This window comes from Megachile rotundata, unplaced genomic scaffold, assembly GCF_050947335.1.
Source record: "Megachile rotundata isolate GNS110a unplaced genomic scaffold, iyMegRotu1 scaffold0089, whole genome shotgun sequence".
NCBI lineage: Eukaryota > Metazoa > Arthropoda > Insecta > Hymenoptera > Megachilidae > Megachile > Megachile rotundata.
Window position 1 is genome coordinate 302987 of NW_027473386.1, and position 72089 is coordinate 375075.

Genomic DNA, 72089 nt, shown 5'->3' on the forward strand with positions numbered 1-72089 from the left:
CGATTTAAAGTAGCATTATTAATTAAAAATATTGGAGATAAAAACGATACACAAATTAAATTTTACATTTGTCTCCATCTAACGGTATTAACCATGGTTAATTATTTCTTCTTGTATTCGCATGTTTCGATTCAATTTTGTTAAGGACTATGATTTGTAACATCCCTGGAAGAGTTTTTTTTACTTTTTATCACCAACATGGCAGTTCTGTGCTCAATTCAATTACCCACCAATAGTTTAGTTACCGACAATAATGAACTGTTACCGACGGTACATTGTATATCAGTTATCCTGTGTATTTAGCTTTGACAGTCGGTAATCATTAGATATATATATATATACCGACTGTCAAAGCTAAATACATATATATATATATATATCAATATTCTTAATTTTTATAATTATTTTATGTTTCTAATTTAAAAAGAGTAATATGTTTCATTAAATTAATCAAATGTTAAGTTAATTTATTTAAAACAAGTTAATGTATTATTTTATAGGCTATTGTAATAAATGTATTCCGCAATGCTATGTGCCTACGTCCCGCGAAGCTAGCCCCGAATTTCCTGGAATCCTAGCAAAGCTTAGAGAAGGATAGAAATACATTTTACAATTTCGATATTATTAATTATCAAAAAATATTAGTTGAACAAATCAGTTAATGCATATCAGGCGTATTAATATTATGTCATCCGAAAATAGAGTCAGATGTTAGTTTATTGCAGAATATATTGTAAATTATAATATTATTCAATGGAATGTTCTAGAAGCATCCTATGCTTATACATTTACCTCCGATCCGTTTAGAAGTCGTGCGTAGTGTATAGAAGGAGATAGAAAATGCAATTTCATTAAAACACTATTAAATTACTATTTTTATATCAGGAATATAAACTATTATGTAAAATGCGATATTAATAATATAATTGAATCGTTCGTTTTCATAATTAATGCCTAATTGCGAATTTATACGACAATCATATATTTCGACGTTATGGGGGTTTTCCAGGAATTTGCCAGGCTGGCGAGTATAAAAGGCCGTGCGAAACTCGCCTAAATCGCAGAACAGTTTTCGAAGTCGAGCCAGCTAGAAGTCTTCAGATAAGTATAACCGGAACAGTTTTCGCTGTGAAGAGCCGCAACGATTCTTAATACTTGACTGGTAAAGTGGGTATACGCCATTTGGATACTTGGTCGTGGGTCGTTCTAGTAGCTAGCTAACGCAGGCTGCCCATTCAAACGGTCTCGTATCTGAAACTCCGCTAGGAGAGTGCTATACTTGGCGCCAAGAAAGGCTAAGATATCGAAAGGATAGTTCTCAGCTACTCATATTTGATTTTACATCGGATTGCTAACGAGCCATCAGATTCTCGGAGCTCGCTCTGGGTAGTTTCGTAGCCAGCTAACGCAGGCGCCCCATTTGAGCGACTTGGTCTCTGAAGCCCGTGTCTTTTGGGTGGCAGTTCAGCAATTACGATTTTATATTAGAATCAATTGATTTGCTACCCTGTTGAACTTATACTGTTCACCCTTTTCCTGTATCGTTGGGTCGTTCTAGTAGCCAGTGAACAACAGGCTCCCCAATTAAGCGATCTGGTTTTGGCTGTCAGTGTTCGTTTTGACAAAAAGGGTCATGGACAATTAGTTGTCGAGACAAATTAAGAAAGAGTAACTGTTCCGAGTAAAGTTCATTAGAATCAAACAAATCTTGGAATTTTGAATTAGTAAAAGAATATTGTTCTGTCATCAGCGTAATTTCCGTAGTCGACTACACCGCGTTAGATAATAGATAAAATCGTTAATCTGTCTAACTTTGCGATAGCGTATTTAGGTACACTTAGAGAATCACACTTAGGTCGTGTTCCTCGCTGCGGTAGACTATAACGCGCTAATATTATTAATTTCATAAAAGAATAATTCATTATATATACTACAAACGTACTAATCAAGATAAACTTTGTAATTGCGATAGCGTTCGAAACCGAGAATCAAATCCTATAGAAAACCGAATTCAATTAATTACATAAAAGCGAAGTTAGCTTCATCCGAAATCAGACTAAGGTACGATATAATATAAAGAATTAACTAACGAGAATCAGATTTAGTTATATTCACAATTACCTATTACGTATTGTTTAATTTGCCAAGTTCTATTATTTCTATTATTAATATTATATAAAAATCTATTTAGTTTCTTTTGATCAAACCAGTATACTTTTCATATTTTGTTGTTATTTGTTACTTGTTATTTGTTAAATTCATCATCTTCGTTATTTTATTGAATAAACCTTATTGTTGAAAGATATTGACCTGTAGATTTCACTCCTTAACCGCACACCACACGAATCCCACAATCTTTATATTTAGTTATTTTCCAAAACGTGTCGTTTACCTTCCTAGCGCTAGTAACTATCTGCACCTAGGTTCCAGAGTCGTTACACGTTTTAAATAGAGAAAAAATAAATTTTTTTGGTGACAGCGGTGGGATAGTTCAGGTACAGGTCATTGAACGTAGCTGCAATTACGTGTCACTGATCTCCTGTGTGGTAAGAGAACTTTTCTCTGCGGAGGTCAAGATTATTAATATCTAAAATAAAGGATAGACGATTGAAAAGTATATACATAGAGAGAAAATATAAAAGAAAAAAAAAATATATATATATATATATATATGACAAATAATACATATATTGATTATGTCACGTCTCAGGCGTGATAGGATTTTAAAAATTTTTAATTTTTCAGGAAAGGAATTATTTTCAGGCTTTCGGCCACGCGGCACTTGCGTCCGTCGTTTAGCCGGGACTCCCACGGATTTAATTTGATGAAGTGTCAGATTTTAATTGATTTTCGAGGTGTTTTAGGCGATAGAACTCGTAACGGGGATCGTTGGGAGGAATGTTCTCGAGCGGCGGCAAGGATTTCTCAAAGACAACAGGGCGTGATTTCCAGGAATTAGAATGTTGAGCGGTTGCACGTGGATTGATTGGGTTATCTTCGGTGGAGAAACTGGCGGTGGATGTTGCTGCTTGGTGAACCGGCGAAGTATCGCGTTTCGCGGAGCGCGCTTTTACGACCGGACGGACTGTTTGTAACTCGATCCCGCACACGGAGATAAAATTGATATTTCTTAACTGTGTTTCTTTAATTACTCTGGGGAGTGCCGAAACTCCAAGAATATTATTATTGTCCGCAGCGGAGTTCAAAAACTGGCTTAATATTTTGTGTTCGGGGAATTTGTTCGATAGAGAAATCTCGAATTCAAATTGTCTGCCCGAAATGAAGATTTGCCGGTCTGCACGAACGAAGCTACTCGTTATTCGTTTGTAAGGGTTGGAAGACTGAAAGAGTGTATTTTAAAGAGAGATTTAAATATATTTAAAGAATATAAGATTACAAAAAAACTGTTGATGTTTACTCGCTCGCTTCTATTTACGTACTAGACTCGATCGCGATTACCCCTCCCTTTATACTGGTCTTCCAGGAACTCTCCAGAACTTTGGCGTTACTCGAAATTTCACGATGTCTCGCGGCTGCCCTCCCGCTCCGCACCACTCTCCCCGAGGCCTACGAGGCGGGAAGTACACAAACGGAAGGGAAGCTCGTCGAGACATCGTTCGTCAAATTTAAAAACAAAACACAAACGTTCTGGGAATTTCTGGAGCGATCCTTGACCGTTTCTTGAACATTTTGCGTAACTGGAATTTTCTTCCACCACGACGTGTTTTTCCCATTTCCTATTTTTGTGCTCGTTGGCATTTCGGATAAACGAATAAATGAAATAGAATAAAGGACACTGAAACTAAAACCCAAACGGTTAAGCAAAACTGAAGACTGAGTACAGTTACGCGTAGACCCGTGTTTATGATCCTCAGGTAACACAGGAAAGGACAATGTGCGGCGCGTCCAGACACCAGAGTCCTTGTAGGGTATAGGAACGAAGTGTGCGGCGCGTCCAGACACCACTTCAGGTTTATGTGAGAATTGAAGGAGATCGACAGCGTGCGGCGCATCCAGACACCACTGCGATTTTAGGTTGAAGGTTTAATTGGATGAAGCGAGCCGAGAATCTCAAACTCGTATTTGGCCTCCGTGAACTTAATATAACAAGCGTGATTCTAATTCTTGAACTTCGCTTTATTCTATTTGGAAACTAACGCGATTTATTAACATTTAATTAAATGAGAACGTATTTGGAATATTGGATTAGCAAAGGAATAAAATGAGAATATTTCAAAGTCAACTCTATATATATTGACTAAGGTTTACAAAAATAACTCGCAAATACAAAATAATTCTAAGTATCTATGGGATAAATCGAAAATAGTTTGAGTATAGAAATCGAAAATAATTCTAAGTACCAATAACAAAAATTGAAAATATTTCTAAGTTCGAATTGGAGAAATGGAAATAATTCTAAGTTCTTATACGCGAAAATTAAAATAATTCTAAGTTCAGCTATGCCAGAGCTTTAGGAAAATAATTCGAAGTGACTCCTTGCGCGAGTCAGAGTGACGTGACCTAGCCGTAGGTCAGAGGTCGACGAGAATTGGAATTAGAATGCGATGCTAATGGGTGACTCCGTGGCTTTTTATACAATTTTCCCGGAGGTGGGAGTAGTGCCTAGAGTGGGGACTACTCTGTACGTTGCGGAGGCTAGCGAGCGACTGGTGGCTCGCGCCTGGTGGGGCGATGCGTGCGCCGCCTGTTGGATTCTGAGTCAACTAGTCCTCTCTCGCTACGCGGTACGGTCGCGTAGTGGAGGTTGCCTGCGTCGCGGAACTACCTGAACCACGGAAAGCGCAACCCGAGCGTCATCGGATGTTCCGCTCGTGGAAATCAGGCGTTTTGAGAATTATACTTTGATTTATTTCGAAGAATGCATGAATATTTTCCATTCCTAAGATGGATTCACGCTTGAGAAATCCGCAGGGCCCGAGGAGAGAGAACTGAACATTTAAATATGTATAGAATTTGAATTTATACCTTGATAAATAGCCACGTGCATTTAAATTAATTGAAGTCTACTTTTCTCAAAAATATGCTCTGGAATGTCTGAATAGTTTAAACGGAAACTTATTATGCGGAACTTATTTCTACAGCGACGATGATGTCTAAATCTAACCATACATAAGATATTAATAAATCATAAATTATAATATAAACAATAATTAATAAACTAACCTAACTCAAGATGACCGCAGGTCGTCACAATTAATTATAATAGCATAGATTTTGTTACTCGAAATGGATAACGAATTAGAAGCTCAGGAAGGAAGTTTAGGAATTCAGTCAGAGAGCACTACTCTCCCCGTTCCTCAGATTAGTATACGGGATGCTGCGGATATTGTGCCTCCATTTGACGGCCATAATATTCCTTTGTATCAATTCACGAAAAATTGTCTAAATGCGAAAAGTATTATTTCATCTCACGCCGAGTACGGTTTAGTTCAATTAATTAAAACTAAATTATTCGGGCAAGCATCTAGAGTAATTTCAAGCGGAGATTATAATACTATTGATGAATTACTTACTGTCCTAAAATCACGCTTTGCACCATTATACACTTCATATCAATTATACGGCGATCTCTCTAAAATGGCATAAATGCCAAATGAAGCAGTAGTAGATTATAGTAGTCGTGTGTCGAGCCTCTTATTACAAGTTAAAAATTGTAACGAAATAGAGCAACCGTAGCTAGCGCCGCAATACAATAAAACCGCCGTGACAAACGCAGTTAGGATATTTCTAACAGGTTTAAGACCAGAAATTTATGGTAGGCTAAGAAATCATGAATATACATTCTTAGACGACGCGATTAGCGCAACGATTCTCGCCGAAGCGGAATTTAGGGAAAATCAGGTTCGCTTAAAAATGGCAGAAGACTACTCTCGCGCTAGTAATTATAGGTGTCCAAATTATATATCAGGGTCTCAGCAGACGGCTAGGGTTCAATGGCAGCAAAAATTCTGTCTGCACTGCCAAAGGTTAGGGCATAGAACGCAGAACTGTCGAAACATAAGTCAGCCAAGAAGACCATGGACAGAAACTAACCAGAGACAACCAGGGCCACAGCATACAGCCCCAAGTCCAAACAGTTAGATAGCTAGCCAAAGTATTCTTAGAGGGCCTTCAGTAGCCAAGCTTCCTCCTCCTACTTGCTCATTTTGTAAAAATATTGGGCATACGATAGAACAATGCAGGAAAAAAGCCTATCAGGATAAAAAGACTGAACAGGTGCGTAGTAGAACAAAATTTATAGTACCTACTAAAGTCATTAAGAAACCTCCTAGCATCGCGGTAAAGAATAGAATTTTTCAAAACGGGTCAGCCTTGCTTATGATTGATACGGGATCTGATTTAAATTTAATTAAAGAATCGTCATTAATACACCCTACTCAGATTTATACCGATGTCTGTTTGCAATTAAGTGGCATTACTAAAGAGAAAATTTCTACAACAGGGTACATCAAAATGAAGATATTCAACTACGAAACGATATTACACATTGCCGAAAATTTGCCAATAGAACAAGACGGAATTCTCGGGAATGAATTTTTTCAAAACACCGAAGCAGTCATTAATTATCCAAAATCCATTGTAATTACCAAAGACTTCACAATACCATTCGAAGATCCAATAATTCATATAAAACCTAGGGAAAGAGACGTGATTCTAATTAGAGTTTTAAATACCAATGTCAGCACCGGATACGTTCCGAAATTAAACATAAATTCAAATTTCCATCTCGGTAACGCTATTGTCACTAACAGAAACGGAGTAGCATTCATTTACGCAATTAACGTTTCCTCTGAAGAAATTAAAATTCCTATGCCAGAAATAGAACTACAACCATTTGAAGAATCACCCATCGAAAATTTACCTTCACCAGATACACCTAGGGTACGACAATTATTTCAACTATTACGATTAGACCATTTAAATTCTGAAGAAAAATCGAGTGTTGAAAATTTAATTAGGGAACATGCAGACAGATTTAATTTGCCGGGAGAAGATTTAGAAGCAACAAATAAAGTACACCACCGGATCATTACTACCGATGATGTACCAATTAACGTTAAACAGTATAGATATCCACAGTACCATAAAGAAGAAATTAATAGGCAAATCGACGATCTCCTCCAAAAAGGTATTATAGAACAATCAACATCACCCTACAATTCACCCCTATGGATTGTACCTAAGAAAGAATATTCCCAAAGCAAAAAGAAGTGGAGACTAGTAATCGACTTCAGAAAGTTAAACGAGAAAACAATCGGCGATGCATATCCTCTTCCTAACATTACCGACATTCTTGACCAATTAGGAAGCGCGAAATATTTTTCAATTTTTCATCTAAAGTCAGGATTTCATCAAATCCCCATGCACCCTGACGATAAAAGCAAAACTGCATTTTCAACCCCCTATGGCCATTACGAATTTAATAGAATGCCGTTCGGACTGAAGAACGCACCGGCCACTTTTCAACGACTAATGGATAATGTACTATCCGGACTCCAAGGGATAGAAATATTCGTATACCTAGACGACATTGTAATTTACGCCAGTTCACTACGCGAACACGAAATCAAGTTCCACAAATTAATGGAAAAGCTAAGAGATGCCAACCTAAGCCTGCAGCCTGACAAATGTGAATTTTTGAAGAAAGAAGTGACATATTTGGGCCATATCATCGATGAAAACGGGGTAAAACCAGACCCCAAGAAGATAGAAGCAGTAGAGAAATTTCCAGTACCAGAAACAGTCAAAAATGTGCGGCAGTTCCTAGAACTCTGCGGGTACCATAGAAGATTCATAAAGGATTTCTCGAAGATAGCCAAACCACTGTCGGACCTGACTAAAAAGGAGCGGAAGTTTGAATGGACACATCTCCAACAAGAAGCCTTTACCATCCTTAGGGAAAGTTTGTGTAAAAAGCCAATCCTAGCGCCAATCCGGATTTCAACAAACCATTTAACATTACCACAGATGCGTCAGGCATAGCAATTGAAGCTATCCTCAGCCAGGGTGAAATTGGAAAGGACCAGCCTATCGCATACGCTTCAAGAGCTCTTAACCCTGCTGAAACACGGTACTCGACTACGGAGCGAGAATTACTTGCCATAGTCTATGCAGTACATCATTTCCGCCCATACGTCTACGGAAGGAAATTCTTCCTCATCACGGACCACAAACCTTTGGTCTGGCTGAACAGTGTCGCTGATCCAACATCGAGGTTACTACGCTGGCGAATAAAAATGAGCGAGTACGACTACGAAATCAAATACAAAGCTGGAAATTTGAACGCTAACACGGACGCACTATCCCGTAATTCCGTTCAGACGAAAGTACTACCAGTCAATTCCAAAAGGTCTCGATCATCAATTACAAGCACAAACACTAAGAGGGAAATCAAGAAAAAGAAAGAATGGCATCAATATAAAACTCGTCCGCAAGATTCAGCTACGTCTAGCTCCAGAGAAATTAAAAGAAGAAAAGAATGGCATCAGTATGAAACCCGACCACGGGAATCAACGACCAGTTCACGAAAGGTTAAAAGAAAGAAGAAATTTCACCAATACCCTACGCGTCCATTAGAAGACATAAATGCTGACCAATTACCAAATAAACGAAGAAGAAGAATAAAGCAAGAAGAAACCTCTGATGATTCGAATTATTATGATACGGACGATTCAGACGAAGAAATTATTAGCCAAAAAGGACACGAAATAGAAGTACAAGCCCAAATCCACCCACCACCCTCAGAATTTAAAGTAAAAACTCCGCCACCACTTATTTTGAGAAAAAACGATCCTGTAGTAATTGGGGATGAAATAGAAGAATTCAATGAAGATACCATAATTCCCAAGTACCTATTCAAAGATCCTCCCAGAATTAACGCCGACTCTTCCTCTTCAGAATCCCAAAAAGAAGAAACTCCTCCTTATAAACCAGAAATATTAAACAAATCTGGTCCAGTAACTCCAATTAAAATCAAAAAGGAAGATAGAGAACTTACTGTCAGTAAAGCAAGAAAACCAAAAATAACAGAAGAAATAGTGAGTTCCATAGCTGAAGTTAAAGATCATCTTTGGCCTAGAAAGGGGCCAGTAGCAGTATTCTGGAATTCTCAGGGAAATCCTTTAGATCCTGAATCAGAGTTGTTGATTAAAAGAAGAAAGATCAGACCAGCACCTAGGAAGGAAATTACACAAATTAAATTAAAGAAACAATGGTTATTTGGCATAACAGTTAGATCAAAAAAGCAATTACCACAAATTCTTAGAAAACTTGCGTTGCTCCGTAAGAAACATAAAATTAGTGACCTTAGTTTACCGAATGATAAATATCTTAGGAAATTAGTGTACATAATCTTTGCTGACATACCAATTCGAATCACAATCTGTACTGGGGACATTAAGACTCCGTCATTCGAAGAGAGAATTCGCATTATCCAGGAAAATCATACTACACCCACTGGGGGACATAAGGGAATTAGGAAGACTAACCATCGCGTTTGAGACAATTACTACTGGAAAAATATGAAAAAGGACATAGCTGATTTTATTAAAACTTGTATCGACTGCCAAAAGAATAAGTTGGTACGCGTTAAAAATAAAGAGCCAATGGTTATTACAGACACCCCATTGGACGCATTCGACAAGGTTTCATTAGACATACTAGGACCGTTACCTTTAATTTCAAAAGGGCACAGCTACATATTAACAATCCAGGACAATTTAACTAAGTATTTCATAGCAGCACCTATTGTCTCAATAACTGCAGAAGATGTAGCCAGAGCATTTACCGAACACTTCATTTGTAAATTTGGTTGCCCCAAAGCAATCTTGACAGACCAGGGGACATGCTTTATGAGTACCTTGATGAAAAAGCTGGCAAAAATATTTCACATTCAAACGTACAGAACTTCATCCTTCCATCCTCAGTCAAACGGTTCCCTAGAAAGAAGTCATCAAATTTTAATAGAATATTTAAAACATTTCCTCACGCAAGAAAAACAATGGGATGATTGGTTACCACAGGCGATATTCTCATATAACACGAGTATACACGAAGGAACTAAATTTACGCCTCACGAATTGGTATACGGAAGAAAAGCGCGGCAGCCATCAAACTTTCCAATTGAAGAAGCAATGTGTACATACCCAAATTACGTGGATAATCTCATCCCAAAATTACATAATTTCCGAACCACTGCGCGAAATAATTTAAAATTGTCGAAACATCGTCAGAAATATTACTATGATAAAAAGATTCGACCCATACAATACGAAACAAATGAAGACGTATTTCTTCTTAACCCACCACGGAAAAATAAATTAGAGAAGGAATACTCTGGTCCATACAAAACTACAAGGACCATAGAACCAAATAATGTAGAATTGCAAGTCGGTGGGAGGAACAAAAGGCGAATTGTTCACAAGGATCGCATTAAGAGGGCCCACCTACCAATGAGGGATCGAGAATCGATAGAAAGATGAGCGTGCGCGCAAACAAGAGTAGAATAATTTAAATTTACCGCGCTTCGTAATTTTGCAATCGCGTATTTTATAATACATGTGGGATTCGGTAAAGGGGAATTAATTTTTGCGTGGTATGAGTGTGTGTGATGTACGAGTGTGAAACAAAAGAGTGTGAATGCGTAGTATAAAAAAACGCGACAGCGTCGAAAGGACAGTCTAGTCTTGGCCGAACCGTAGAAACGTGAACTATCATCAATATATTAAATTTTGTATTCCTTTCAATTTATTAAAATATTTACTATAACTTTAATCCGTTTCTCATCTTCTTGCTCCCATCCTACATACATAAGAACTGGCAACTAAGGGTGTGGCAAAATTGCGGAAACGAAGTGTGTAGCGTTAGAACGCAAAAGCAATCGAAAACGTGGCGTCACGGAGAATAGTCGTGCATTTTATTAAAAAGAATTCTTTCAATAATCCAAGGAAAAATGGATCAAAAACGCCGATGTGAGAATATATTGAACGCAATGTGCGTCAAGGATAAAGAATTGGCGTTTAACTGCAAGTACAGCCAAGAACTGGGACGTATATGCCTAAGTTGTATTGTGTCGGCACATCCCGAAGCCAAGGAACAATGGTGGAACTCAGGCAAGAATCAAGCTTCCATTATTACTTTAACAAAATTAATACAATCTAATATAATATATTTACGTGTATGTACATATAGGCACCCACCATTTCATTAAACAGGAGGCTGTCCTGAAGAAAAGCGAATGCATAAGGTGCAAGATTCAGCTCGCAGAGTTGAAACCAGCAATTGCTTGCACCATGTGCTGCAAAAAAATCTTCTACATGGAGGACGATGACGACGAGGCACTCAATGCCGGCGTCCTAATGAACGCTGAAGATTTATATCCAATAGTAGAATTACGAAGTATATCATTACGAAATGGAAAATTACACTACGAATAATTAATTTATTTTTTGAAATATGTAAATATATAAAGGAGGAGGAAGTTATATTTGTTAAGAGGAAAGAAAGTTTTGTTAATATTTAGTTTTTGAATAAATTTTGTTTGTTATTTTTGATATATAGCGGTGTATAAAATTATTACCCGTACAATTAAATTAGTAAAACGAAAGGAAAAGAAAAGAATCATACAATAGATATAAATTAAACATGCGCCATTACTATATATTCTACGATACTTCTACAATTAACGACGCCACATTAGTCTATCAAAATGTCACGAAGGGCAGGAAAGAAAGTCTTGTTAAGAAATCTTAAAGCTAAAATGAAGAAGAATTTAAGCCAGGTAAATCAAAATATATTAAAATATACACATATATAACTAAACAGATCATAATTTTCATATAATTCAGGAAGAATCCACTAATAAGTGGAAACTGATCGAAATTGAAATACCCGATCCGCCGTTCAAAGAATATAAACAAATAGACAATCCTCAAGACCCAAGGCGAAAATACTGGAAATCGCTGTGGCTGTTTGGGCGAGGTGCTGCATTACCCAGGAACAGCGAGAATAATTGCAGATGCACGAAATGCATAATCTCAAAATTAGTAAAACAAAAGTCTCTTGAGGACAAGAGACCTACATAAGGGGGGAGGTGTAACATCCCGGGAAAAGTTTTTTTATATATGACAGTCCTATGTTCAATTTCATTACCCACTGTGAGAATAGTTTAGTTACCGACAATAATAGACTATTACCGACAGTACATTATACACCAATTACCTTATGTATTTAGTTCAACGGTCGGTAACCGATACATATATATATTTATTTTTATTTTCATTTTCAATAATTATTTTATATTTTCAATTTAGAAAGGATAATGTAATTTACAAAGACAATCAAGTTAAGTTAGAACAATTAAAAACAAGACTAATGTATTATTTTATAGTCATTCGAATAAATGTATAATTCTATATGGAAAATTCCGTAATGCAATGTGCCTACGTGCCGCGATGCTCGCCCCGAATTTCCTAGTATTCTCGCGTAATCCTAGAGAAGGATAAGAATACATTTTACATTTAGGACATTATTAGTTATTAAAAACCATTAGTTGAACAAATCAGTTAATGCATATCGGGCGTACTAATATTATGTTACCCGAAATTAAAGTCAAATGTTAGTTTATTGCAGGATATGCTGTAAATTATAATATTATGCTATGGAATGTTCTAGAAGCATCGTACGCTTATACATTTAGTTCCGATCCGTATAGAAGTCGTGCGCAGTATATAGAAGAAGATAGAAAATGCAATTTTCATTAAAACACTATTAAATTACTACTTTCATATCTGAAACATTGTAAACGTAAGTTTGTTTATTTAGATACGCCCGGAGACGGGCGTTGCTTCTGTAACGACTCTGGAACCTAGGTTCAGATAGTTACTAGCGCTAGGAAGGTAAAGAGCGGCTTTTACCAACTAAACGACTCGTTTTGGAAAATAACTAAATATAAAGATTGTGAGATTCGTGTGGTGTGCGGTTAAGGAGTGAAATCTACAGGTCAATATCTTTCAACAATAAGGTTTATTCAATAAAATAACGAAGATGATGAATTTAACAAATAACAAGTAACAAATAACAACAAAATATGAAAAGTATACTGGTTTGATCAAAAGAAACTAAATAGATTTTTATATAATATTAATAATAGAAATAATAGAACTTGGCAAATTAAACAATACGTAATAGGTAATTGTGAATCTAACTAAATCTGATTCTCGTTAGTTAATTCTTTATATTATATCGTACCTTAGTCTGATTTCGGATGAAGCTAACTTCGCTTTTATATAATTACTGAATTTGATATTCTATATTATTTAATTCTTCTTTCGAACGCTATCGCAATGACAAAGCTTATATTGATTAATACGTTTGTAGTTTATATAATGAATATTCTTTACGGAATTATTAATGTTAGCGCGTGATAGTCTACCGCAGCGAGGAACACGACCTAAGTGTGATTCTCTAAGTGTACCTAAATACGCTTTCGCAAAGTTAGACAGATTAATGATTTTATCTGATATCTAACGCGGTGTAGTCGACTACTGAGTTTACGCTGATGACAGAACAATATTCTTTTACTAATTCAAGTTCAAAGTTTGTTTGAATCTAAATGAATTATTTCCTCGGAACAGTTACTCTTTTGATCTGGCTCAACAACTAATTGTCCATGACCCTTTTTGTCAAAACGAACACTGACAGCCAAAACCAGATCGCTTAATTGGGGAGCCTGCGTCAGCTAGCTACTAGAACGACCCAACGATACAGGAAAAGGGTGAACAGTATAAGTTCAACAGGGTAGCAAATCAATTGATTCTAATTATAAAATCGTGATTGCTGAACTGCCACCCAAAAGACACGGGCTTCAGAGACCAAGCCGCTCAAATGGGGCGCCTGCGTTAGCGGGCTACGAAACGACCCAGAGCGAACTCCGAGAATCTGACGGCGCGTTAGCAATCCGACGAAAAATCAAATTTGAGTAGCTGAGAGCTATCGTTTCGATATCTTAGCCTTTCTTGTCGCTAGGTATAGCACTCTCCTAAAGGAGTTTCAGATACGAGACCGTTTGAATGGGGAGCCTGTTGTTCACTGGCTACTAGAACGACCCACGACCAAGTATCCAAATGGCGCATACCCGCTTCACCAGTCAAGTATTAGGAATCGTTGCGGCTCTTGACAGCGCAAACTGTTCCGGTTATACTTATGTGAAGACTTCTAGCTCGATCGACTTCGAAAACTGTTCTGCGATTTAGGCGAGTTTCGCTCGGCCTTTTATGCTCGCCAGTCTGGCAATTTCTTGGAAAACTCCCATAACGTCGAAATATATAATTATCGTATAAATTCGCAATTAGGCAGTAATTATGAAAACGAACGATTTAATTATATTGTCAATATCGCAATCTACATAATAGTTTATGTTTTTGATACAAAAGTAGTAATTTAATAGTGTTTTAATGAAATTGCATTTTCTGTCTTCCTCTATCTATATCTATATCTTCATTGTTTTATTGAATAAACCTTATTGTTGAAAGATATTGACCTGTGGATTTCACTCCTTAACCGCACACCACACGAATCCCACAATCTTTATATTTAGTTATTTTCCAAAACGAGTCGTTTAGTTGGTAAAAGCCGCTCTTTACCTTCCTAGCGCTAGTAACTATCTGAACCTAGGTTCCAGAGTCGTTACAGAAGCAACGCCCGTCTCCGGGCGTATCTAAATAAACAAACTTACGTTTACAATGTTTCAGATATGAAAGTAGTAATTTAATAGTGTTTTAATGAAAATTGCATTTACTATCTTCTTCTATATACTGCGCACGACTTCTATACGGATCGGAACTAAATGTATAAGCGTACGATGCTTCTAGAACATTCCATAGCATAATATTATAATTTACAGCATATCCTGCAATAAACTAACATTTGACTAGTTCGGGGTAGCACAATATCAGTAGGCTCGATATGTATTGACTGATTTGTTTAACTAATAATGTCGCAATTGTAAAATATATTCCTATTGTTCTCTAAGATAACACGAGAATACTAGGAAATTTGGGGCGAGCATCGCGACAGGTAGGCACATAGCATTACGGAATTTTCCATGTAGAACTAAACATTTATTACCGATAGTTTACTGAATTCTTATGGTACTTGATTTGTCTAATGTCACGGTCGGTAAGAGAGAATACAGTCGATAATTGAAGAAATGACACCGCGATAAAAGTTTGTAAATTCTTCAGGGATGTTACACATATTTAAACGCGATTTGTAAAATTTGTTGGAATTTTCATAGTGATAATGTTAATTGCGGCTTTCCAAGTAGATTCAACCCATTTAGAGTTGAACAATTATTAAAATTTGTATTTGTCGAATAATACTAATAATAATACCAAACTTACACTTATTTTTTATATTAATAAATACTGCTTAAAAAATCTTTCTGTTGCTTTGTAACATATTTGATTTTAATATTTTGGTGGCAATTTTATTCTCTTTTTATTCCACGGTGTTAACTATTAATCTACCTCTATTATATCATTATATTAATATATGTTCTTTTTTATTTTTTCTTGTTATTCTCTGGATGTTGTTTATTGCAATTTTTTTATAATGACATTTATTTTATGCAATTCGTACAGTGCAATATTTTTGCTCTTTCTTCTTGTTTCTGTGACTGTACGAATCTCGAGCAATACCGACGACGGGCTCAAGTTGGCGCCTCGGTCGGTATACCCAAATCGTACACCGTCGGTTCCCGATTAGCGCGCCGAAAAAGTCTCTCCGAGCGCCCGAACGGTAACCGAGTACACCTGTTCGTTGCGATCTTTCAAACGTACCGCATCAATTCAAATTCGCTCAGTTCTAAAGTGTTCGTGGCGATCAATAACCAATTCCGTCTCGTGTATTTCTGTTCTTTATTTGTATTTTATTGTTATTGTAACGTTAACTAGTTGTTTAGTTGTATTAAATTGGAAATACAACATTCAAAGAACAGTGCCGATTTTCCTCCTCGAAATCCAGTGACTATCCCACGCTAAAGTAAACCAGTGATTTCCTATGGACTGGTGTCCCCACATTCACCGAATCACCACACCATCCGAAATAGTGACATTAATAAATGTTATCTGTAATCCAAGAGGTACTTTATTCATGAAGTATAAAAAATATTTATTTATATTCTCACCGGTCAAAAGACATAAACAAGATAACGCTCACCGGTCAAAAGACATAAACAAGATAACGCGTGGTCCAAACGTCGAAAACAAGATAAGCCGAAAACGATAACGCAATCAGGAGATAAGCAAAAGTATAAAAGAAGAAGCAGGCCGGCGCGCGCGACAATATTACAAACGCAGATCTTCAGAAACGAAACATTCGAGATACTCGGAGCTCAGGTTTCGGACGAGTCGTATTGCGAGATCATTCTATTGCGACAAGTGTATTCATTGTAAAGTAGTGTAGTGATTAAGAAAGAAAGTTTTTTTAAAAGCACAAACTGATCGCTTTCCCGCGTAACAATATATATATTTTAATTTATAATCTTAAGATGCTTGAGTACGATACCTATAGCTCTAAGTACTACTGTTTAATATCCTCGGTCGATATATAACCGTCAGTAGGTAATCCTACCTGTCTGCGTACCATATATTATACACTATATTTGTAATAGTTATTACTCTCAGAATAGACTAACTATCAAACTATCTTATCGATTAGCGTTTATTATTCAATCCTGTCGCTATTCCTGTCTAAAATGCCGCGCTGGTCCCTTCTTCCTGTCCAGTAGAATACTAGCATTAACAAAACAAAAACGAAGAACAAGGACTCTTTTTTTATCTTTCGTAAGTAACTGTGAACCATATCTCATCAGGTACATCATTATCTCATAATCGTGAGCATCTCTCTATATAATTTCCGTTTTCATCTATTCTGACCCGATTTCTTTCATGGGTCATTTATTAAAATAAGAAACATATGTAGCCGTATGTAATTTTGCATGCATTACTTTAACATGGCCTTCTTCAAAATATCGTCTGTCGATAAAGTAGAAATATCTTTATCTTCTCTTGGACTTTATACCAAAAGCACCTTACTCAATATCAGCTGTGGTATCAGATGTAAGTGTAATATCACATGGTAATAAGGTATAATTATAATTTTAATATCATCCCATCTCTAAGTCGATACCCCGTAAAAGAAGAAATCAGTGGTAAGTACTCGAAACACTCCTTTCCTCACGAGCCATCAGAAAGGGTCTATCTTGTAATGTATCCCTCCCAGCAAATATTGACTAGAATACCATCCGTTAATTTTACTCACGGCTGATTTCAGCGATCTTATTAACTCGGCAGATATTAAGACTTTTGGCTAATTGATTATTATTCCGTTATTTATCCTCCTATTAATCTCCGCTGTATGTTTTCAGTATTTGTTGAGTCTCTTTAGTGAAGTAAAGATATTTCTACGTCTACATGGACGTCCCAACAGTGGTCGCAATTGCAGTTTTCTTCCCCACCTTCCGCCTCCGAGAGATAAATTACGTCCCCCTCTCTCCAGGGGCCCCAATCAATTTGTATTTCTATATAATCTAACAAGGAAAGGAACGCAAGTGTCCCCCTGCGATTTTGATGAAACTTCGTAGGTTTGTTAAGCAAGCAAAAATAAGCGACACGTATTTTTATTTATCGGCTGAGACGCGGGTTTAAGGGGTGAAACGAGCCCTTAAAGTTTCGACCCCTTTTGGCTATCTCGAAAACCATACGAGATACATTAAAACTTATAATAGAAAAGTTGTATGGTTTCTTGCGTATAATAACAGGATGTTAACGAATTTTGCAAAATACAATTTGTTTATAACAAAAAAATTTTTCATAACCTTATTTTACAATTTATTCAAATTTGTATAATGACAGGAAGTGTAGAGAGTTTTATTACAAATCCATTGGTATATATACATACGATATTGCCTCCTACAATTCCTCAGATTTTTATCATAAAGGTTCGCGCGCGCGCCCGCATGATACTAAACTGGATCATATCGGACGATATTACACTACCAGTGAACGTCATTTTTAGGCATAAATAAAAAACAATTATATTTGCGTTATGCATAACTGTTAATTTTATTAAATTTGTATAACAAAACATTTATTGGTAAAGTACATAGGTATTCTATGTATATGTCAATTTTATAGGTAACGAATAGTTTGAATAAGTTAGAGAACATAATCGTGGCAATAATGGTATTCTTCGAAAAAATGTTTCAAACACAACGGTTTCCGACATTAAGTATAATATGTAATAAGTGGTACGTCACGGCATATGTATATGGCATAGTGGTTCATTATGTGATGCATAGCAAAATTCTACTGTATTTGGAAAATGAAGTGGTTTTGACGATATGAATCCACTTTTATATCATAAAATGAAATTTTCAAATCGTGGTGAAGAAAACTGATTATGAACAAGTCATTGTAGTTTTAGAATGGTATCTCGTATGTGGAGATTAATGTCATATTGCAATATAACAATTATGTCCGAAAAGCGACAAACAAAATTTTTCCATACGCGAAATCCGTACACATGTAATAGTTGTAAATATTTTGTAGATCGAGATAGAATCATAAATAACATTATTTCTTTATTTATCGGAATAGCTTCGTCAACCCTACGACAGCAATGCGCGCTCCAAGAATCTAATAATAGAGCTGCTTTGTTGTTTGTATTTGGAGAATAAACTTCTGTTAACCAGGTTTAAAAATTTTCTTTTGTAAGTTTTCCAGGTGTCGATGCCATAAAAATATTTGTCCCCTTGAATATGGTCTGCTGTAATCGAGGTTCAAATACTCCATGGTATAAAGTAGATACATATCGTCAAGACCTCATTTTCAAAATCCCGTATTTTGCTATGCATCACGTAATGAACCACTATGCCACATATGTAGTGACGCAGCAATTATTTCATGTGCATGGTGCATCGAAAACCGTTAGAATCATTTCTAATAAGATTAACATATAGAATACCTCTGTACTTTAACGATAAATGTTAATTATAACGCAAATGTAATTGTTTCTCATTTATACTTATAAATAATGTTGACTTTTTTTTTTAAGGGCCGAAACCATCGCCGAGTTGGGGTTCCTCAGCCCGGGTGTGGAGTATTCGCCTCTCGGCATCTCTTCCACACCCGGCGTTGGATGGTCGGCGGGGACACAGGTTAGGTACGGTTAGGCCCCTCTACCTTTCTCAACCGGGCTTGCGACTGGCTATGGCGGTAGCCCCCTGGTTGGTACGCCCCTCCCTGTGGGAACGCAGGGTAGCCGCCTTCCAGGGGGTGTTAGGTACGGTTTTTCTATCCCTAAAGTCACCCTAAACTTAAAAGCACTCAACACACACACCCCCACACCCATATATACACACCTACGTTCAGCACCCATGCCTTCACCGCAATATATATAAAGATATAAACAAACAACCACAATCCTTCACCCACTCATAAACACGAAAACACACACCCACAAACACACACTCACCCAAGCACATCCAAACCCACTCAAACACACGCACAGTAAGCTTCTCATACGGCATAATCATTTAAGTTACGTCGCATGAGCTGTCATCAAAAAACACACACAGTATATATAAATAAAAACAAATAACTAGGGACACTTACAATAAGTCACACAAACATAAAAAACACATACACACATACAAGTTTTAGTAAATAAAATAAGTAACGTAAGTGACAAATAATATTAAATAAATAAAACAAATAACGTAAATGTATAGAAGAAAAGACTATTAGGTAAATCAATACCATCATCTACCAATAAAAACGTACACACCTACGGCAAGTTCCCTAAAAACCAGCTTTCCTATAGTCATCCTCCTTATGACGTATGATATCCGAAATCATCGCTTGTACTGCCAACCAGCCCTCCATATTTTTAAGTATAATGCTCATTATTTCCGAGCATTTATCCTTCTCCGAATTAGCAGTGAGATTAATTCCGTATCGCGATCGAACGCCCGTCCAAAATGGGCAGGAGACCACCGTGTGAGCCGGTGTATCAACCTCCGCGCTGCAGTACCTACATAATGCCGAAGATCTTCTCCCTATCCTCGCAAGGAATGAGCTAAAAGTGCCATGTCCAGTCAGAAACTGGACAAGGCAATAATCCAGATCTCCAAATTTACGATGAACCCACCCCTGGATTTTAGGGATGAGCGTCTTAGTCCATACCGATCCCGGACACTCCTGCCATTTGCTCTGCCAGCTTTCTAGAAGCACAGCTTCTTGCTCTCTTTTTATATTCAATTTCTCCCTATTTAGAACCACCCCTTCACTTTTCCTTTTCTCTCTTATTTCCCTATAGATATTTCCTCTCATAGCCGCCATTAGGCCCAGCGGAGGTAATCCTGCAATAACCCTGGCACCCAGCCCAGAGGAGGACCTATATGCGCCGGACGCTAATTGGGCACACCTTCTATAAATTGTGTCGATAATTCTTTGATTCTTCTTGAACCCTTCCAGGGCCCCTACACAAATTGGGGCCGCAGAAAGCACAATGGAAATAACCACAGAAACTAATAGTTTTCTTTTTTTAGTTTTGGGACCACTCACCCTCGGTAAAATACGAGCCAATGCCTGAAGGACGCTAGACGCCTTCTCCTCGACTCTGCGAAAATGTGCGTTAAATGTGAGCCTTGAGTCCAGGACCACCCCTAGGTATAAGATCTTATCTTTAGTTACAATTTTAGTGTCCTTTATACCTATCTTTAGACTACAATTATTTTTTCGGTTATTATTGAATAGAATCGCTTCAGTTTTATGCGGAGCATTATATAGCCATTTATTTTCAAGCTCCTTAATTAACTTTTTAAGAATTCTATTCATTTTTCGCACCATTTTCTTCGGACTACATCCCCTCACGAGGAGCAGAGTATCATCGGCATAACAAACGGGTATGGCTCCCAAGTTTTCAATGAAATCTAAAATACTGTTGTATGCTATATTCCATAGCAGGGGCCCTAGAATGGAGCCCTGCGGAACCCCACGAGTAATGTTGAACACCAAAGGGCCCTCCTCCGTCTGGAGTACTCCCTTTCTTTCTTTCAAATAATTTTTAATTACCAACGTTAAATATGACGGTATGCCAAAAGCATCAAATGCTTCTATAATAGAACTCCATAGGATGGAGTTGAACGCATTCCTAATATCCAGACTCACAGCGAGAACCATACCTTCCCGTCTAGTCCCTCTTTGAACCACTCTCATCACCCTGTCTATTGCATCTATCGTCGAAAGCCCTTTCCTAAAGCCAAACTGGCTCTTATGTAGGGGTGCATTCAACTCCATCCAACTTTCAATCCTATTGCAGACCACCCTCTCGAATAATTTTCCAACCTCGCTAATGAGGCAAATGGGCCTAAACTTTCTTTCTACGGCCTCCTGTGTCTTGGGAATCAAAACTACTCTAGCGGTCTTCCAACACAAAGGGAACTCTGCGTCCTGAAGAATTTTGGTAAATTGTGCTGCCAGGAAACCAGCGTTGGCCTTTGCCAGGAGTGCCAGCAGATCTCCGGGAATGGCATCTAAACCTGGGGCTTTACCCCTTCTAATCCTTTTAGCCGCGGTAAGTACTTCAGCACTAGAGATGTTCAATATTTCCCCTCATTCCATCCTAATGCTCTCAATTCTAAATTCCCTCCTCCTCCTTCCCCTAAGACCTGCTCCCTTTGGAAAAAGCTCCTCTATAGCTCACTTCCCCTCCTCTTTGGGGGGGGGGGTCCTTGTTCTTTAATTTTTTCATTACCACCTTAAAAGCTTTACCCCAGATATCCCTATCCAAATCCTTAATTAAATCGTCCCAACATTTACATTTTTTGCATTTAATTAACTTTTTTAGTTTTCTTTTCAGGTGCAGATATTCATTCCTAGCTAGTAGGTAAGTACTACAGTCGAGTCCATATTTCTTTTTGATTTTCTTTAATAGTCTTCCTTTTTTGTTGCAGGTTTTCCAACGCGCTTCCACCTCAGGCTCCCACCAGTATGCATTTTTCTTCCGATTTGCTGTACACTTATAAGATAAGTATCTCTCTGCTATATTATTTAGTATTCTATTAATGTTTTCCGCAGGGCTAACTTCCGTGGATGCTCCCCAACTCATCGGGTCTTTACACGCCTCAATTATAATTAACTTATATTTTTCTATTCTTTTCAGATTCCAGCGGGGCACCCCACTTAGCGTAGGAGGACCTTCAATGCCGGTAAGTAAAACGTCGAACCTTATATATTTATGGTCGCTTAACGTTTCTTCGTCTAAAACTCCCCAATTACAAATATACTTTGTTGTTTCTGCAGAGCCCAGGGTAATATCTACCACAGATTCCCCTAAGGAACTAACGTATGTAGAAACTCCCATGTTATTATAACATGTGAAGTTTTCCACTAGAACCCATTCCCCGATAATTTCCCCCCGTCTATCCTGACTGTTTCCACCAGAGATGTTACTGTGTGCATTGAAATCTCCCGTAACAATCTAATTGCGCTTTCCTTTCTCCATCATGGTCTTTATATTCCTTGTAAGACTATCCCATGTTTCAATAAAATGTGCTAAGTTCACATTAGGAGATATATACACCGAAACCAAAACAAAACCCTTCACCTCGACAATCACATAATCCCTACATACCATCAATCCCTTACAGGCTAAGTCCTTTCCTTTTATAATAATAGCAGCTTTTTTATCGATGCTCCAAAAGCACCTCAAATTCCCTATTTTCCTAGGCGGTTCTGAAATTAAAGCGATCTCCAATCCCTCCCTATTCATTTTTTGAGTTAGGAGGTCAAGAGCTCCATATGCATTATTTAAATTAACTTTAATGCATTTCAAACCTTTAACCCCGTCCATAGTGTTACCAAAAATATTTGTATTAGGCATTTAATATTCAAATTTCCTCTTCTATACTACTTTCCGACTGAAAGCTAGTGATCTTCGCCAGTGTTGTTCTCACCTGTTCCATTGCCTGTGTTAAATCCAATTCTAAAGACTTCTCCCCATCCCCTCTTAAACTCCTATCTTTATCTCCACTAACCCTCCCCGTTCCATTAATCCCTTTCCCTTCTTTAACCCTTTCCTGCTCCCTACACTCCTGGGTAGAATGTCTGGTCCTTCTACATTTCCAACATCTTAATAATATACGTGAGTACCTCGCTACCCTGGCCCTGGTCCAGCCCATCTTAATTGTACCTTTTTCTATAAGCAACTCAGCTGCCTTAATTGGCAGCTTTAATATTGCCGTCTGTTGAGTAGTCTGCTCCTTAAAAAATCGAGCAACCTCTATCGCGCTCTCTTGAATTCCTATCCCTTCTAATTCCTGGACGACTGCCTGTACCACTTCCTCCCTACTCACAAGTGGGTCAATACCTCTGATGCTTAACCCTTCTCTAGGCTCCAAACATCTTACCCTGCCAACGTCTTTTAATTTCTCCTCAATTTGTTTTGCCCAACTATCTCCATCTTGTCCTTGCATTAGTTCAATTAAGATCCCCCCGGGTCTCGCCTCCCTAATTTCTTTAATGCGTAAATCTTTGGGGGAATCCACCCTTTTCCTTAAGTCCTGCAGATTCTCCTCGTATTTCCCCGAGCTATATTTAATAAAAATAGCTTTGCTCTTATGTTTCCTGACATCCTTCTTTGTACCCTTTTCCGTCTCCTTTCCCCTATCTTTCGAATCCAGCCCCCCTCCCTGGCCTATACCCTTCTCTTTACTAATCCTATTCTCCCTCCTACCTACCACCACCTCACTCCATCTAGGTGTGGATTGCTGTATTGCTATTATCTCCTCGGTTTGCGTACCAATTGTCCTTTACCTCGCTCTTACCGTTTCTTCTATTTCCCCCTCCTCTGCTCCCCCATGTCCCTGTTGAGACAACAACTGATTCTTCGACCTGTTAATTTCCTTAGAAATTAGGGAGCTTTGATCCTCCACTAAGTCCTCTTGCCTACCTCTATGAAACTCCTCACTTCCCTTACTCGGTGCATTAATGCCTAGAGCCCTATCCTTATCTCCTATCCAGCCAGGGCCTCTCTTCTCAGCTTGATTACTAATCCCTTGACTACCACAATGCCGCTCAAAATGCCCCTCCTTTTTACACCGGAAGCAAATTTTATTCTTAAGTTTGCAGGTCCAAGCTAAGTGATTCCTCGCGCCACACCTATAGCATTTTCTCTCATCAACATATTCCCCAATTCTACACATTACCCACCCTATTCTTATCCTACCAGCCTCTATCATTGTCCTCGCTATATCTTCCCTAGCATCTACACAAGCTGTCTTTACCCCAACCCTATTACATTTGCAGAATATCATTCTCGTATCCGCAGTATTTGTCACCGTATTCACAGCCTTCAGTATCGTTTCTTCCTCCTCGTCTATATTAATTCCTACTATTACCATTTTCTTTCTCCTCCCTTGTAGCCTCTCATATTTATAACCCTTCTCTTTGATTCTGTCACAAATCTTATTTAAATCTTCCTCTGATTCCGCATAGATCAAAATATCGTTTTTTCCCCGCGTTCTCCTAATATCTGTGATCCTACAGCCGTCCATACTAACTTTACTCTTCACTTCCCTAAGTAATTCCTCGTATCCCTTCCCTTCCTGGCTAATTATTTTAATAAAACCGATGAATGTTTCCTGTTTACTCTCTTCTAACGTATTTTTTCTCATTTCAGATGCAACCCGTTCAGGGAGATCCACCCCATCAATCTGAGGTAAGATCTCCCCACTCGCGAGCGATGTCTCTCTAGCCCGTTTTTTATTTGGAAGCGGCGGCGTTGAACCTGAAGTATATCCGATACAATCCTAAGATCTCTACCTGGCTTTTTCCTCTTCGATCTGACCGATATAAAGGCTTGTTCCTCTTTGTTGGGTGTGGGAGTTGAGCAGGAGCTGATCAACGTTTGATTGGAATTTCGAGGGCAATCCGGTGAAGATTTTCAATGAAGAATTTATACACGACTTTAGCTCGATAGATTGTCACTTTATTTAACGAACACTTAACGAATAAGACGAACAATTAATTGAAAACGTACAAAGATAATAAAGATGGTAATTTCGAAAGATGGTTATTGGTATGGTTTGGTAATACGGTTCGTTAACGACTGACTAAAAATCGGTTGCGACAAAACTCTTGAAGTTTTTGCGGTGGGTAAAGCGCATGCCCGAACGCTCGATAGTTAATATTTGTCTCGGGTGAGTGCGCTGACACTCGCTAATTCGCGGTGCGGTCTAGCGCGTTCGAACGATTCCGAACACTCTTCATCACTACTTACCCCCGTTATCCTTTGTCTCCCACCCTCATCCTCATCTAGATCCCTACTCCCCCTCCTATCTTGCATTTCCTCTCCTACCCTACGAAAAGCGATTTGATCCCTACCCATCCTAATTTTCCCCAAAATCTCCTCCAATAAAGCATTACTAAATCTTTTATTGTTTCTCAGTAGTGCAACTATCTGTTCCATTTCCCCAGGCCAACCTATAATAGCCTGCACCAGCTTCGCCCTATCCTTATCTGTAATTGAACTCGAGATTTTTAAAATACTTTCTTTCAACTTCCTATTAGCTTCAGTCCTGATTTCCCACCTTAAATTGCCACTTCCATTGTAAATTACAGCGATATCCTCACTATACTTTACTAAGTCCGTCGCAATCATAACTCTTTGAGACATTTGTATCTCACTATCCTGACTCCCCATAGACTCCCCCCCCCCCCGTTCTCACTCTCCCCCTCTATGTCCATACCTTCCTCATTTAAACTTTCCCCCCTGACCTGTCTAATCTCACCAAACCCCTGAGTTTCCCCCTTCATTAACGTTATCCTATACGTTCATCCAGTCGTATTGCCTGTTCGTACGTTATCCATGTCGTCGTAGTCAGTTTCCTTGTCTTCTGTATTTGTGTTCGTTAGAAAAGATTTATTTATGTGTTCCATATGAGTCCCACGCGCGCGACGGAAAAACGGTCCACCGTGGTAGAGCCGCGTGCCACGGTAAGCCTAATACAACCGGGGACGGCCTGTCCCCGGAGGTTGGCATGCTAGGGACTGGTGTACCCACCAGCCACGCACCCGCGCACGGGACCGCCGAAGCAGTACTCCATGGGTGGTGCGCGCCCTCATCGCCGCAGCGAAAGCTTGGGGCTAGGGATTTTTTATAGAGGTTATCATCCTCGTGGCCCAACCAACTAAGGTAAGGCCCCCGTTCCTGCGAAACATGACCACGGGTTTACGGCGTACAAAGAGCTCGGGTACCCTGGGATCGCTAAGTCCCAAACTGTGGGTGTTTTCAGGCAACCCACAGCCCCTGGGGGAATAAATAATGTGGACTGACAGTGTAATATCGTCCGACTTTATCCGATTTAGTATAGTGGGGAGCGTCAGCGGGCGCGCGCGCGAAACTTTATGATAAAAATCTGAGGAATTGTAGGAGGCAATATAGTATATGTATATACCAATGAATTTGTAATAAAATTCTCTACACTTTTTGTCATTATACAAATTTGAATAAATTGTAAAATAAGGTTATGAAAAATTCTTTTGTTATAAACAAATTGTATTTTGCAAAAGTCGTTAACATCCTGTTATTATACGCAAGAAACCATATAACTTTTCTATTATAAGTTTTAATGTATCTCGTATGGTTTTCGAGATAGCAAAAAGGGGTCGAAACTTTAAAGGCTCGTTTCACCCCTTAAACCCGCGTCTCAGCCGATAAAAAAAAATACGTGTCCCTTATTTTTGCCCGCTTAACAAACCTACGAAGTTTCATAAAAATTGGAGGGGGACACTTGCGTGCCTTTTCCTACATCATGGAGACGTTGTTGGTGTCGATTTGATATGGGCCCAAGGTCAATAGGAGTAAGTGGTCTCGAGTCAGTTTCGGGAAATCGGTCAGGGTGGTGACCGAAGTAGGTGGTGGCAATAGAGCGCAGAAGCACACTTCTGCAACGGACTTCGGCCACCACCCTGACCGATTTCCCGAAACTGACTCGAGACCACTTACTCCTATTGACCTTGGGCCCATATCAAATCGACACCAACAACGTCTCCATGATGTTCGTAAAAGAAACACCGAACATCGTCCGTCTAGAAATTAAGTCGCGACACGTGAACGCAAAACTTTACCAGCTCTATATTGATTACGAACCGAAAATGGACCAGGTTGAAGGAATTCGGCGATATTGGTATGAGTGCCCGAATGGAAACCGAACAGTAGGCTGCTGCTCACATGTGGCCGTTGCCATCTTCTACTTGGCCCATGCTTGGTACCTCCTGCAGATTCTGCGCCCGGCTGCGCAGTTAACGGAGCTCTTCGTACCATCCGGAAAAGAAACGGTAGCAGAAGGAAGTGACAGCGAGGCTTAAGTGTTTCCAGAACGGCTTTCTCATGCTTATATGGAGGTAGGTGTGCGAAATGCGTAAAATCGGGTGCGACCATCTACGGTTTCTTCTAAATTAAAATATCGGGCCCCTAATGGATTTTCGATTGGGATATCGCATTTTGTTCGCCTCGAAGGGGGGCACACATTGAGCCTGTAGCTAGAGTGGTCCGTCGAATGCATTTGTGTGCAATCAATGAATTTCAGTTCCTCCACTCGGTAGCATCTTCATCGCTACTTTCTTAATACTTGATACACGCATCAGAAATTACGTTTGTCCAGCTTTCCAAAGAACACTCGATTAGCTCTGTAGACCTAAACGCGGGTGAGATATGAGCATTTCAAGTCGCCGTATGTCCGATGTACTTCGACCACTCGGGAGACATTTCCTCCTCTTCTGGAGCGATGCCGGTGATTTGGAACGCCAAACATGGGTACGTGTGGTCTACTCGAAGCAGGCTACACGATCCATATGGTTTTTTTGAATTTTATTTCCTGGGGCCGTTAAGCGCTCAGACCCTTTGTCAAGTTCCCTAAGAGCCGTTCTCCTTCAGGAATCCCACCTTCTTTTCTCTTTTCCTCCCATGCGGGGCAGTAAAAAATCGCATGTTCTACGTCATCACAGTTATGTGAGCAATACTTGCATCTAGGACTATCCCTTCTACCTATCTTACACAAGAAATAATTGAAAGCCCCGTGCCCCGACAGCACCTGGGTAATGTTATATCCGATCTCACCATAATTCCTATTCCTCCACCTGTTAATATTTGGAATAATCCGCCTTGTCCATGCACTGCTTTCCCCCGGACCCATAACGGACCATTTCTCCTGCCATTTCTTACTTATCTTCTTCTCTACTCTTCTCTTAATATTTTTCTTAAGTTTACTGGTTAGCCTTAAATTCCTATTCTCTAAGCCCTGCCAGGATTCAATGCTCTCCCTCCTGGCTTCCACAACTAAGCCCAGGGGTGGGAGTCCAGCAATGACCCCTGCTGCCATCCCTGAGGTGGTTTTATATGCACCACATATTAATTGCGCACACTTCCTATATATTTTATTTATTCTGTCGCGAATCCTCCTTTCATTATCTTTATCTGTCCACACGGATGCAGCATACAGGATGATGGAAGCCACCACCGAGGCCAACATTCGCCTTTTTCTGGCTTTCGGACCCCTTAGATTAGGTGTAATCTTGGCTAGGTTCTGCACCGCTATTTCGGCCCTATTTTCGATCCACTAGATATGTGCGTTAAATTTTAGAAGTGCATCTAATTGCACACCGAGGTATTTAATGTTCCTTTTAGGTGTTATCGTGTCACCATTAACTAGAATTGGATATGAAATCCATTCTTTATTCGTTGTCGTTATACCGAATATTATAGCCTCGGTTTTAGTAGGTGAAATTCGTAGACCTAGACTTTCTATGAAGTCTATAACTTTGTCAAGTGCGTTGTTTAAATATAATATAGTTTTCTTGGCGTTTTGGCCTGACAGCAGGATCAAGGATTCATCCGCATAGCATATGGCCTTGAGTCCCGCCGCCAGGCATACCTTTAGCGTTGCGTCATATACCAAGATCCACAGTAGGGGCCCGAGAATAGAGCACTGTGGCACTCCTCTGCTGACCTCAAAGGTAAGCGTTCCATCATCCACTTCCACCATCCCGTTTCTTTCGCTCAAATATGAGTATATAAAGGCCTGCAAATACATTGGGACTCCCATCACTTTTAACGCTTTCAAAATTGCCCCCCAACTCAAAGAGTTGAAGGCATTTTTTATATCCAGTGCCACAGCGAGCACTTTATGCTTCCTCCCTTTGGCTTCCGTTATGAATCCTTTAAGGTCCAGCAGTGCATGGATGGTGGACTTTCCCCTCCTAAAACCGTATTGTTGATTAGCAAGGTTGTAATGCCTTTCCACCCAAGACTCTATCCTTCCCGCCACTATCTTTTCAAAAACTTTTCCCATTTCGCTAATCAAGCAAATAGGACGGTATTTCTTTTCGTCTACATCCGGGCTCTTTGGTATAAGAACTACACTAGCTTGTTTACAGGACCTTGGAAATTTTAGATTACGCTAGGGGTGAGACAGAAGATCTGCCATCTGCTGTCCCCTCCCCAGAGCCAACATTTTAATCACCTGCCCCGGAATGCCATCGGGGTCCGGAGCCTTGCCCGCTTTAATTTAATTTTTTCGCAGCATTGATTATCTTTTCTTTTCCTATTCTTTCCTATTCTTAAGCTTTCCTCCTCCCTTTGCCTAATACTGCATAACACCTCTTCTGTAAGATTTAAGGGCCCGGCCTCGATTTTGTTTACCTCCGAATCGATCGAAGAGACAATGTCTATGAGCGGAGGAAACAGGAAATAAAGTAGACAACTCACGTTGCGTCCTCTATCAACTAGATCTAGAAATATACCTAAACTCTATTAGCCACCTACTCCTACTCCTGTTACCCACCAACTTTTGGCAAAGAAAGCCTTCGACCCGAAGGCATCGTTGCCGGATTGTTACGCTGTTGCCATAGCTATCAATCTATTTTTAGACGTCAAGCAACTTGCAGGAATACGGGCTCGAGCCAATTTTCCGAATCCTGGCGAGCGCAACTCGAGAAAAGGGAGGGGATAATCAAAAATGCACTTGAGCCAAATAAAATATCCAATACGCCAGTCGATAGCATATAAAAAAAGAAGACACCTTATACCAAGTTTCAACCACCTATCTCAATCATGGGGGCAGTAAAAAGGAAAAAACGAAATTTTGGTTTTTGGTCTATTTTGCCTATTTAATCTCGTATCAAAATTCTGAAAAAATTCTAAAACATTGAGATTCATATAGCGCATATTATAAAATTTTTTCAGATTTTTATATTGCAAATTGTAGTTGTAAAAAATGAAAACCCGCATTTATTAATTTTACGTCATATCTGGTGATATTCAGAAACGTAAAATGATACTACAACAGCATTATTAGCGAAAGCGGTAGGACTCTTGCTTCGTAATCGGTGGATGTTTTCTAGGAGTGGGATCGAATCCCCCGCTATAGAGTAGTTTGGGGGAAAACATTTACTTTGCATGTTGTTTTTAAATTTTTTTTTGTAATACTTTTAATATGGGTTGAGTTAAGTGATATTGCCCATAATAGTTCCAGTATTATATTAAATACTATTGCATATACTATTATATATATAATTATATTATTTTCTGTTATATAAATTCGGTGTAATGTGATTCCTCCATTACGACTGTTAGAAAACGAATTTCCAAGAAATTGTATGGGTAAATGCGTAGAGTCGGCGACTACGATTCTTGGGGTTTCGGGTTCGATTCCCGGTAACCGAGATCGCATTTCTTTTTCTCTTTGAGAAATAAGATCCGACGATACTGATGAAATTGAGATTTTATTTTGCTTTGGTATATACACTATATGGTATTAACTTTTATTTAGTCTAGCTGTAAGAATGTCGGTGCGTATGAAATGAGATATTGAGTTGCGTTTGCGAGAGGATGTTTAGAAGATCGGTTCGAATGTCGTGTTGGGTGTCCGAGTTCGAGGAATGCCTGATAAGAATAATCTCGGGCGAGAATGCATCAGCGTGCGTGGAGATGAGTAATTGTTCGTGCGAGTCAGTTCATCACTGTTGGCGAAAGCGAATGGTCGAAGACTATCTCTGTTAATAAAGCCCAGAAAAGTTAAAGGTGGAAAATTGAATTGAATACGTGACGTGCGCAGTGGAATGCGCAGTGTCATACCTAGTCCAGAAAACTGTATGCAGTTACCGACAGTTTCGTGTTTTCCTCAACGTGGTAGGTAACTTGACCGAAACCAGGAAAACTCACGACAAATACTACAAGCGCTGCAAGTGGAAAATCGTGAAACTATAATTGTATGGCGGAACACCGTTGACAGGCGCAAGTGCACGAAATCGTATTTTTCGTTTCACGTCTTCAAAAAGCAATAAATTGACAAAAAATGGACCAAGCCGACATCGTACCATTACAGTAATGTCGGGCTGCTATCGCTTTCGGTGAGTAAATGCCTAAATTTTACGTAAAACGGAAAATACGGCGCAACGTGTCTAGAGGCAGCCATCTTGATTGTCTGTGTCACGTTGACGTCCGAAGAATTTTTCGTTTCATTCAAAATGTGAGGCTTGTTGGCGTAAAATCGATAGCAGCCCGATATTGGGCATATCTACCGGTGCTAAAGCTATCCTCAGAAAGTGAATTTATGCAATTTTCGAGACGTGAAACGAAAAGTACGAAATCGGACCTCTCTCTCGAATTCGCCTATACGTACACGCGTCGCCACGTGTTAGTGTACACGCACAGTTACTGCGAGGCCGGGCCCTTAAGACAGGTTCTCCTTCCGGGAACAGCTCTTCTATTACCCTTTTACCCTCTTCCCTACTTAGGGGAGGATTCCTTTTCTTTAATCTTTTGAATACTATTTTATAGGCTAGTCCCCATATATCCTGATCCAATTCCCTAATCAGTTTCTCCCAGCATTCTCTCTCTTTCCTCTTAATCATGAGTCTCAGTTCCCTCTTACTAAGTCTATACTGCGTCATTATCTCCTCATATTCCTCTCTTCTACGTTCCATTTTCTTTCTTAACCTCATAACTCTCCTTGCTAACCTATTACAAATTCTCCAGGCCTTATCCACTTCATCGTCCCACCAGTAAGCATTATTTTTCCTCTTAGTACTCCTCCTTCCCCCTTTTCTCTTTAAGTGCTTATTACATATCCCGCCCATGATCGTTTCTATTTTCTCTTCTATCTGTCCCCAATTAAGCTCCCCTTCTCTCATCTGGTCGCCTGATTTCACACACTCGGTTCTAAAGTCCCTAAGTATATAGCTTCTCTTTTCCTTAATACCCTTTAAGGACATTCTCCTAACAGCCTGTTCCGTTATTTTTCCCTCCTGTTTAACTAACTCCAAAGTTGTATATCTATGGTCGCTTGCCGTATAAGTCCCCTCCACTATCCACTTCCTTACATGACTATACAGGTTATTAGAGGCGAAGGTAATATCTATACTCGATGTCCCCCCCCCCCCCCCCCACAAACGTAGATATTCCTTTTTTGTTTAAGCAGATGAAATCCCTCTCATCTAACCATGTCTCCAACAGTTTTCCCCTTCTATCCACTCTTCCTCTTTCTGTCTTACCCCATCTAATGGAGTGGGCGTTACGATCTCCCGCTATCAGAATTTTATGTCCCTTGTAACACCGGTGGGCTCACGGTGAGCCCGCGGTCGCCGAGAATTACACAGTCGCTAGGTCCGGGTACGCTTGCTATACAAGTTCCGCGGAGGAAGGTAGGAATATTGGGAGCGGAGTTCCACACTTCGCCGGTTATAGGTCGGAACGGCTGCCGATAACACACGCCGTCCTTCCCTGGCAGGAGGCCGTGGGCCCAAGGACACCCTGCAGATGACACACGAGTGTTTCCTTGGCGGTCGGGATGTCCCCGTTTCGTAGCGTAACTACGACGACAAGACCGGGAGGTACAGGGGATATCGGCGGGCAGTAGGCTGCGGATAACACACTCCGTACTGTGTCCGCCCCCTGTCGGAGGAATCAGGGATACAACCAAAAGTAGGTGGAGAGCTATGTTTGGTGTCGGTTCGCTCGCTGCGATACGGTAGCTCGGATCGGTTCGCTCGCTAGGACGGTACCGGACGCTCTCCGGCCGTTCGATATCTCGCGCCGCCTTGTATACGCGATCGGTATTTGATTACGCTGCGAGAAACCGCGACTCGCGGTTCTCGCCACCTATCGGCGGCGCGAGTAGTTCGCGCCTCAGTTATCGCGTTATACCCTTTGATACCTTCTTAATACTATCTACTTCCTTCGAGAGCTCCTCCCACCTCAACTCAAAATCACTTAGGGACCTATTTGGTGAGATGTATACCGCTATCAGGAACACATTTCCGTATTCACAGATTATGACGCTTTCCCCCTCCTGTCTTAATCTCAGCCCTTTATTAAGATTTATCCCTATAATAGCCGCGCCTCTGTCCCTACTCCAGAAAGCTGTATTCTCTCCCATTTTCTTTGGGGGTTCACTTACTAACGCCAGCACTATTCCCTCCCTACGCATTTTGTTGTATAGCAAGTCCCAGACAGTAGGGGATCTGTTCAGATTTATCTGTACAATTTTCATTTCCAGGTCCATCGTCAACAACTAAAATGTAAGTATTAAATAACTAAGTATTGCTGATTAACGGTCTCTATGTGTAATAATGAATAACTTAAGATAAGTAACAAAAGATATAGAATAAATAGGTAGAAAACAATAATAACAAAAATAGAAGAAATAAATAAATAAAATAAATAACAAAGATATAGCAACAAAGTAAAATAAAGGTAAAGAGAATAAGTCAGAATATACACTACTCAAAAAAATTAAGGGAACAAAAAAATTCCTTACAATTTTAGGTCATTTTCAGATTGCTGTATCTCCGTTGGTATTAATCACAGAAGAATTCCAGAACAGTCATTTTGAAGCTTCAGGTCTCTAGTTTTCGGCCCTTAGTCTCAAAAGTATTTTGCGCCTATTTTCATTAACAAAATATGCAAAAAATCACGATGAAAAAATTAAAAAATTTTTTTTCTTCTTTGTACGGTTTGCACTGACGCAGATAAATTTTTTTGAATAATGCCATTTATCGGGCGCTATTCTTTGTTTCTTCCCCTATAATTTGCATGTCCAGGAAGTCGATTTCGACGTTTGGTCACAAAGTTATGAGCTATCAAAGCAAAAATGACGCTTTTCCTTTTGATAGTCATTATCTCATGAACCCAGCATCGAACAAAAATTCTGAATATGGTTCCAGAAAGCAGAGAGTATACCCTTTGAGATGGCTGTCTCAGTTTTTCACTAAATGTTTTCTTTTTAAGCTTAATATTGATGTAAAGAAACGTCAAAAAACGGTGTTTTTTCCTCAAATTACAAAAGTTACGATATCTTTGTAAATAAGTATTGTAATGATTACGCCTATGTTTTTTTTTAAGCTCATATTGCCCACTAAATGTATGCGAAGTTTCAAATCGCTCCGATTCGTTGTTCCCTATGACCCAATGGATCAAACTTTGACATTTGAAGGAAAAGAGGTAAGGAAACGTCATTACTGTTCCGATACGCGACTAGTGCGCTTAATGCATAAAAATGTTTGTGCCTTTACATTTACCGGTACTATTGCGGAATTTTTAAAGAATGCTTTGATTTGAGAAGATCGGGTTACGCTTTCTCTTGTGTGTGAAAGTTAGTGTGTGTGTGTGCCGTGTATATGCAGGTATGAATGTGTGCGCGCGCATTTTAAATTAACAAATTTAAAATTTACTTAAAAATTCTTGCTTACGGAATAAAAATTTCATAAAATTTTTTATTTGATTATGGCTCGACGTCATTTGTGTGAGGCGGAAGTTGCTCGTCTCGTAACCCTCGTCGAGGGGGGCTATCGTTACCGCGAAATCGGGAACATCATGGATATAAGTCTGTCGGTCGTTTGTCGAACTTATGCACGATACCAACAGACTGGCAGATACGGCCGACGTCCGGGTCAAGGTCGGGCACGTATCACTACCCCAAGAGATGATAGGGCAATAGTAAGACACGTAAGAGTTGAACCCTTTGCCCATGCGGATGTTATTGCCCTGCGATTTCGAAACCGCCGCCGTCAACAATCTCAGCGCACCATTTCAGGTCAAACTGTTCAAAATCGTTTGAGGCAGGTTGGATTACAAGCGAGACAACCTGTTCGCGTACCAATGCTTACGCCTAGACATCGCTGCAATCGTTTAATGTATGCACGTCAGCACGTTAATAGGCGGACACGCAAATGGAACAATGTGTTGTTCACAGACGAATCGAGATTTTGCCGCCACGGAAACGATCGGCGTCCTCAAGTTTGGCGTTATCGCGGAGAGCGAAATCGTCAGAGAAACACTGTTCCTGTAGCAGCGTATAATGGTGGTTCGGTAATGGTTTGGGCAGGTATTTCGCGGTTTAACCGGACGCAATTGGTAATCGTACGTGGTAGGTTGAATGCTGGCCGGTATATCAATGAAATTTTACGTCCACATGTCCTACCTTTTCGTCAACGAATTGGAAACCGATTTCGATTAGTCCAAGATAATGCTCGGCCACATACAGCGAACATTACAAGACGGTTCCTGTCGCAACACCGAATTAATGCGCTACCACATCCAGCAATGAGCCCAGATCTGACTCCAATCGAACACGTTTGGGATATGATGGGACGTCGATTGCGAACGGAGTATGCGCATTTAAGGAATTTACGTGCGTTGGAAAATGCGTTTCTTCGAATTTGGGACCAAATTCCACAAACCATGATACGGCGATGCATTAATATGCGTGAACGATTGCAGGATGTGATTAACAACCGGACAATAGCAATTAACGTAAAGCAAAACGATAAATTCAAGGTAAGTATAAAGATGTAAATACAATATAATGTAAATTGTTAGAATTTAGAGACCGCCCGCCGTGAATAGCTTAATCTTACGAAACGACGCGGAATCTATTTTTTCTTGATTTCTGAAGCGTCGCGTTGAGTGACGTCAGCGGTCGGAACTGGGAGGGGGCACAGTTTGACGATTGGTCTCGTCACTGAGCCGTTAATAGTGCGTAGCGTTACCACTCTAGTTTCGCCGTCTTTCCCTGGATGAACGCGTTCGACGCGGCTCATCATCCATTTTGCCGGTGGTTGTAGTTCGTCGCGCAAGAGGACCAAACTGCCCACCTCCAGATTTTCGGACCGCTGGCGCCACTTCGGAAACGGTTGAAGGTGTTGTAAGAACTCTCGTCTCCACCTGTGCCAAAATTGAGATCGCATGGTTAAAATTTTTCGTCAACGCGTTGTTAGGGATACATCACCGCTTTCCGGTTCGGGTTCGGGGACGTTGCACGTCGACTCCCCGATAAGGAAGTGTCCGGGTGTGAGCGCCGACAAGTCCGAAGGATCATCCGAAAGCGGTTGTAACGGTCTGGAATTCACGCACGCTTCTATCTGACAGAGAAGCGTGGACATTTCTTCAAAGGTTAGTTTTGCATCTCCCATAATGCATCGAAGATGGTGCTTGACCGATTTAACGCCCGCTTCTCACAGGCCCCTGAAGTGCGGAGAGTAGGGGGGAATGAATTTCCAGTCCGTCCCGTCTGTTGCGAGCAAAGCGGCGGCCTCTTTGTAGAATTTTGACGCGCTGCTGAACATGGATCGCAATTCCCTGTCCGCGCCATGGAAAACGGTGCCATTGTCGCTCCACATGGTGGCACAGCGGCCTCTTCGCCCCACAAATCTTCGGAAAGCCGCGATAAACGATGCTGAGGTAAGTGATGAAATTGCTTCCAAGTGTATTGCTCGTGTTGTCAGGCATACGAATACTGCAATATAACCCTTGTATGACTTGTGTCCACGACCCGCAGAAGTACGCAGCATTATGGGCCCTGCATAGTCCACGCCTGATGTGAGGAAAGCACGCTGCGGGGTCACTCGGTCCAGAGGCAGCTGTCCCATCAATTGCTTGGCTGGAACTCCACCGTATCTTGCGCAACGAACGCAATTTTCTATGACTTGACGGACCAAAGGACGGCCATGGAGAATCCAAAATTTTCTTAATAGCAGGCTCCTGGTCAGTTGCGGTCCACCATGGAAAGTGTGCAGGTGAGCGTCTGCCACTAATAACTTCGTCAAGTGACACGTTTTCGCCATGATCGCTGGATGCTTTTCTTCGTAGGGAAGCAGCGCGTTTCCCAGTCGCCCCGCCCCCCCCCCCCCCACCCGAAGCACCCCATGAGGATCGAGAAAGGGCTTCAGCGAGGCGAGAGGCGACGTCTTCTTTACTTCGCTGCACTGCTGGAGACGTTGAATTTCCTCCGGAAAGCTGGTCCCTTGGGAAAGCCGAATGAGACTCAGGAGTGCATGGGCCCGTTCCTTGGCGGTCAGGTGTCCAGTCTCGCAGGTTTTACGTCTGGTGAGTAGGCTGAACCTGAAGCAGTATGCAATGACCGATTTGAGGCGCGAAAGGGATGAGAAACGCGTAAGGAAGTCGTTCCCCTCAACAACGTTGGCCGAGAAGGCGTTTGCTTTGGCCCTTTCTTCATGCATGTCTTCGACCTCGAGCACTAGTGGAGGTGGCCATGTATTGGACGGAGTGGTCAACCATGCGGGCCCCTGCCACCATAGGTTGGATTTTCTCAGTTCGGTGACGGCGATCTCCCTAGTTGCCAGATCCGCTGGGTTTTCTGACGTTCGACAATGTCGCCAATGGTCAGGGGAGACGCAGGTTTGGACTGACGCCACTCGATGAGCCACAAATGGCTTCCAGAGAGATGCGTGGCCCTTTATCCAGTGCAGCGTCACCGTGGAATCCGTCCATGCTGTTATGGGAGCAGGTATGTCGAGTCCTTGCTTCACTTGGACGATCAGCTTGGCCAGGAGGACCGCCCCGCAGAGTTCCAAGCGCGGAATGCTTATTGTTTTCACCGGTGCCACTTTGGTTTTGGCCACCAATAACGTGGTGAAAAGAGCTTCTCCCCGGACCACTCGCAAGTAGACAGCAGCTGCGTAAGCCCTTTGAGACGCGTCGCAAAAGCCATGCAACTCGAACTCTTGATGGCCACTCGTAAAATGGGTCCACCTGGGAACGTTTAGCGTGTTAAGTAGGTAAAGCGACTCCTTAAAGCTTACCCAAGAGGTTTGCAACTTTTGTGGCAGGTCCTGGTCCCACTCCACGCCGAGTATCCAGAGATCCTGCATCAAGACCTTGGCGAAAATGAGCACTGGTGCAGCCCATCCTAGCGGGTCGAACAGACTGGCCACTTCGGACAGAATTCGCCTCTTGGTATATCGAGCGGGCGGGTTTGCGGGTAAGTTCACCCGGAGTGAAAATGAATCGGTTTTGGGGCTCCAGAGCACCCCAAGCGTCCCGATTCCAGAGGCCTCCTGGAAGAGACATTCTTCGGACTGACCCTTTTCTTGCAGGCTCGGGGTGTTGGAAGCCCATTTCGCCAAGTGGAACGCCCCTGCCTCGAAGATGGCGACGACCTCCTTTTTTAAATCCTGCAGCAGTCCCTCGTCGTCCGCCCCCGCCAGTATGTCGTCAACGTAGGTGTGACGCTTGACGACGATTGCCCCCGATGGAAACCTTCCTTTCTCGTCTTCGGCCAGCTGCTGAAGCACCCGAAGAGCCAGAAACGGAGCACAGGATGTCCCGTAAGTGACTGTAGATAAATCGTAATCTTGAACTGGTTCATCTGGTTTTTTCCTCCACAGGATGCGTTGCCATTGTCGGTCCAGAGTGTGCACCCTAATCTGGCGATACATTTTGACGATATCCGAGGTGAATACGTTTCGGAATAGTCTCCAGCGAGCAAGTACGAGCCACAGATCCGCCTGAAGTTTCGGGCCCGTGCACAAGCAGTCATTTAGAGAATTTCCCGTAGATGTCGGAAATGAGGCGTTGAAGACGACGCGCAGCTTGGCCGAAGGGTCGTGGCGCTTCACCACGGCGTGATGCGGCAGGTAATAGGCGTTGGTCTTCTTCTCTAAATCCATGACGGGCTCCATGTGGTCGAGGTCGAGGTATTCCCCCATAAAGGCCCGATAACCCTCCGCCAGTTGGGGGTTGGAGGCCAATCGACGCTCGCAGCTCAACAGGAATTTTAAAGCCATAGCTTGCGTCGACGTCAAAGCGCTGCTGGGATCCTGCTTGAAAGGTAAGCGTACGCAGTACCGTCCGCTTTCATCTCGGGAGTGCGTGTCCTTGAAATGGCGTTCGCAATTCTCCTCCTCGGGCAACAAGGGCGATCGATTGGGAAGTTCCTCCACCTCCCAAAATCGTTGGAGTAGTTGTTCCGTGGTGTCGTCGCAACGGCAATGATACGTCCGAGCGACAGAGCCAATCCCAGCCTGGCGTCTGGAGGTGGGACCTAGTAAAACCCAACCGAAAGGCGTCAATTTTCCCACTGGGGTACCTGGCTGTCCGCTTCGAGTTTGGTCCAGGAAGAGAGCTCCACAAACATCCGCGCCGAGTATAAGGTCCACTCGGGATGGTATACCGAAGCCAGGATCAGCCTGTGTAACGCCGCGTAGATGATGCCAATTTTTGTTGTCCATCTGCTGGGACGGTATCAGCGAGGTCAGACGCTGGAGCACCAGGGCGCGCACGGGAAGTGTGAAGTCCTTTTGTAGCTTGGAGCGCACCGAAAATTGAACCTCACTGGTCGCTGCGCCGGCTTCCCTATCCTGCACCCCCGAGATGGCCACTTGAACCGCCCGCCGTGGCAAGCGTAAAGTTTGTACGACCCATTGGCTTACGAGGGACGTGTCGGAGCCGGTATCCAGCAGCGCCCGAACTTCAATGGAGTCCCCCGATGGCGCCTCCACCTTGACCCTCGCGGTGGCGAGTAGCGCAACTCCCCGGTTTGTGGCGAAGAGATCTTCATCCTCGGAAGGCCGTTGTACCATCGATGCGTGAGACACCGTTGAGCCAGGGAGAAGCATCGCCTCGTGGAGTAACGTGTGGTGACGCTTTCCGCACGCCAGACAACCCTGTTGCGAAGGGCATTTCGCCATTTCATGGCCTGCGTTTAGGCAATTGAGACACGCCTTTAATTGAATGGCTCGATCCTTTCGCTTCGAGGCGGAGAGTGCTTTGAATTTTGTGCAGTAGCTTATGTTGTGGGTTCCGCTGCACGAGAGGCACTTCCGAGATGTCAGATTTTTTGCCGATGCTGCGTAGATCGTTGAGTGTGTCTTCTTCGCGCTCGACTCTCCTTTAATTTTAGGCGCAACGTCTTTGGCTTGCGGGGAGGATCTGATCAACGATTCCGGGATCTGAGCAGCGTCCAAAGCCTGTATCCGGTTCTCGAGGACATCCGCCAATTGCTGGAAGGACGGGATTTCTCGGCTTTTCGCGAGGGACGTCTCCCAGGCCAAGTGAGTGGTTCTGTCAAGTTTCTGACTTAATAAAAACATGAACCACTCGTCCCACGCCGTTACAGGTTTCTTCAATGCTGAATAGGTTCGAATGGTCTGCCTGAAGGTGTCCAACAGGCGCTTCAATTCCGACGTCAATTGCCGTTGAGCTGGTGGGCATGTCAGGATGGCTCGGTGATGGGCGAAGGACAGCAGCCTAGTGTTTCCGTACCGGACCTCGAGGTCTTCCCATGCTCCTTCGTACCCCGCTTCCGTGATGGGAGTGTTTTGGATGACCTCCAACGCTTCGCCGGACAAGCTGGACTTCAGGTAGAGAAGTTTCTTGGTGTTGGACAGGTGCGGAACGTCGTGTACTAGACTCCTGAACAAATCGCGAAAACTCTCCCATTCCAGTGGGTTGCCTGAAAACGTAGGTAGATGAATTTTCGGCAGATGAGGTTGCGATAGAATAGATAAGGGATTAGGAGCTCCCCCCGCGGCGCCCGCGTTGGGGAGTTGCTCTACCAGTTGATCTATTTTTGCAGCGGCGTCAAGATAGGCCTCTTCAACTTCCGAAAAGAGATCATTCTGCACGTAGGTTGACTTTGATGCCTCCCTGCACCGCATCAACTGTCGATGGCCAGAGAAGAAGGAATCCCAGTACCGCTCCAGTAGGGTTTTCCTTTGAACCAGCACCGAGCGTGTGATTTTTTCCTTCCCTAATTTGCATAGATTCGTCCAAAACCGTTGGATCCAACCGGCCAACTCCGTTTGCTCTCGCAGTAGATCGTCGAAAGTGGGTGAAGACATTTCGTTATTATGGAGTTTTGAATTTGTATCGAAATGGTACGGTTGACAAAACGTTATGTTCCGTTTTTGTTGTTAGAAGCAGAAAAACAGCGAGCGATAGAAACGGTAGTGCGCTGAGGTCGACCGTTGTCACCTCTTTGTTATGGGTGGCAACAATACGGAGTCGACGACTGTTAACGTCTCGCCTCCACGGTAAGGTCACCCAGGAAGTCGATTTAAATGCGCCCGTTACTAACGGCAATGTAACGTTTTGTAACCGTTGGCAATGAAAAAGATACAACGCTTATCTTTTCTTACCGCCACTGCGCTCGAAAATTTCCAAAAAAACTGATCTTCCTTTTCCTTTCCAGAACCACAAAGTCCAAGTCGTGAAGATTGGCAGGAACCGGCGATGAGTTGGAGTCTTCGAACGATTATTTCAAGCACTCACGAAAATTGTCACAAGAATTGTTCGTCGAAATTATCCGGCTCGAAGGACCAAATGTTGGGGCAATATCGCTCTTGACGAAAATCGCGTAGAGTTAGATATTGTTCCCGAGGAAATGAAAACGATAGGTTTTGCCGGACTTCCGACGGAACAATAAACTTATATGTTTTAAACGAAAAAGGAACTGTACATTTGTCAAAAGTATTAAATATAAATCGCACGATACATACACAAATCAAAAATGTCTTTTAATTTAACTAAGTAACTTATTAAATACAAAGAGAAACGTCTCCGAAGCAGTACGTTTTACTGTTCGTCTAATTGATCGCGAGGATATCTCAAAAGCGAAAAAGCGAAATATCGTTTAGTTTGCCGTAGTTGATGATTACAATTCGGAACGACAAGTAAGGTAACCGACGCGGAACAAAACATATATCGTTGGAGGCTATCTCCGCCCCCCCGCGTCACCCTCGCCAAGATGCTCAGCAGTCGCGCGAGCTGACGAGCGAGCGAGACAGAACGCTCGTTCCAAAACATTTTAACCGTTGTTCGAACAAGTCGCGTATCGGAACAGTAATGACGTTTCCTTACCTCTTTTCGTTCAAATGTCAAAGTTTGATCCATTGGGTCATAGGGAACAACGAATCGGAGCGATTTGAAACTTCGCATACATTTAGTGGGCAATATGAGCTTAAAAAAAAACATAGGCGTAATCATTACAATACTTATTTACAAAGATATCGTAACTTTTGTAATTTGAGGAAAAAACACCGTTTTTTGACGTTTCTTTACATCAATATTAAGCTTAAAAAGAAAACATTTAGTGAAAAACTGAGACAGCCATCTCAAAGGGTATACTCTCTGCTTTCTGGAACCGTATTCAGAATTTTTGTTCGATGCTGGGTTCATGAGATAATGACTATTAAAAGGAAAAGCGTCATTTTTGCTTTGATAGCTCATAACTTTGTGACCAAACGTCGAAATCGACTTCCTGGACATGCAAATTATAGGGGAAGAAACAAAGAATAGCGCCCGATAAATGGCATTATTCAAAAAAATTTATCTGCGTCAGTGCAAACCGTACAAAAAAGAAAAAAAATTTTTTAATTTTTTCATCGTGATTTTTTGCATATTTTGTTAATGAAAATAGGCGCAAAATACTTTTGAGACCAAGAGCCGAAAACTAGAGACCTGAAGCTTCAAAATGACTGTTCTGGAATTCTTCTGTGATTAATACCAACGGAGATACAGCAATCTGAAAATGACCTAAAATTTTAAGGAATTTTTTTGTTCCCTTAATTTTTTTGAGTAGTGTATAAAATACAACAAGGTATAGATATATTGTAACGAGGCATATATTCATTTAGTTCATTATGTTCTTTTTTTTTGGTTATGCCTCGTTACGAGGATCCTCCCGAATTGCCGGCCCCACTCCTCCGCCCAAGTGGACCGCCTCGCCGCTGGGGCAAGTATGAGTAAGCGTGTGTGTGTTTTTTCTTATTGTTTTTATTTATTTCGGACGCCACGATTTTCTTTCCCCCCTTTGCTGCCTCCAACCAGCACCGGAGCCACCGTTGTCCCCGGTCGCGGAGGAACCTCTCCCTGAGCGACGGAGGCGCGGGATGGGTCCACCGAAGGAGATACCGGCTGTCCGGTCGCGGCGCCACCCCGTCATCCTCCGCGGGGGCGACCGGCAGCCGACCACCGGGAACCGCCAGGCCTGGGGACAAGCCACCCCCAACTGCCACCTCGAGAGGGCCCCAGGACCTGGCCACCAAACACCACCGTGGAATGGCCCATCCTCGACGCCGAAATCCTCGGGGTGGGGGAATACCGTGAACCGGGGAAGAAGATCGGGAGAAGCTAGCGAGCAGCCACGCCAGTCGAGCCTTTCGCCTACAGCCCCCGCTGAAATCAAAATCTTTGTTTTTTTTTCCTCTTTTCCGCGTTTTCTTTTGGTTCGATGTATTTTGTGTGAGTAGTGCGTTCCGTTTCTTTATTGAGTTTTCTTTTGTTATTGTATTGTGTGCCTGTGTGGATTGGTCGCCGCCGCCCCAGCTTGGATTTCTTTTTTTTTGGTGGTTGGACACGCCAGCGCAAAAAGGTAGGAGCTATCTCCATACCCTTTTCTTTAGATATTTATTTGCGCGTGGGCGAGGGCGATAGGACCCCTGGCCCCTGTGACGAGTACCCTAGAGGCCGCGAACAGTCTACGTCGATACCGTTCCCTCTAATCTACTTTTCACGCTTCTGTATTTGGTATTTAGGACCAACATCCCCTTGTTGTCCACGACCCCTAAGAGGGCGTGCTCCCTGCGGACGAATACTTCGGGTTTTCCTTAGTTTCTGTCTTTCTTTTGTAAGCGCCGCGCCGCGAAAGCCTCCCTCGCAGTTGGCGAGTCGATCCTTTTTCCTCGACCGTTAATTGTAACGCGTGGGACCCACTCCTGTTTTTTCCTGTTCTGCTTACGTGGTCTACTTGTGGTCCGAATAAAAGCCTTTTCTCTGTTGTATACGAACTCACGGGTCTTTTACTCATTTTTTTTTTGACCCCCTCTAATTCCCGCTCCCGACAGAGCAGCCGAAAGGGCGATTACCGCGGACGTGTGCATTGGCACTGGCGCCCCGTGAAATAAATCAACCGTGGGTGTGAGCATCGGCACGTGAAGGGCCATCTTACCGGACTGCCCCCACTCTAGGGAACCCCATTCGGGCTTTCCCCCACCGATATGTCACAATATATTATATCATATTGTTAAAACATTTAAATTAGTATGAATACTTAGCTTCTTCAAACAAAAGCGAGGCGGAGGAAGACTGCCTGGAGCAGAAAAGACTGAAACGTGTAAGATTGATTAGAAAGGAGAACAAGTGGTGTGGCAATGAGACAAGGGGACATTAAGTTATACTAACCTGGGGACATCAAGTTATACTAACCTTGTACAAGTCGCTGATCCCTGAGCGGAAGCGAAGGAATGAACACGTCTGGAGGCCACGAACAGCAAAGTGGAGCTCGGAAGTTTAAGGGGTGTGACGGATCGGTGGGGCGAAGCCCGAAGGGGGTTCCCTAGAGTGGGGGCAGTTAGGGAAAACGGCCCTCCACGCAGCGATGCTCACACCCACGGCTGATTTATTTCACGGGGCGCCAGTGCCAATGCACTCGTCCGCGGAAATCGCCCTTCCGGCTGCTCTGTCGGGAGCGGGAATCAGAGGGGGTCAGAAAAAAATTAGTAAAAGACCCGCGAGTTTGTATCCAACAAAGAAAACTTTTATTCGGGCCTCCAAGTGGGCCACGTAGACGGAACCAAAAAAATGAATTCTAGTGGGCCCCACGCGTTACAGGCCACGGTCGATGAAAAAGGGATCGACTCGCCAGTTGCGAGAGAGGCTTTCGCGGCGCTGGGGGCACACGGTACGCACGAGTACAGAAGAAAGATAGAAGGTACAAAGACATGCCGAATGATCGGTCCGCAAGGAGCACGCCTCTCCAGGGTCGTGGACAACAAGGGGACGTTGGTCCTAAATACCAAATACAGAAGCGTGAAAAGTAGATTAGAGGGAACGGTATCGACGTAGACCGTTCGCGGCCTCTAGGGTCCTCGTCACTGCGGCCAGGGGTCCTATCGCCTTCGCCCACGCGCGAATGAATAAAAAAAAAACAGAAATAGTAGGCAAGGGGATGGCGCCTACCTTTTTCGCCGTGGACTCCAAAAAACTTCCTCGGTGGGGCGGCGGCGACAAATCCACAAACAGGCACACACACACAATACACTATACAAAGCGAAAGCAGAAAAAAAAACAAAAGGAACGCACTACTAAACTCAAAAACGCAAAAGAACGAAACTGAACCCAAAAATACAAAAGTAAGAGAACCGGCTATAAACTCTAGCGGGGCTTTTGCGGAAAATCTCACTCTACTTCTCGCGGCGGCTCGCTAGCTTCTTCTTCCTCGTAATCTCCTTCCCCGGTTCGCGGTATTCCCCCACCACGAGGATCTCGGTGTCGAGGATGGGCCATTCCACTACGATGTCTGGTGGCCAGGTCCTAGGGCCCTCTCGAGGTGGCAGTTGGGGATGGCTCGTCTCCAGGCCTGGCGTTTCCTGGTGGTGGGCTGCCGGTCGCCCCCGCGGACGGTGACGGGGTGGCGCCGCGACCGGACAGCCGGTGTCTTCCTTGGTGGACCCATCCCGCGCCTCCGTCGCTCAGGGAGAGGTTCCTCCGCGATCGGGGACAACGGCGGCTCCTTCTTAGTGGCTGGAGGGTAGAAGGAGGGGGGGGGGGGGACAAAAGCGGGGCTCGCAAAACATATATATTAAAAAAAAATAAAAAGAGAAATGCACGCGATTGACAATCAACGAGAAACACACACGCACGCTTACTCATTCTTGCCCCAGCGGCGAGGGGGTCCGCTTGGGCGGGGGAGTGGGGCTGGCAATTCGGGGGGATCCTCGTAACGAGGCATAACCAAAAAAGAAGAAAAGGGCTAATCACTACATGAAAATATGCCGCGTTACAGGAGTAAAGGGAAGCAGCCAAGAGACAGCAGGAAAGCAGGAACAGCTAATAAACAGACACGAGTAAGTATCGAGGGCAGAAAGAATGTAAGGGGAACGGGGGAGTTAACAAACAAGTAGAGGTGAGGAAAGGAACGGCAGGAGCAAGGAGGAGCGAAAGATAGTGAGAAAGGCCAGGAAACTGACAGAGCAGGAAAAGAGAGGTAACGTAGCAAACCTCTGCAAACAATCACAAACATAAAATAATTTTAAGAAAAAAAATGCGCCGACTTCGAAATGCACTAAAAAGTATAAAATAATTTCTATTTGCTAATGAAGTATGTTGGGGCAATATCGCTCTTGACGAAAATCGCGTAGAGTTAGATATTGTTCCCGAGGAAATAAAAACGATAGTTTTTTGCCGGACTTCCGACGGAACAATAAACTTATATTTTAAACAAAAAGGAACTGTACATTGGTCAAAATATTAAATATAATCGCACGACACACACACAAATCAAATGTCCTTTAACGTAATTAACTAACTTATTAAATCCCAAAAGAAAAGGTGCCGAAGCAGTACGTTTTACTGTTCGTGATCGTGAGAAATAGAAAGAACGTTTCGTTTGCCGAAGTTGCTGGTAACAATTCGATACGATAAGTAAGTTAACCGTCGCGGAACAAAACATATATCGTTGGAGGCTACCTCCCCCCCCCCCCCCCCCCCGCGTCACCCTCGCCACGAGGCTCAGCAGTCGCGCGAGCTGACGAGCGAGCGAGACAGAACGCTCGTTCGAAAACATTTCAACCGTTGTTCGAACAAAGTAATTTCTATTTCATTCCATCATACAATTACGTAACAGATGTGAATGAAACCTATTTACTCGTCAGGTAGTATATTAAATACATTTCAACCTTTTCGGAGGCGGCGCAAAATTAAAAGATTTTCTTGAACATGTTAACCTTTAGACAGCCGAATATAGGCAAAGCTTGTATAGACAGTTGAACAGACAGTTCTTCGCACCACCGGGGCGCGTCGCGACGCTTCTTACGGCGTAAAGGAAGTGATGGGCGGGAGGAGTCGAAAAGAGACTGAAGGGTGGCCAGCTCAGCATCGATCTCGGTGCGCGAAAACAATTAAGAAAGGGCAGAAAAGTGACGGGAGCAAAAAGGAGAGGATGAGAGAGTCTCAAGCCAGGCATCAATGTCGATAGGGCGCGAACGGGGCAACCATGATAAATCAGAAGATGAAGTCGAAGAGATAGAGGGAGTAGGGGCAGATGAAAAAGCAGAAAAACTGTGTAGCAAATAAGAGTGGTCGGAACCAGTAAAATCTGAAAGCACGGTAGAACGGGACATGTGAGACAACAAAGCGGGAGAACAAACAGCAAAATCTATTCGAGACGAGTAGGCACCGCGGTGGAAAGGACCGCCGCCGCTGCAGACTGGATCAACACACAACTCGGAGAAAAGCAACTCGAGAAGGCGACCGCGAGAGTCTAGCGAAACGGAACCCTAAGCAGGAGAGCGGGCATTAAAATCTCCATAAAGCACAATGGGTTTGGAAGATCGAAGAATAGAAGATGACAAGTTGGATAAAATATGGTCCAGCTCGGAAGGAGAAAGATTTGGGGAAAGGTAACACGACACTAAACAAAAATCACGCGTTTCTACGACAACGAAACCATCACCGCGACTAGAACAATGCACAACACCAAAATCGGAGGAAAAATAAGGGCGAAACCACACGGCACTTTTGGAATCCAGACTCACAAACCACTCACTCCTGATTCCATACGGTTCACAGATGCAGACAAAATCCACGCAACGCTCGCTCGCTGTCTGCCACAGAAGATCCTGAGCGAGACGACAGTTATTCAGGTTCAGTTGAAGAATAGAGAAAGGAGACGACATGGTAGGAGGAGAATGAACACCTGAAAGAAGATGAGATAACATTAGTTACGGATAGTTTAACATTGACAACACGTTTAAAATACAAGGTAGGTTAGGACAAATAAAGTGACAGAAACGACAACTTACCGCTGAAAGAAAAGTGAAAACGAACTGCGAAGAGGAATGGAGAGAAGTCAGGTGGAACAACAGTAGCCAAGCAGAAATCAGGAATTCTCTAAGCAGCCAACAATCCTTTCGAAGCACAGCAAGAAACAAGAAGGCAGCCTGATGATTGCAGCAAGAGCTGAAGAACCTGAAATAAACCAAGACAAGGAAGGGAGTGAACGAATCAAGGAAATGGGAGGGAATGGACAAACAAGGACGAGATGAATGAGAGATAAAGGTGAGCTGAATGAAGACTAAAAGGTAAAAGGAAACAACAGTAACTTTTGCATTCGTAGCGGTTCGTGCAGAATTATTATTTTCATAATTATAATTTTTTATCAAAATATCTATCATATTAATTGCATTAATTTTCATGATGCTACAACTAGATTTACTGGAACTATACAAAGAAATACGTGAAATGTATTATACAACTGTATACAAAATTTAAAATATTGAACAAATAATATGAGAAATATTTATAAAGCTTATAATATATGAATATTATGATAAAATGAACGTAAATACCGTATCCAAGTGGGTCAGAGAGCTGAAAGAATAACTGCAGTTAGAATACTTATAGTCAATTAAATGTCGCTCCAATAATAATCGAAGTCGGTACAGCTGAACTGCGCCTACGCCTTATGTTAAGGAAAGTATTATCGGTGGAGCTAATGAGAGACTTTTTTAACCGACTTCGAAAAAGGAGGAGGTTACTCAATTCGATCAGTATATTTTTTTTTTTTTTCCTATGTATGTTCGCCGATTACGCCTAACTGGGTGGACCGATCGGAATGAAACCTTTGGCATATGGAAAGTGCTGACTCCCCATTGGTACCATCATAAAAAAATTTTTCATTTTTTAATTGCAAAGTGTTGTTATTGCAAAACAACCGGCAAGTTTTTTCTTTTTCTATGTATGTTCACCGATTACTCCTAACTGGGTTGACCGATCGGAACGAAGCCTTTTGCATCTGGTGGGTTCAGACTCCCCATTGGTACCATAATCAAAAAATTTTTCATTTTTTAATTGCAAAGTGTTGTTATTGCAGAAAAACCGGCAACTTTTAAAATAAACTTTTCTCGATTTTAGTGCGCTTTCAATATCTTATCGCGGACATGATTCTGTACAATTTTGTTCATATACAAATTTCGCGGAAATGTTTAGTTTTCGAGATATTAGCAAAAAAAATTGTTATTAACTTTTGAAATCAACTTCGAACGATTTTAATGTCCTTTTAATATGTTGTCAGGGGCATGGTTCTGAACAATTTTGTTCATATACAAATTTCGCCGAAATGTTGAGTTTTCGAGATATTAGCAAAAATTGTTGTTAACTTTTGAAATCAACTTCGAACGATTTTAATGTCCTTTGAATATGTTGTTAGGGGCGTCGTTCTGGACAACTTTTTCCTCTTGCAAAATTGACAGAAAGCTTTTGTTTTCGAGATATTACAGAATTTGTTGTTAACTTTTGAAGCCAACTTCGAACGATTTTTATGTCCTTCTAATACGTTATTAGTAGCATGATTCTAAACGAGTTTTTCCTTATGCATAATTGACGGAAAACTTTAGTTTTCGTGATATTAGCAAATAACTATTGTTATTATTATTAGTGGAACGCCCCGTGCTATGCACGGGAAAGACAAGAAAGCGCAATTACACTGCACTGTAACAAAACACTGTGACGAATACGTCACGAGCCGTTCCGTCAGCCGCGCTCCGTCAGCCGCGCTCCGTCGACCGCGCACCGTCAGCCGCGCACCGCGAGGTGGGGACCCCCTACCGGGACCACCCACCGCGACCCGATACTACTTAGATAGCGATCGATCGCGTGATCGATTGAGTTGGCCCGGGGCTTCGGCCCCGAAAGGATCTCTTCGGAGATCCTCTCCAAGGCAATAAGGTCTTCCTGGTCCGACGATAGCCTCGGACTGGGAGGACCGGAGGCCAGTATCGGTGTGGAGGGTAACCCGTGCGCCGAGACTGGCCGCGCCAATGATCAACCGACTTGTCCGACCCCGTGGGTAGTCGTTACGTTGGGGAGATAGCCCACAGCGTGACGCCTGCCAGATCGTGGAGGGTAGAGCCAACTCCAGGGACGCTCTCAGAGGTCCTCCCCGGCAGTAAGGTCTTCCTGGTCCGATGGTAGCCTCGGGCCGGGAGGACTGGAGGCCTGCATCGGCGTGGAGGGTTGCCCACGCGCCGAGGCTGGCCGCGCCAACGGTCAACCGACTTGTCCGACCTCGTGGATAGCCCTCGAGGAAGGCAAGCCGGGGGTAGTCGTTACGTTGGAGGGTAACCCGCAGTGTGACGCCTGCCAGACCGTGGAGGCAAGAGCCAGTAACAGGAACACTCTCGGTCTTAATAAGAGAAAGGCAAGGCCAGAACTGGCCACTTACCCCGTGTACTTTACTCTCCCTCCTTCCTCCTCTCAATCGCGCCGAACCGTAGATATAAGGACCGCGAAACCCGCGAGCGCGTTCGACCGACCGACCGTACCGCGAACTCCGCGCGCTGTTCTCTCCGTCCGAACCGCGAACGCCGCGAGAAGTTCCTCCGACCGACCCGCGAACGCGTGCCGCAACCGACCCGTACTCCGCGAGGCGTTCCTCTCGACCGACCGACCGACCGACCGGACCACGAGCGCCGCCGAGTATAGTTTGTATGATAGAGTGTAAGAATAGGGATAGCGTAGTATGTAAGGACAGTATGTAAGACTCTATTGTATAAGCGTACCGAATAGGATTGTATTATAGCCGCGTAGCATGTAAGAACCGCACCGCCGCCGCCGCTATTTTGTAACACCAAACCGGCTAACACGAGCCGATTATCATTGTAGAAACCGAAGACTACGGAGGCCACGGCGCCTCCACCGGCGACGCCACCACCACAGGCGGACCAGGGCCCGAGTACCTCGGCCCCCACTATATAATAAACCAGAATAGTTAAGAGCGAAACACCGTGTTCTTTCTCAACCCGCGACCAGTCCCCTTCCTTCCGCGATCGGCCCCCTCGCGTCAACCCTGGCGCGCTGAAGCGTCCGGCACAAGGGGGCCCGTGAGCCGTTTACTCCACCGCGCTGCCTAGCAACGCGGGTGGAGGAAACGGCTCCGTTACAACACTAACTAAGCTTTGCCGCATTGACACGCAACTTATGCGGCAAGATGAGTTCACGTTGACGTTGGTGTATTATTCCCATTGCTTGGTACAGTCTCCCTACCGTTCTAACAAACATTTTTTTTATTGTTTAGTTGCAAAGGATTATTTTTTCTATTCATGTTCGGCGGTTTTTCCTAGGTGGGTGTTCCGATCGGAACAAAGCCTTTCGCATCTTGTGGAGTCTAACTCCCCATTGATACGATTATCAAAAATTTTTTCATTTTTTAGTTGCAAAGGGTTATTGTTGCAAAAAAAGTTGAAAAACGAATATCCACGTTGTCTTCTACTTAATTATGTTCATCGCATTTACGCAGACAAAAAAAAGCCCGGAAGAACAGTCTCACAGTATCCTATACAATTCTCCCCATTCCACTAAAAAGCGTGAAATAAAATAATTTTCAGAAAAAAATACACCGACTTCGAAATGCACTAAAAAGTATAAAATAATTTCTATTTCCTAATGAAGTAATTTCTATTTCTTTGAATCATACAATTACGTAACAGATATGAATTAAACCGAGTGATGCCCACTGGGATGCCGACCGATTGGACGGTCCCGATTCGACGCGTTCCAATTCGAAGCGGTGCCGATTGGACGCGTTCCAATTCAAAGCAGAGCTTATAGAACCTAACCTAACCTAATCTAACAGCTTCGAATTGGGACGCGTCCAATCGGCACCGCTTCGAATTGGAACGCGTCGAATCGGGACCGTCCAATCGGGACGCGTCCAATCGGTCGGCGTCCAAGTGGGACACCCCCCCTGGACGTCTATAACGTAAGCTCGGCCATTAAGTGAGGCAAGTATATCTGGCTTGCGCACACCAGATTCTGTACGAATTCTGGGTTCCGTTTGAACGTCAAACTCTTTTCTCAGCAATTTGTTATAGATATACTCCACAATTGCAACATGACGGGAGATCCGGCCGCCGTGGATTCTAAAATACTCCTGAATAATATGTGCTGTCGTTTCCATTACACCGCAACCGGCTCTACAAAGGTGCTCTTGAGACGTACGTCTAGTGCCTCATGTTGTGCGTATCAAAGAAGGAAGAGCATTAATTCGTGTTTTGATGTTTTCAATAAATTCGTGGCTAGGAGAGCGCACCATCGAGTCGTGGACCCAGCTAGTGGAGGCAGGAACTCTTGGACATTCACGAAGCTCATATCCATCCGTACTATGGTAAAGGTTATTAGTCCATTTTATATTCCTGGAGTTTAAAATGCTACACCATCTTAGGCGAACCAGTGTCCACTCCAAGCTAGTTACGGCCCGGGCTACTACGCTAGAAGAATTATTTAAGTGCGCGTAACGTCGTTCCGTAAGCTCCGGAATGTTCGTCTCAAGAGACAGAATTCCAAGGCCTCCACCTTTGATAGGAGCGTGGAAAAATCCTTTCGGAACGTCACCTGGCAGAAAAAGCCACTTGCGGACAGCTTTGGGCACTTCTTTATACGCGCATCTTAATGAGACATATAAGATTCTTCCTAAAACTAATTGATGAAGATAACGCGGTAATAGCTAGGTACGTAGGGCCTGAGGTCTCTACTGAGGCTTTAAAGGAGCGCAGCTTATTTTATTTAAATAATCTATAATATTAATCGAAAGCTTGATTGGACCGCGATAATTAAACTTGACTCCTAAGTGTATCCAGGTATCATTGAAACCAATGTGCTCAATCCTGGAACCATCGATAGAAAATAGATTATTAGTCATTAGCTTAGTTTTCTTCTCTTTTCCCGATGGAATCAAGCTAAGAAATCGGCATTTTTCAGGTGCAACCCTCAATCTATGATGAGCAAGTTCATTGGAGATCATATTCAGACATTATTGCATTCCTTTCGAGGTGCTGGCAATGATGACCAAATCGTCCACAAATGCTAGTGAGTTGAATAGCATATCAGAGATCCTGTTATGTATTGGGAAACAATGAAAAAAACACAACCACGAAAATGAACCCCAAAAAGAATAACCCTTCACCTTTATTATACTTTACTACAATTATCTCCGCTCAACTCGCTCAGCATGTACAGTGTAGCTCGCTATCTCACAGACTGACTCATATTACGTTCGTATCCGTTCCTATGAGGCGTCGGTATGTTAGGGCACCGACAATATCACAGATCCCATAACCGATTTTATCTGGTATGGCAGCGAGAACATTATCCATAACGAAATTAAAAAGAAGAGGTGAAAAGGGATCACCCTGCTTGATGCCCTGCTTCGGGAGAATACGGGAAGGTGATCTACCGTCAACTTGAATACGCAATCCACCAAAGGCATATAAATTTGCTATATAATCGCTTAGTTTTCGAGGGATTTTTCTCTTAGCTGAAGTATATTTAATAGAAGAATGAGCAACAATGTCGAATGCCTTCCTTATATCGAGAAACATCATATGGAGTTGTCTGTTATTTCTCCAGGCGTCATCCAAGATTGAAGCTAAAATAATGGTGTTCTCGGCTGTACCATCAGCATTGATAGAACCTCGTTATGCTGGATCAAAATTCAATTTTCTTGAAATATGTGCGGCTAAAAGTTTATGTAAGTACCTTAGAACAATTAAAGTAATTGAGATGGGACGAAATTTGGACAGGTCCTGGCCAGCACCCTTTTTCGGAATGAGGATGGTCCTCGCGTCTCTCCAGAACGATGGAATCGAACGAGCGGCAATAATAATATTAAAAATAATGGCCTTCACCATATCCGGGACTTCATTAATCCAGACTTGCGGTTTTAAATGGTCCGGACCTTGTGCAGATTTCTGATCTCGTTTAATAATGGGCACATCATTTACTGTAATAGGCGCCAAAATATCATTGTGTTTTTCAGAATCAGCAGGCAAAGGCTCGTCATAATAAAGGCCGATAGATTTGGCTTCAAAAAGAGGTTTCCAGTAGGAGACCTGGTCTTCTAGAGTTGGATGCGATTTAGTACTATTGTCACCATCCAAAACCTTTCCTGTCGCTTTTGATTGATTGCGTTTCCATAGGTGTTGTAGTGTGGCGTATTGCTCACGACGCTGTTGTTCCTTAGAAGGGACGGAAAGGAGTTTTATGAGTGGAAGGACCACATATTCCTGATCTTATGGAAAAACGGCGTTCAAACCAAGATTGAAGAGAGCCTTCGGGGTCTCTAAGAGCCATTATATCCTCCACCGCTTGAATGAGGTATTCTTTGGCGGGTTCATTGCACCTCGATGATCCCAGGTAGCGATAAACGGCATTAAACCAGTCCGCACGTTGTTCTTCAGGACAATAATTTTGACCAGGACCATCCGAATTGCCTGCCTCAATCTGTGCTGAAGACGGCGGATCAGAAGAATGGATCTCTGTTACATTAGATGTACTAGCCTCTATCAGTTGGCTCAGAGTTTGGCGATATATAGGCCGCTGCCTTAGGCTTTTTATAGACTCTAGGGTCCGTGGTGGATTGAACTTAACATTAGCCAAAATAAACTCATTAATTCTCGGATGGCCTCGGTTCCGATTTTCAATTTCCGCTATTTTTCGAATGTATTCGGGAAGCCATCTTACTTTCTTCCTATCAATATTAATTTACTCATTCACTATCTCCGGATGTTTGATCTTTCTATGCACTCCCAGTCCAATTTTGGATGGAAAAGACCTCCCGCAGTCCTTACAAGAGATGCTGGGCGCAGGATTCGCCTCATTTGTTAGGCTGATAGGCGCCGATGATGAAGAAGGACAAGAAGAAATATCAACAGATACAGAAGAAGTAGAGATAGAAGAAAAAGAAGGAGTAGGTCCACTGAGGGATTGTATAACATTACAATCCCTTTCATTATTTGTTTTTCTAAATGAGTTTCCTGAGGAAGGATTTCGAGATGAAATCAATGGACTGTTTCTTAAGATATCGCGCGATATTGTTGCGCGACCGGAAGCAATGGAGAATTGTTTTTCCGGCAGGGAGTCACCACTAGTGTCATTAAGTGTCATTGGTGTCATTAAGAGAGTCATAGTTACTAGTGGACCCATGGAGTCCCTGGTTAAAGTGGAATCGGAAATATTAATAAGCTTTAAGGAAATACCTACTATATGTTGGTACAGTGGCCCGTGCTGTTAATGGATGTAGCAGTAGTGTTGTAGTCTTTGGGATGGTTGTGTTCGTATGCTGAAGTATTTGATGGCTCGTCTCGGTCACGGTCAGCTTAGATGAAATGGTCCAGAATTTCAAAAAATGATGTGTGAGAATGTAATGCGATGTTGTATTTGTTGATTTACTCGTCGGTTAGCAGTTGGTTGTATACTATATTTTTGGTGTGGGATGGGTCCGGATGTGTTGGATATGCTGCGTGGCCGATGAGGATACGCAGCTGAGAGCGTGAGGTGACGCGACTCATGGCAACGTACAGCTGACCGTGATCGAGGACACTATCCTTGAGGTATATACCGACGCGTTGAAGAGTTTGGCCTTGCGATTTATTGATGGTCATAGCGAAAGCGACCTTAACAGGGAATTGTTCACGGCTGAAAGCGACGCACAATGTGATGTCGCTTGGTGCTAGTTTGACGCGAGGAATGATGGCATCTTAGCCAATGTGATTGCCTGTTATTATTTTGGCGCGGAATATGCGACTGCCAAGAGAAGTTACGCATAGACGAGTCCCGTTCACTAAACCGTCGACCGGAGACATATTGCGGATGAGAATGACAATAGCGCCGCCTCGGAGGCGAAGTTTATGTGGAGGCAGGCCAGCCACTTCGACGTGATTGAGCAGTTCAGTGGGGTAGTCTACATTGCTTCGGCTGATGGATCGATTAATTTGTCTTCCGAAAAGTAAATCCGCTGGTCTCTTTCCAGAGAATCTAATATGCGGTTATTGACATAATCGCAGTGGTCGTTGCGGGGACAAAGCAAAGCATGATCCGGATTTGGCTGAGCGATGTTATTCTCATAGACCCAGTCAATTCGATCCTGCGGGGAACCGTGAAATAATAAATCGTCAGGAATGCTCATGATGTCTGTGTCGGGGACGTTTGCTGATCCATTGCCGATAGTCAGCAGGCAGTCGGCGAAATCTTGTTGGCCGGGTCCAATTCGCATGTTCTGCGTAAGGTGGATAATTTTGAATTACGGCCATAGAATACTACTACGTATGGACTCGGCGATGTTTGAGCCAGCAGGAGCATTAGGAATTATTGGAGCGCACTGCCTGAAATCACCGCCCAGCAAAATGATTTTGCCACCGAACGGCCTCTCCGAGTTTCCTGTCAAGTCTTTCAGTATGCGATCCATCGCCGTAGGAGCCCGTCCTTCACACAAGGACGCCTGGTCTATAATAATTAATTTCGCGTCGATCAACCGTTGGCCTGCAACGCTGGCACGGTATATACCGCAGTTCAAATGTTCCATCAGAGGAACTGGAAATTTAAAAAAATAATGGGACGTACGGCCGCCAGGCAACAGAAATGACGCGAACCCAGTCCACGCCGAAGGGATGACGACGTGCCCGTTATTCCTAAAATACTGACTAAGAGCTTTGTATACAAATGTTTTACCCGTGCCACCCGGGCCATCGAGGAAAAAACAGGTAGGGCCAGTATACGTCGGACGGAGTGTTTCTATGATGGAATTGTAGGTAATTAGCTGCCCTAAGTTCATGCGACCAACATATTCCTCATTGGGAATTACGTAGTCGTCGAAAGCAGCTAATTGGCGGAAAACGGAGGGCGGTGGTTCCGGAAAGTTTAAATCTGTCCAATCGACCAAGTTGGCTTCGGCAATAATCCGTATATCACGCAGATCGTGCGCGTAGCGAAGGTCGTCGTCGCTGCCATACACACGGATCAGGTCGTGTGTGAAATCTTCTTTATAGTGCTCCCACATTGGGCCGCCATTGGGTGGACGGGTCAAAAGCAAGTAGTTGCCCGAATAAGACACGAAAAGCCCGTGGATGTTGGCATTTCTCCGCTTCCTCCAACGTCTCTTGGAAGGCAGTGCCACTGTTAATTAAGCTGCGGGCGTGGCAAGCTTTTTAGTCGGAAGTGTACACCCTGCCGTCATAAGTAAATAGGTCGTTCCAACTGCGGAGACTCTTGACGTGGTGCAGTAATATGCGAGTGGCTACCAATTTGGGGTTAGTCGGCGGCACTTGGAATATGCGGCCAATTCGCTGCGCTCGCCAAACACTGGCGGTCCTGGTTTTTCTGCTATTATTCCACACAAAGGCTTGGGGGATGTCACGGTATAAATATTCGCGAGCAGCTGGATTCCTTGCGTTCAGCTTAAAAAATGCCGTGAGCTGGGTATCACGATTGACTGCCGTATTGGCCGCGCGACTTGCCTGACCATCCGCAAAATATACCGTACGATCGCTTCTCGTGTGGATCGTGAGCTGCACTACGGTGTGCGAAAGGCCATACATATTGTACGCCATGAGATGCCACTGGGCCTCGGATGATCCTACGTACCGCACCGTCCGATATCTCCTAATCTCGTTGCCAGGCTCGGAATTCACAATCTCGGCAATGTGCGCCACGTCATGACCTTTATTGACATAATTGAATATGTATTTAATCACACGAACGCCGGACATGTATTCGACATTCACGTGGCAGCCGAACATTTTAGCCAGGTACGGGTTATATGGGACAACGTGACGGTTGTCCAAACGTACTGATACCTGACCGCGAGTCTTAATAACGTGACGACCATTGTCTCGGCGACGATAGAGAGGATACCCGTTTAGTTGGACTTGAGTATGCTCTTGAAAACCTTTCGGAAAGTTTTTCTTACACGTCAAGCCGCCATCGGGGGAACAGATTTCTGTGCAATGATGCAGGTAGTTCTTGCAGATGATGTCATATAACTCAGGGTCCGCATCTGGGTCCAGTATTTTGGCCGATATAACTCGATCGATGTACTCGGGGTCTCTGGAATTGTTCGGTGGCTCGACGGCGATGATCCAATGAGAATGGGGGATTTGTCGCTTCTGCATTTCGACAGAGTACCCGTAGTATCGGCAAGGACCGAAGAACGCCCCTTTTGTCACCACAATCCTTGAAGCGCTGTTGCTTGGAGTGGAACACGCGATTGTCGATATCGGGCCTTAAGTCGCATTTATTTCCTGGATTTATACTATTTTCAATCTTCGGCTACGCAGGGTTGGCTGTAAATGTAACAAAGAATGTCGCAGCACCAAGTTGCATGGACATGGCCAACATGTCGCGCATAGTATTCAATGCATGACGGGGTCCCCCGATGAAAGAAGATGGCAGCAAGATTGGGACACTTGTTTCTCGATTCGTCTGGTTCGTAAGAGAGTTTCTGCGAGCGGGATTATTAAAGTCGCCGATGTTCTGCAAGGAATCCAAGCGGAGGGCAGTCTGGTTCTCTTGTAACCATTGAAGTTTATCCTCTTCAACCTGCAGAGCCTTGTCCACCAACCATTGCTGGAACAACTTGCCGGTGTCGTGCAAGTATTCCAGATCGTCGCGAATGGTCATCTGATGAACGGCGTGCAGGCGAATGGTCACATATTTCCGGACCTCGGTTGTAATGGCATGACGGATACCCGTGTGCCATCCGATGATGGAGTACGGATCAAGAAGTAGGTAGAGCATGGCGTCAAGGAGCGGATTAACGATCTTAACAATTTGCAAAGGATCGGTGTTAGGAGTGGCACGGTGTTGGATTAGGAGTTGGTGTTGTTGGCGCGGAAGACCATCATGGTCACCATATAACACTGCTACATCCTCGCGTGTAGTCGGAAGATTTGTTCGGCCAACGTGTATACCGGCGACAGCAGGGCCAGGCGACAACTGTATATATACTGTTGGGCGCGGTTGTTGTCGGCGAATCATTTCCTGCTCCTTTTCGTACGCATGAAGGTACTGTTGAGCGAGCGCCGAGTTCTCCTGCGTAATCACACTGATGTCGTGGAGTATGCGAGGATTCAATTTAGCGGCCTCGTAGCGGAGTCTTGTGGCTGTTTCGATGTTGCAAGAATATGCAGAGCAATACGGCATATTTGCGTTTGTGTACGAACTATCTTCTTGGTGCAAGGGACTAACACGGTGAAAGAGTTCTCCTCTACCAATGAGATAGTAAGCGCAAGGCGGAGGGTTATCAATTTTAAGACCGAGAGAGCAGAAACTGAAAGCGGAGTTCAGGTAGCGGCTGTTCTCCTGAAAATAGTTGAAGTCCATGTGGTCCGGATTGGTGAACACCTCACGCAGGTACGGGTGGATCGGCCGAAGGTTAGACAACACTTTTCCGTTGGAACAGCATGTTGAAAAGTGTCCAGACTGTGTGCGCTCTGCTGCAAAGTGTTTAGCAGAACAGTGAATGCAGAGGGCATTCATCGGACTCAGATGATAATAAGAGGCCTTCGTCGATGGCTTTGTGGCCGTGGCTGCTGTGGTTCGGCGTGCGGCCTCTTGGCGTTCTTTTATGCGGTACTTTTTTTTCCCTTTGCAAACGACGCCGACGTTCGTCAGTCCCGGCACGCGTACATCTACCCTCTTCATCTTCTTCTGTGGGTACCAACCACCGCGGACCATAGCACCGGTATCCGGTGTATGGGAGAACCTCGCCCTCCGATCCTATATTGCCATAAGTGGCTGGTCGGCTGACGGTACGTGGATTATCTGCGGTGCTGGTCGATGGCGCGGCGTACGGCGCGGTGGAATCACGCACGTGAGTGTCAGATGTAGACTCCGTCCTTGAGAAATTTGTCACAGAGCGGCTCTGCGACTGTGCTTGTGATTTACGCCGGCGATCGGTGTTGCCAGTAAGCGTACCCCGTCGACGTGTTCTGGATGGTTGACCACTGCGAGTGGTATTTCGTGCTGAATCGGCCATAATTAATATCCGATGCACTGAAAGAAACCGAATTAATACAAAATGTGTGTATTTGTAATAGATACAATTGACACTTACGATGAAATAGGAGGGGGTGTCCCACTTGGACGCCGACCGACTAGACGCGTCCCGATTGTACGGTCCCGATTCGACGCGTTCCAATTCGAAGCGGTGCCGATTGGACGCGTCCCAATTCGAAGCTGTTAGATTAGGTTAGGTTAGGTTCTATAAGCTCTGCTTTGAATTGGAACGCGTCCAATCGGCACCGCTTCGAATTGGAACGCGTCGCATCGGGACCGTCCAATCGGGATGCGTCGAATCGGTCGGCGTCCAAGTGGGCATCACTCAAATAGGAAGACGGAGTTGATTAGTTAGAAGGACGTAATTGCTCACGGTCCTGTACAAATTTTTATTATTTAGTGAAAGAAACAGAATTATTAAAAAATGTATGTAGTTGAAAGTGGTGAGATATACTCACGTTGAAAACGAAGCAGAGTCGGATGACCTCAACGAAACCTCTATGATCATGAATTGCTCACGGTCTGGAAAAATTAGTATTAGTTAGTGAAAGAAACCGAATTATTAGAAAATGTATGTAGTTTTAAGTGATGAGAAACACCTTGAACAGGTGAAAAAAGTCGGATTACCTCAATGAAAGCTTGATGGTAGTGAATCGCTCACGGTCCTGTAAAAATTCATATTTGTTAGTGAAAGAAACACAATGATTACGAAATGTATGTACTTTGAAGTGATGAAATGAACTCTCGTTGAAAACGAAAGAAAGTTGGACGACCTAAATGAAACCTTTATATTTGTTTCAACGGAGATATTGAGTCATCGAATTGCCGGAACACTCAGCGCTGAGCTAGATAACGTGGGATTGGTTTTTGGGTGCAAGAAAAGTTCAAATAGACAACTAACAAAGTTTACTTTATAAGCTAGATTCACGAAAGACTTTATACACTCACGATTACACGACAAAACTTGACTGTACACTTTATATTTAACGACACATAAAAAAATATATATACAGTTTGAAATGCAATGAAGTGTCATTGTTAAATTGTTCACAATTTGTGTCGAGCCTTGGGCGGCTTCGTGAAACTAGAATTTGAGTGTCTTTTAATTGGCGACGCAGTCGCGCTTAGCTAAATCACTTTGAACGGAATTGAATCTCGCAGAGATGCTTGTTCGCGATTATGTTAACGTGAGGCTTCGTAAATCAGTAGAACGCCCAAGGGTCCCACGCTCTTATATGTACTCGCCGGTATTCCGCGATTGGAGCAATCAATTTTTCTCCGTTGCGGCAGTTCGAGGATCCAAACAAAGCGTGGAGTTCCGCGGGTCGCCTGATTGGCCTAGCTGTTGCCGTGCGTCGGTTTGACGGTTGGAGTCGCGACAACAGCTAGGCTAGAAAAACAAGACACCGCCAACGACTTTTGCTGCTGTTGTGAAACGGTGCCTAGAAAAAGTGTATTTTTCGCGGTTCTAACGGATTATGCTACCTCTTTGTTTGGATTCTCGGACAATATTCGTGAATTGTTCACGGTCCTGTAAAAAGTAATATTTGTTAGTGAAAAAAAAACATAATTTGTAGAAAATGTATTGTGACGTGGTATTTTATACCCCGGGTATAAAATACCCAGGTCATAGGTCGTGGTCAGATACCGTCTAGAGAGAGAACGAAGCGCGTATAATATCGTAAGAACAAATTCTGCCGCTATACTATTTTATATGTACCGCCGGAGAATGACGTCACGGTCAACGAAGAAGCGACGTACGTCGAGGGAAAACGCCGCTGCTCTACCGCTACCCTGCTCGGATCCTCCGATAGACAAAGAGAGGCAGCGGAGTAAGAGGAGAGAACCCAGCGAGAAACCGACGTACGCCGAAGGAAAGTGCCGATTCCCTGCCGCTTCCCCGCTCCGGCCCTACGATAGAAGAAGAGACGCTGTGGAGACGGAAGAGGTCCTGCCGAAGAAGACTTCGATAGAATTCGGAAACTCCGGCAGAGGGTGGGGGTAGGCTACGAGGTGTCCTAATACCGGCGCAAGGGCTCGCGGATCCTTATTCTGTATTCGGCATCTGCCTTAGTTTTTTCGTAAAGAAAGTAATTATCGTTCGGTGAGGAAAACCAACGAATCCCGATTCCGCTGCGACCTGTGCCTGGACACCTTGGTAAGCCCCCTCAATTACCGATATATATTTGTAAAAGAGCGCGAAATCGAGATTGTCATATCGTGGGTTGTAGGCCACCTGGCTTGCCATTCACGGGCAGGATCTGCAAAGTGTGACCGGAGTGGCTTTGTCTCGTAGGGAAATTAGTTTAAGTTAGAAGGGTAAAAAACCCGGGGGCCCTTGTCCGGGACGGTCGCGGATTGCGGCGTCCGGACTTTTTCGTGTCGTCGAGAGATCGAGAAGCGATCTCTCGAATCGCCACTCGGCTGGATCACCGAACCTGTACCGGGGAATGGTACAGCGTAAGCTACAATCAAAGTATCATCTCGAGTAGGCCTTTGCCAATATTGTACCCTCCCACGTCTCGATTTCGCGAACTCTTGGTACGGGAGTAGAACGTAAGGTGCATGTTTGTCGTACCGGACATTTCGTGTTTGTCGCATAACTTCTCGCTTTCTCTCTCTAGACGGTCGCCGATACAGAATCGTTCCGCGTATAGAATTAAGTCGCGTCGCGTATAAATTTAAGTGCGTTAGATTCCGTTGCGTTTAGTATAATTGCGTTTTGTCGCGTCTCGTCGCGTCTCGTCGCGTTTCGTCGCGTCTCGTCACGTTTCGTCGCGTCTCGTCACGTTTCGTCGCGTTGCGTTCCGTTAAAATAATTACGTCGCGTTTTGTTAAGTGTTTGCGTTGCGTTTCCGTTAAATTAGTCGCGTCGCGTACCGTTCCGGGAATCGAGGAAATATCAAAGATTGTATTCCGCTTAGGAACTTGCATATTTCGTTTTCGTGGTTAAAATCTCGCGGAGATGGTATCTCGGCCTTCCGCCGAGAGTGTCACGGTTAAATCGAATTCCGATACTGGATCACACTGTACGCCTAGGTTAATTAGATTTTAAATAAAACACCGCTGTTTAACAAATACCGCTGAATTGAGGTTTCTCGCGGATTGTCCCGAATCAATCACTCTCGTCCGCCTCCGCGTCTAGCTCCTTTACCCTTAAAGAATCCTGCCACTCTACCATTCCGTTCGGATACTGAGCTACCGAGCCGTTCCGCCGCCGATTCGAATCTTCCGCGTTTTTCCGAGATCGACATAAACGGTTTTCCCATCTTTCCGCTCGAGAGTCTCATTTCGCGTCTAAGTTCTTTATCGCGACACTGAGAAGCATCTAGCGCCCGATTATCAAATAAAATAAAGCGATATCGAACGGGTTCGGATCGGGTGCCGAAGTGCTACGCGCTCGCGAATCCGCGGAGGCGCCGCGGCGGTCATCGTCGCGGGCACGGTCAGGAAGGGCCGATCGAGAATTCGCGGGCGAAGCGAGGTCGCGGTCCGTTACCGAGCTAGCCGCAAAATACCGTGTAGCAGTATGTAGTTTTAAGTGATATACTGTACTTATAACGTAAGCGAAGTAGAAAGATCGATGATCCCAATACAACCTTTGCGGTGGTAATTGGATTGTTAAAAATATATGTAAAATATAAAAAATATAATTTATAAGAAATGTAATTGGTTTGGATTGATATGTTTACTTACGACGTAAAGGAAAACGTAAACCGCAAGATGTATTTATCCTGAAAAGGACAGTTAGCGACGAATCGGAAAGTGAGTTAGTTCACGTAGATACTGCGAGCAGGAGACGGAACTATTGCCAGGCTCAGCGCAGAACTGCTAATGAATGTAGTACCATGCGCGTCATCGCGTATGTAGGGTTCTGTTGTTCGGTTAGATGGCGCATGAGAATGTGTTCTATCCTGATTATTGTAAGTGTTATTTTTTCCACTTACCGTAAATAGTTTTTATTATTTTAGATCATTGTACTGTAATGTGTATAGGATGTTTCAAAAATATATAATTTTTGCTATATTTCGTAAATTATGCATTTTGTTAGTGTTATCCACTTGCCGTAAGTAGTTGTTATAATTTTTGACTACTCTAATAAAGTGCATATAGGGTGTTTCAGGGAGCACGGCTGGCTGTCGTGGCGAGCGCACGTGTTGGGGGGTCGCTCCGCGATAAAGTTCAATTTTGGTGGGAAAAAGTGGTTAAAGTGTGATAAATAGTGTTGTGAAGTGACGGGAGACCGTGGGGGAAGTGAGCGGTAATGTTTTGTAAAAATTGGAGGTGAAATAATGAATTTATAAATAAAAATCGAAATTTCGGTAATGGCGACCTCCACGCGACGCGAGGGAAAGCATGGGGTGCAAACCCATGAGTAATCGAAAGCAAGGAAACGAGTGTTCGGGCCGAACGCGGAATAAAATAAATATGTGCGCAACTTAAACGCGGTTATTTTTATATATCGCGAGTGAAAATAGTGCAATTTAAGGGTGAAAGTTGCCCTCGAAGAAGGACTTGCACGAACACGTGGTCGTGCGACATGTCGAAGTTGCGAGAGAAAGTCGCAGAAATTAAATTAATTAATTAATAATGTAAATGTCATTAGGGATATAGAGTGCGGGAAAGGGCGAATGAGGCATATTGAATGCACGCGGTGATTAGTTTTAGCTATTTTCGTATTTTCGTGATTTGATAGTAAATAAATAATGGCGTCAGTCGAGCAAGTTTCGATATATCGTACGAACACGTGTTCATCTCCGCGCGAGGAAAAGCGTAGAGTGTAAAGGCCGGTTCGCAAACATCCAACATGGCAGGGTCGATGCAGGCGCATGGAGAGCGGCCCTTAAGGACGAAGCCTAAGGGCGAAGCGAAGGCATGCGGCAACAAGCAAGATGGCGGAGACATGGCGCGTTTTTCAAATGGCAAGTGGATAGGTTGAAGCAAGAAGACAGTGAAGAGGAGAAGAGGAAGAGGCGAGACGACACGGCACGAAGTGAATGAAGGAAGTAATTAATTAATAGATTAATAAACAAATGAAGTGAATGAGATTAATAATAATAATAATAATAATAATATTAATTAATTAATAATTAACTAATAATTATTTATAAATAGTGAAGTCATTAATAGATTAATAAATAAATAAATAATAAGTAATTAACAGATAGGCAATTAATTCGGTGTAGTATTGGGAAAGTGTCATGGGAGTGCAGTGAAGTGCTGGGAGTGTTGCGGATACAGGGGAATATACGTGACCACGTGCGCAAGTGCAGAGAAACAGTGCAAAGCGGGAAAATGGCGAAAAAGTGTTGGAAGAACTGCGGAAAACGCTCCAGCACCCTGGAAACTCCGCAATCACAACGATGGTGGAGCAAAGGGCCCGCATTGAGAATATTCAGCATGGCGTAGGAAGGAACGCTGCAAGCACTTGGAGAGCGGCCCTAAAGTGTAAAGCGAAAGGATGCGGCAGCAAGCAAGACGGCGGGGACATGGCGCGCTTTTTGAACGGCAAGAGGATGGAAAGAAGCGAAAAGACAGCGAGAGGGGGAAGAGGAAGAGCAGGAGTGGAAGAGGCTGAGAAACGAAGCATAGACACGACCGATCAAACGACTCAAATCTGCAAGGGAGGAAACCGGTGTCAGCCTGGTCGTAGCACCATTAGGGGGCACAAAACGGGGACCGACGAAGCGGCGGAGAGGAGGGAGAGAGATCAAATCGAACCGAGCACCCTTCCGATCAACTGTTGATTCAGCAAGGAACCCAGTCGTCAGCCTGGTCATGGCACCATTAGGGGGCGACAACGGGGACCGAGTGGAATCGACAGGAGAGAGGAAGGAGAAATTTTTACCGAGAGCAATGGGCTCATGTAGTGTTATGAAAGATGACTGGGGCGTAATAGGAAATGCGGGGAAAATCGGTACGCGGCGATAACGCAAAGGGTTAACCCCTTAACCTACAATGACGGGCATAGCCCGCGTACGATGGTTGGGCCAGAAGTAAATATTACGGGCATAGCCCGCGGACGGTGATCGGGCCAGAAGTAAATATTACGGGCATAGCCCGCGTACGGTGATCGGGCCAGAAGTAAATATTACGGGCATAGCCCGCGTACGGTGATCGGGCCCGATGTAAATATTACGTGGAATATTTGATACGCATTTACAGTCTGATGCAATAATTGTGGTAGGCGCAAGTATTACAAAATATTTATTTATACAAAACTCCAAAATACAAAATTAGTAATCTGTAACGGTATGATATCTATCGAAGCATTCTGGTACATGTAACGGAACTTTACACTTTTTACACTCCCACGTTGTTTCTTTCCGTTTTTTATTTTTGTGACAAACTGTACAACGTTTTGACGGTCTTAATTTAGAGGGTGTTGGATCAATGTGCTTTGGAAAATGAGCCCATTCCTTCGCGCAAAGTCTGTCTGGCGCATCTCTGGAAGATAATACGCCTCGTTCTTTATAAATCGGTTTTGGCATTTTCTTCAGTAGAGATTCGGCTATGTTGATCTTATAATCGACATAACATTGTTTCTTTCCATCATTCAGTTTTTTCCATAAGATGTAAGAATTAAACAGGCCAATATCAAAGAGATAAAAAAAAATTTTTTTGTATCCTTTCATGTATTTCCTCATTATTGGAAAACATGCTAATATTTGATCTTGGAGATCAATTCCATTCATTCCCTTGTTGTACTCTGTAATACAGTTTGGCTTTAGAGTGCGTTTGGATCCTTGCGAAGTCATTTCGGCTGTTTCATGTTTTGTCGACATCATATAAACATCTCGCTTGTCTCTCCATTTCAGTGCGAGTACTCGGTTGCAGCTTCTTATTACGTACTCCCCCCTTTTTAATTTTACACTGCACAAATCTTTTGGCATATTCTTCCTATTGGAACGTACTGTGCCAATTACATTTGTTTTGTATTTATGTGATAATATCATAAATAATTTTGGGGAAGAATACCAACTGTCTATGTACAAAGTGTGACCCCTGTGCAACACTGACTCAGAAAGCTCTTTCACAACACTTTCTGAAGCGCTATCTTTACAGTTTATTTTATCGTTGCCGGTATATATTTTAAATTCGTAACAATATCCGGAATCGGACTCACATAATTTATAAAATTTTACGCCAAACCTTGCCTTTTTGGATGGGTTGAATTGCTTATAAGATAAACGCCCCCTGAATTTCATAAGAGATTCATCAATAGAAATGTCTTTTTTCATTATATACAGTTCTTTAAATTTTTGGTTCAAAAAATTAATCACAGGTCTAACTTTCTTCAATTTATCTGTATTGGCAACAAGATTATTGTTTGAAAAATGCAAGAACCTTGTAATTTGTAGATATCTCTTCAAAGGCATTGATTTTCTAAATATAGGTGTTTCGATAACAGCCCTCTTCGACCAATTCATTTGGATTCTTGGTTTCTTTATCTGTGCCATTATTATCGTCAATGCAAAATATCTTTTAATTTCGGTAGAGTCTACAGGAAACCAGGTTTCGTCAATTTTTCGTCTTGTATGTGGATTTTCTCGTAGTTGATTTGCATACTGATTTGTTTCAGTCACAATATTGTTCCAAAATATATCATCAAATGTTAGATTAAATGTATCAAATTCTCCTCTACTTCCTCCTAATTGACATAAGGCTGCCTCGCTTATGCCAGGAGTCATTGTATAGTCCCAGATTTTTGGACTATTTCTTCTTTCGTTCCAAACCCAGGACTCTGGTAGTTGATCGTCATCGGATGTATCATCAACAATTATTCGCCTATACTTTCTTCGAAATTTACATATTTCGTCACTACTGTCACTTTCATTAGCAAAATTAATAGCACAATTCTCACTATCTTCATCACAAAATCTTTTTCTAGAGAACATCTTGTGGGTTTGCTTCTCTAGAATTTATGAACGTAAATTTCGACGTGCGAATGCGATCAAGAACGACTGGAAACTAATTACGATACGAAGAGATGATAGAAATACATCACGAGTCTTGTCTGTGCTATCTACAAACCGCGACCGCTCTACCACGGGCGATGTCCGTCATGTTTACAATTGGCCGGATCGGCGTGTACCCAAGTCGTGCGAACGTCCCGAACGCTGCGCGAACTTGTATACAATTTCGGCCCAACATCTTCGAATCTAAATCGTAGGTTAAGGGGTTAAAAGGGCGCAAGGGAAGGGGAAACAGCGCGAAAACGCAATGGAAAGCGGTACGTGGAAATTTAAAGTACAAAGCGACGGCGAATATGCGGTAACGGAAACAAACCTAGTGGGGACAGAAATTTCACGAATTTTCATGAGTTGAAACTCATGTAACTGAGAATAGCATAGAATACATAGAGGTGACAGGATCTAGCTAGAAGGTAAACTTTTTTTTGTGCCATTTTCCCATAAAAGAGGCATTAAGTAATTTTAAGAGGATTCACGTTCACACCTTTCTTCATGCATCTTTCATGAGAAAATGACATGAAAATTCAAAACAGAAGTTTGTTTTTCGCGCGAAAAAATCGGTTTTTGATTTTTTTAACTATGGCGCACCTCACCGAAAAATCTGAAAGAATTAGAGAATAATAGTTGTACTAATACCTAACTACCCCATTAGTATAAAAGTAGTGCTCCGACATCTTCACTAAAAAATCGCATTTTTTCGGATTTTTCTTCAGTTTTTGATTTTTCATGACTACAGTTTGCGATCAAAAAATCTGAAAAAATTCTGTAAGATGCGCTATCTGGACCTCAATGTTTCAGAATTTTTTCAGAATTTTTGTACGAAATTAAATAGGCAAAAAGGGCCAAAAACCGGAATTTCGTTTTTTCCCTTTTACTACCCCCACGGATGAGATAGGGGGTTGAAACTTGGTGTGAGATGTTTTTTTTGGATATGCTACCGACTGACAAATTGGGTTTCTAATTCGACTCAAGGGCACATTTGACTACCTTATCCGGCTATACCCTTTGAAAACAAAACAGACAAAATCAGATAATTGCGACGAAATCAGAATCAAGTATAGGAAATAGACAGCGCGCTATGATACTTAGGTGCGAAATGGTGGGGAGAGGTCGCGGTTTTTTGCCGTATGTTCGAGCCCACCGGGAGGTGGTGCTGAGGGGGCGTTACAAGACAAGCTGGAAGTCAGCGCATTTTTGCCCGGGAGCCTCCCTTTAGATCTTGACCATTCTCCACACATGGAACACATGCGTAAGGGGTGTGGGGAGGGGGGGGGGGCGTAGTCTTTCTTCCACAATAGCGAGCGATAGCCTAGACCAGGGGGACTATGCTTAACCGGTAGGGAAGCCTGACGGGTTGCCGCCACCCCCCTCCCTTGTGGCTGGGGCGGGAGACAGTTTTAGTGGGTATGCGTGGAAACCGTCCCTCTTCTAGGGGCGCCGGAAGCGTGAGTCTTTCCACACTACCTGGGCTATCTTCCCAGGTGTCCGTAATAGGATTTCTGTTTTCCTAAACAAAAAAAGAAAAATAGGGTGTTTCAAAAATATACAATTCTGTGAATATTTCCTAAAGTATACATTTTTTCGAAAAATGTTTAGGACAAAAGTTGTAAGGTTGTCGGTGGGGCACTCCATGGTAATATGTAAGTATGTGTACCTGTTGTAAAAAAGCGAATCGTCCTTCAAATAGCGTGAAATGTTGATCTCGCACCCAAGCCGATAGCAGGGGCTTGTGCAGCCTTTCAAACCCTTCAACTTTTGTCTGAAACATTTTTCTCTAAAGTCAATAGTTTTGGAGATATTCGCAAGGACCACTATTTTTGAGTCACCCTGCATAAAACGTTCTGAGTGCAAAATCGTATTCTGTATGGGCAGCACTCCAAGTTTTGCCTTAAACATTTTTCTTTGAGACCTATACTTTCGTAGATATCACGACGAAATACTTTTCTGAATCACCCTGTAGAAACGAAATCGGTGCAAAAGGATGCAGTAAGGGATGCCCTACAACTTTTATTTGAAATATTTTTCTGTAAAGCTAATAGTTTCGGGGATTATACCGGCGGACCACTTTTCGTGAATCACCCTGTATATCCGGAATTTGTCGTACGTGGGTGCGGAAGGAGGGGATTTCGTAGGTTTCCCCGCTCTTTCGAACGCCGTAAAAAAGTTGTAGTCGTTTTGAAAATTTTTGAAGATTTTGAAAAAAATTCCCCCCCCCCCCTCCCGATTTTGAAAAATTTTTTTCTCGAAAATTAATCTACCCGCCGAGCCGGTTCCAACGACACCAAGCACGCGTTCGTAGCCCCAGGAGTAACGCGGAAATAAAGCGGGTAATCGTTGAAAAGGCTACAGCTGTTTCAAAAAAGGTGTCCGGAAAAGATGGCGAACAGGGTTTTAAACGGTGTCGGAAATATCATCTTTCGAGAGAAAAAAGATTGACTTTCCTATAAGGTTCTTAAAGATGTTGAAAAAAATGTTTACCCCCACCACTTTTTGGAAATTTCATAATTTGGGTATATCTACAGGCCGAGACCTATACAACGGTATCTCGCACGGGGGGGGGGGGGGTAGCACCGGCAATAGCGTGGGAATAGGGATGACAATAATTTGGTTATTTTTTTCTTTTTCTTTTTTTCCGGAGGGTAGGCAGTGGAAATGCATTTACGCAGACCCGTTCAGATGTTCACTGGGTACTATGGGACCCCTGTAGACTATCCACTAAAACCACTGCCCACGGCTTTATTGCGTGCGGCCGATTTATGGTGGTGGGGTGCACTGTTACCCAAAATTTGGTTCGACATTTACCCGATACCTGCTCGCTGACGGGATGTGCGCATCGTTGTCATCTTGTTCCAAAGTGTCCAATTAGGATGACTGCCTCTCAAGACCCTTAGGGTGATGAAGCCCAAGAGCTTTTTGGACAATCCCACCTTTAGTAAGTCTGCAGCGGACCCAGGTGACCATACAGCCCTCCAAGAGATGGTGCATGACGAGTATACAACATTCGATGGAACAATGTTGTGCTCAATTGCAACAGTTACGTCACTATTGTCTGAATAGTACTTGCGCTTGGTCTCATGCGCCTCGTCAAGTGATCCAGATCCGCTCACGACCTGTGCGTCTATTACTCTTGCGACGCCGTCCTTTATCGCAACTATGTCCGGTTTCCTCAGACCTTGTCGCGTTTGCAGTCTAGGCTCCTCTCGCGCCTCCCAACCCTTATCGCGAAGGCCGGACGCCAGCACTTTGCACACGGCATTTTGTAGAAGAATCCGACCTCCATGGGTACGGTGGCAAGACTGGATGACATGCGCTGCGGTTTCAGTTACCTGACAACCAGCCCGACACATGACGTCCATCTCCGTTCTTCACATACCCCGAGATGTTCTAACGCGAGTCGGGAGAGAATTGATGCGCACGTGATGGTACTGCACATAGTCTCTGCCGGTGATGTGAAACGCGGAATTTACCCAGATGCTAGACAAGCTAACGCCTGAGCACTCACGCAATTCGCGACTATCCACCGATTTATGAAGTCTACTGGCCCACCATCTCTCGACGTCCATCATACATGTTAGAGCTTCTCCGTTCTTGGCGAGAGCGGCCGTAGCCCAATGGATGCGTTTCTGCACCCAGTAGCCTTGAACCGCCGCCCTAGCCGCTTTACAAGTCGAGGTTTCCATCGACTTTAGACGAGCTAACATCTGACATGGAATAGACGTCTCAAACGCCGGAAGACCCAGACCCCCTTCCTTTGTTGTTGTGTGGAAGTAGGCAGTGGGGATATCGCGCGGCAGAGACAGCCACCTACGAAAAGTTGCGCGTACTTGCAGGTCCAGGCCTCTAAGGTGACCAAGAGTTGTCCTGGAAAGTACAAGATGGTGGTAATATCGCGGCAGTAAGTAGGCT

The 72089-nt window shown here is 43.2% G+C and overlaps 3 protein-coding genes and 2 long non-coding RNA genes across 6 annotated transcripts; 3 read left to right on the plus strand and 2 right to left on the minus strand.

Moving 5' to 3' along the window:
- The first annotated feature begins 10441 nt into the window (after positions 1 to 10441).
- LOC143266195 (uncharacterized) lies at positions 10442 to 11513 on the plus strand. The gene is made up of 2 exons (XM_076541806.1): positions 10442 to 11132; positions 11212 to 11513. The coding sequence occupies exons 1-2, from the start codon at positions 10973 to 10975 to the stop codon at positions 11454 to 11456; spliced, it is 405 nt and encodes a 134-aa protein (XP_076397921.1). The 5' UTR covers positions 10442 to 10972; the 3' UTR covers positions 11457 to 11513.
- Positions 11514 to 37271: 25758 nt separating this feature from the next.
- On the plus strand, positions 37272 to 39285 carry LOC143266193 (uncharacterized). Its single transcript, XR_013041278.1, has 4 exons — positions 37272 to 37470; positions 38214 to 38365; positions 38481 to 38711; positions 38772 to 39285. It is a non-coding gene; the product is annotated as an uncharacterized LOC143266193 (long non-coding RNA).
- On the minus strand, positions 38294 to 40475 carry LOC143266199 (uncharacterized). Its single transcript, XM_076541809.1, has 2 exons — positions 38376 to 40475; positions 38294 to 38317 (listed from the first exon to the last, which is right to left on the minus strand). The coding sequence occupies exons 1-2, from the start codon at positions 40473 to 40475 to the stop codon at positions 38294 to 38296; spliced, it is 2124 nt and encodes a 707-aa protein (XP_076397924.1).
- Positions 40476 to 40534: 59 nt separating this feature from the next.
- LOC143266192 (uncharacterized) lies at positions 40535 to 41819 on the plus strand. Of its 2 annotated transcripts, XR_013041277.1 has the most exons (4): positions 40535 to 40845; positions 40961 to 41211; positions 41302 to 41417; positions 41576 to 41819. It is a non-coding gene; the product is annotated as an uncharacterized LOC143266192 (long non-coding RNA). The 2 variants fall into 2 exon arrangements; XR_013041276.1 differs by having other exon boundaries at positions 41302 to 41819.
- A 16663-nt stretch (positions 41820 to 58482) lies between these two features.
- On the minus strand, positions 58483 to 59889 carry LOC143266200 (uncharacterized). Its single transcript, XM_076541810.1, has one exon. The coding sequence runs from the start codon at positions 59887 to 59889 to the stop codon at positions 58483 to 58485; it is 1407 nt and encodes a 468-aa protein (XP_076397925.1).
- Between the last annotated feature and the right edge of the window lie 12200 nt (positions 59890 to 72089).

Coding starts and splice junctions, on each gene's coding strand:
- LOC143266195 (XM_076541806.1), top strand. CDS start 10,973: ATGGATCAAAAACGCCGATGTGAGAATATATTGAACGCAATGTGCGTC. Junction 11,133..11,211: donor GGAACAATGGTGGAACTCAG/GCAAGAATCAAG, acceptor ATGTACATATAG/GCACCCACCATTTCATTAAA.
- LOC143266199 (XM_076541809.1), bottom strand. CDS start 40,475: ATGTTTTTATTAAGTCAGAAACTTGACAGAACCACTCACTTGGCCTGG. Junction 38,318..38,375: donor CCGATTCATTTTCACTCCGG/GTGAACTTACCC, acceptor TTCTGTCCGAAG/TGGCCAGTCTGTTCGACCCG.
- LOC143266200 (XM_076541810.1), bottom strand. CDS start 59,889: ATGGTCCGCGGTGGTTGGTACCCACAGAAGAAGATGAAGAGGGTAGAT.